Source organism: Poeciliopsis prolifica, unplaced genomic scaffold, assembly GCF_027474105.1.
Source record: "Poeciliopsis prolifica strain line A6 unplaced genomic scaffold, Auburn_PproV2 SCAFFOLD002, whole genome shotgun sequence".
NCBI lineage: Eukaryota > Metazoa > Chordata > Actinopteri > Cyprinodontiformes > Poeciliidae > Poeciliopsis > Poeciliopsis prolifica.
Window position 1 is genome coordinate 18,258,113 of NW_026562377.1, and position 72,089 is coordinate 18,330,201.

At 40.8% G+C, this 72,089-nt stretch overlaps 2 protein-coding genes across 6 annotated transcripts; one reads left to right on the top strand and one right to left on the bottom strand.

Annotated features, from left to right (window-relative positions):
• Positions 1–1,760: 1,760 nt before the first annotated feature.
• On the top strand, positions 1,761–22,763 carry atp8b3 (ATPase phospholipid transporting 8B3). Of its 4 annotated transcripts, none has more exons than XM_055057018.1 (30): positions 1,761–1,839; positions 1,908–2,018; positions 5,669–5,736; positions 6,022–6,078; positions 6,491–6,582; positions 6,686–6,799; positions 7,522–7,620; positions 8,206–8,267; positions 9,234–9,306; positions 9,519–9,589; positions 10,135–10,226; positions 10,319–10,477; positions 12,003–12,091; positions 12,174–12,367; positions 12,979–13,187; positions 13,743–13,774; positions 14,449–14,605; positions 15,249–15,437; positions 15,555–15,667; positions 17,031–17,198; positions 17,388–17,499; positions 17,597–17,672; positions 17,779–17,902; positions 18,760–18,946; positions 19,053–19,276; positions 19,352–19,435; positions 19,518–19,742; positions 20,312–20,450; positions 20,678–20,808; positions 21,614–22,763. In XM_055057018.1, exons 4-30 carry the CDS (start codon positions 6,054–6,056, stop codon positions 21,797–21,799), a joined length of 3,426 nt encoding a protein of 1,141 aa, XP_054912993.1. In that variant the 5' UTR covers positions 1,761–1,839; positions 1,908–2,018; positions 5,669–5,736; positions 6,022–6,053; the 3' UTR covers positions 21,800–22,763. The 4 variants fall into 4 exon arrangements, with proteins under 4 accessions (XP_054912993.1, XP_054913001.1, XP_054913021.1 ...); XM_055057026.1 differs by having other exon boundaries at positions 5,676–5,736; XM_055057046.1 differs by lacking the exons at positions 1,761–1,839; positions 1,908–2,018 and adding an exon at positions 4,871–5,513 and having other exon boundaries at positions 5,676–5,736.
• Positions 22,764–30,865: 8,102 nt separating this feature from the next.
• Positions 30,866–51,397, bottom strand: onecut3a (one cut homeobox 3a). 2 transcript variants are annotated; one of them, XM_055058819.1, is made up of 2 exons: positions 50,013–51,397; positions 30,866–31,315 (listed from the first exon to the last, which is right to left on the bottom strand). In XM_055058819.1, exons 1-2 carry the CDS (start codon positions 51,049–51,051, stop codon positions 31,023–31,025), a joined length of 1,332 nt encoding a protein of 443 aa, XP_054914794.1. In that variant the 5' UTR covers positions 51,052–51,397; the 3' UTR covers positions 30,866–31,022. The 2 variants fall into 2 exon arrangements, with proteins under 2 accessions (XP_054914794.1, XP_054914798.1); XM_055058823.1 differs by lacking the exon at positions 30,866–31,315 and adding an exon at positions 42,238–42,333.
• Between the last annotated feature and the right edge of the window lie 20,692 nt (positions 51,398–72,089).

Genomic DNA, 72,089 nt, shown 5'->3' on the forward strand with positions numbered 1-72,089 from the left:
GTTTCTCACTTTAAGCTACTGTGGCAGCATAACTGTGAATCATAACTAGATACAACTAAAACAGTTTGAATTGTGCCTGCATGTGTGAAATGACATCCTTACTAATTAGTCAGTTCTAAGAATTTGAAATGTGTTGATGTAAATAAGATGTGACTTCAGCTTTTGCAAAACAAAGTTTCTGTTCACAGCATTGACTGGTTTCAATGACCTCAACGGGTGTTTCATACCCTTTAACTGTTTAAAAGCTATAAGTTATAAGTAGTTTTTAATTTAGCGCTTTACCTGGTAAGCCATCTTACTGTGCGATGGGTTCGCACTTAATACTATTCCTACTTTCAATATGGTAGAAGTGTTGCCCTCTCCAGCTGCATGACCACAGTTCAGCTTTAAGTTGTCAGTACATGAAACCAAGACTTTTCAGGTTCAGACCAAGACAAAAGGCACTACCACCTGATACAAATAAACTACACATTTGATAATGATTACAGAAACTCTCTTAAGAGAGAAAAACAACCTAAAGAAACTCAGTGCAGTTAACTCATTAAATTTGCAGACAAAAGAACACCCATATAGAGAATGTACTAATCAAATATCTCCTAACCCATGCATAGAGGGCCTTCCAAAGTGCTGATCCCTCTTTAGCTTTCGCTCATGTTACAACCTCCAACTTTAACAAATGTATAGGTATGTTTTGAGCAACAAAAACAACGTAATTTATGATTGTAAAGTGGAAGAAAAGATAATAAATGGGCGGCCATTTGCCTTTTATCAAGAAGTAGCTTTCATCTGGCCACGCTACCCTGCAGGCTTGATGAGTCTATTGCTGCAGATATAGACAACCATCTCTCAAGAGATGGTTCTGGAAACTTTTCCTCCCGCCACAGAGTAATGCTGGAGCTCTGACACATAAAATCCAATCAACTGAATTTTCTACATTTGGACTTAATTTCAGCTTAATTTCTGACAGACAATAGCTGGAAGTAGATCAATTTTGGACTTTGTGGTAAAGGCTGCAAATACTTTCAGAAATGTGATTTCTTGGTTGTCCATTCTGAAAACATTTACAAAGCATTCAAAATTGTTTTTTTCATTTTCATAATGGTGTAGAATTAAGAATTAAATGCAATTTGGAAAATGGCTGTAGCATAAAATGTGGAAAGAGTGATTGTCCAGTAAAAGTGAATGAACAACATGAATACCAGATGATAAAATACTGGAGAAGTAATTTAAGCAGAGAATCCACAAACCTGGCTCTCAAGAAATGCTAAAGGAGTATGATTTGCAGGACACAAACCTCAGGAAGACGGTGAACTGATCAGTGGAAATAAATCTGACTTAAATGCCAGGTTGTAAAAGTGATGGAAAAGCAAAACTGCAAATCACCCTCAAAATGCCATCTGCTCTGTAAAGTGTTAGGGTGTCTGTGTACCTTGGTATTGCATTTTCCTCAGCAGGTACAAATAAAATGGTCAGAGATGATAGGAGTCTTGATTGAGCTTAAGGGAATGACAAAACATTTCAATAGAGCTTCGACTGAAATGAAGGTTCACCATCTGGCTGACCCACTCCTGGATATAGGGTGTCGATCTGAAGGCAGTACAAGGACCAGATTTCTTAATCTGCAAGATTTGGTCGAGTTTTCCTTTTTGTTATTCCTTCACCTAAAATACCTCCCTAAAAAGCATGGCACATTCTGACTCATGTGAAACTCTCAGGAGGCAACAATGAAAGCTTAACAAGTTCAGCAGGTTCAGCAGGTACTCTGAAACACAATGTTTCAGAGTGACTCTAGGTCCGAGGTGTTTAACTCTGGCTGGTGTATCACTGCGAGGAAGACGGGTGAGCACTACGGCTACCTTAGACAGAATTGTTGGAATGGATATTAATGATTCGATTTTACTGTTCAGAGGTTAGGAGAGGAAAGAGCCGAGTCCAGGAAGTGTCGATTGGTGTGGTGAGCTAAATCCTGAAGCCATGTGACCGAGGAAGGTTCTGGTGAAGGACCAGAGAGCAGCCAGGTAAGAGCTTGGATGTTCCAGGGAAAAAAAAGGCCTGCCACTTGCTGCTGGTCCTGAAGCAAAGTTGTCCAGTGTTTTTGCATGAATAGATCAGAAGAGAAGTCTCACATTCTGGGCAAAAGCAAGAATAGATATCTTTGAGAGTAATTTGCTACTGTTCAGAAGTGAAACGCAGCGTTAATACTTAAATGCTCGTCTAGCAATTTAAGCTGCTCAAAGTGTCAAAACAACGTTTAATTTTCATCTGATTGGGTTTCATGGTTTGCAGGAGTGTGTGGGAGCACAGTGCTCAAGGCCCAGCCTATGAAAAAAAGAAACACCACTGGAAAAAAAACACCACAAAGACACAACACAAGTCAGATCCCTGATAAATTAAAGTTTGTTGTTATATTGTGACAAAAAGGACACAAATATAAAAGAAAAATCCATTGGTACAATTATGTGTGCAAAACAATTTATGTACCATAGGTGGTGCGCTTGACCTTTCTTAAGATTATAAAAGAAGGAACATTTGAATTTGAATAGGAAACTCCATACTCTGCACATAACCAGTTCTTTGGTAAATGGTAAATGTAGCCATGGTGGGAAGTATAGTCTGTGCTTGACCTTCTTCCAAATAGTGTGCAAAGAAAACTGGGTTCCTGGAAAGTGATCCACAGTAGAAACAGCATTGTTGGAAGTATTGAGGTTGTGGGGGAAGATTAACTGGAAACTCACTAGCATCTCAATTGTCTTGAGTGGGTTCAGCTCCAGCCGGTCCTAACCGCACCAATGGACCAGCAGATGCATCTCCTGCCTGTGTGGAGACTTGTCATCATTCTGAATCAGACTATTAGCAGTGGAATCATATGCAAATTTCAAGAGTTTCAGAGACAGTGGAGTCACTTGTTGTCATTTGATGGTGTGTTTCCAGAATGATTAATGCCTCATGTCAGAAAATTTAAATTAGTGCTCTTTTTCTTAAACTATAATAAACAGTAATGTTTTGCTGTGGTTGCTCAATGCTCAAGAATCCAATTAGAGCAAGGGACGTTGTCATGTTATGCATTTTAAAGGAAGATCTAGCATAAAGATCCACGAACACTGCAGGTTTCTTCATGTGAGTTTTGTTTGTGTTTTGGTTTTACATCATGTAGTCGCGTTTTGCTCATTATCTTTTCAGATATTACTCATGAGAAACTTGTTTATCATGTTGATGGGGACTTCTGGACATGATGCTAAGTGGGGGTCTGTTCTTGTTGTGCTTGTGAGGAGGGTTGGTTTTCTGTCATTCATGGTGACAAACAGCTCTTTAAAAATGTTCACTTCCTTAATAATTAACACTGCCTTGAAGCCCTTCATGAATGAAAAGACAGCAATAATATTTTTGAATCAAAATTTTTCTTGAAAATGTTAAGACATTGTCATTCACAGATTCCACTGCTAATAGTCTAATAGTTGAGATAAGACTGTCATGATATCAGACCTTTAACGCTGAGATATGCATTTTATTTTTACAAATTGCAGCTAAGGTTTTTATTTTCTCCCCACCCCATTTTTTTTTCCTTGCAAGTTTCCTTGCAAGTTCATACAATACATTGATTGTATATATATATATAAATGCAATTTATATTAAGTCATTTTTAGCAGTCTCTGTTTTGGTATAATTTGATCTTAGATATGAAACACTACTTTCATGTTTGATTCATTATATTTTTGATGTTTTGAATTATTTTGCTTCACACACACCACTTAGCACTGATCTATTAGATAAAGTACCGGCAAAATCCAATGAGGCTTATGGCTGTAAAGTGGCAAAATATGAAAAAATTTTAAGGTCCACGAGGAACTCATACATTATGGATTAATAACTGATGTCCTGCTATGTATTGCAACGGATAAGCTATTGTAACCTGCGCAGACAGCAGGCATTACTTTAAATAGGAACATTTCTGGTAAGACTACAAGATTTCAGTTTACTGCAGCCCATGCCCTTGACATCCTGGAGAAAAAGAGTCCCCCTCCCTGTCCCACCTGCCACCACAGTTCTCTCTGTATAATTTGCTCCCTGTCCATTGGTTGTGGGGTTCGACTGCCATGTTGGGCAACGGTTAAACTGTGGGGGGAAAATGTTTGGCCTATCGACTGTCATTTGTTTGCGTAGGCCTGAGAGCACCAGTACCACACCACTAGCACGTTACCCTAACCACTCTGCTGCACAACCCAACTGTAAAAATAGATAGGAAAAGATTGCCCTAGATATGCACGCGCATTCACGTGCAGACACATATAAGACGTATGATGCGCACACGTTCAGGTGTTAGTGTGTGGCCTTTGTGGGGGGCAACCTCACTCAGGGAAAAGAAATGAGACAAAGAGATATGAAACCACAAATAGTACATTTAACTGTCATTTACTGAGCATCAATCCAGCAAACTTCTTTTTTGTTCAGCGTTTCCACTGTTTACATGCTGACCCTCTTTGACCTCTCCTTCAATAGGGAAGCTGCAGTTATTACTCACCTCCACCAGGTGGCATTAGATTCTTGAAGAAGTCAAAATGCTCATTTCCCCTGCAGTATCTGACAGGCCAGCTTTGTTTTATAAAATAAATGCAGCTTGCTAAATGTGAAATATTGCATATTGGAAAGCTACAACAACACAACAAATAGGTTAAAATGTTGTATTTTCCCAATTATATTGTTTTTATGTAAAAATATAAAGTGACAAAGGGTGAAGAGAAGTCTTTCCCATTGAAACCACACTGTTTATAGTCTAGAAACTGGGCAATGAACTATAATTAACCGAGATTTGTATTTAAATGTAATTTTTATAGTTTATATTAATTTTGATGAGAGTCGAGGAGAAAATTATTCTAATAAAAGCAAAGGTTGCTGGAAATTTATGAAAACAAATGATTACAATAAGGGTTTTGCATGATCACAGAGCCTCACAGCTTTCACGCACCTGTAAACCAATCCTCCCAGTGCTTGTATTGTACAAAAGCACCATTATCACTGTGCCAGAAAGACTCTCTAAGACTTTTTAGAGACTTAGGTCAGTTGATAGTCATTCACTGTGCCTTTTAAAAATGCGATTCCTTCTAACATGAAAGTCATTTTCAGTTAATTTTACATATCTCTTTCAGTAGGCGATAACTGGAAAAGCAGAATTAAACTAAACAGTCTCTGAAAGGATTGTAGACACGATGCTCCTCCTCCTTTAGTCTCCCTTTCCTCAGGTGAATTGAAAGTACATTGTGTAATCCTGAAGTGTGCACCTGGAAGGACATAACAAAGGCACGGTGTACATGATGCTGAGACAAGTGAATAGGAAATTATTTGTATAATGCAAATGGAGATTCAGGATTGTTATGAAAACAGTGGTGTTTTCATAACACGACTATTATGAAAACAGTCGTGTTAATCTGTCTCCGTGGTCACTGGAGCAGTGAATCACAGTTCAGGTATGTTGTCGTGCTGCCAGAGAGTAGCCAGGAGTTCAGCAAACAGTCCAGGTAAACTCTTTGACTCTTGTAGGTTTTTTGATATTATCTGTCTTGTGAAACAACTAAGTTACAGAATAACAGACGTAAAAATTGTTTTTTGGTAGTAATTCTACATTTTTTATGTAAATAATTCACAAACTGTGTGCTGACTAACCTATATTTAGTTTGCAGGTTAGGTTTTAATGCCTGAATCTGAGCTGCTCATGTCTCACGCCTCTTTCACGTATTCAAGGTAAGTTTGACCAAAAGGTTGCTGCATGTCTCTGAAGTCCTGCACAAGGAGGACAAGCACAGATTAGTCTTTAGCTCCCCATAGTAACATTTTGTGTTTGTTTTTGCAGTTGTCGTTTAAAGTGCTAAAGTAACTGCTGGCAGGGGAATCAGTAGCATCAATCTTCTTCTTAATATGCTGTACTATAAGTAATAATATTGTTAAACACATGTAACGAGGCACAAGACTGCTGAAGCATCTCAGATCATTAATCTCAACTCATTAATCAGTTTTCTTCTTAATCAGAGCACAGTAAAGGTCAGACTCTGCAGAGCAGCATGTCCAAAGAAGACATCACAACTGGTAAGTGTAGTTTAGTGTTGAATCCTCACTTTTTTTATTTTACACAAAACCTTTTACTGTTTCCTATTTCTACTATATTTATTATAATATAATCAGGACAGAGTAAATTGAAGCATTGTGCATTTGCCATGAAACGTCAGTGTGAGTTTATCCAAAGTGGTTGACTTGTTTACTTATGAGAGATCATCTTTCTTCAGCATATATTTGCACATCATATGAAAACAAAGTCTGCGTTTCATTGATACCTTTATTGCTTGTGTGTTTTAGAAGTTTCTGAAAACATATCTTCATACAAATGGTTATACAAAACAATTTGCATGCATTATCAATATATAATACATGCTTATACGCATCAAGCTTTAAGGGGCTGTTTGGAAAAAGGTTTCTAAGCTGAAAAAACTCCATCCATCAGGCCTCACATGGGAGGTGAAGGCAAACAGCCGTCACTATCACAAACACAAACAGAGGAAGTCTTTCCTGTGCTTCACCTGGGGACGATACTCGGTAAGTCTCAGCTTCCACAAAGCCGCTAGACATGTTGTCCCATGTCTTCTGAATCAAGTTCCTTGCTGTCTAATCCCATGTTGCTCTTCCTTATTGTTGCCAGGACAATGTGGTGCGCAGCCACAAGTACTCCCTCCTGACTTTCCTGCCCCTGACGCTGTTTGAGCAGTTCCAGAGAGTTGCTAATGTCTACTTCCTCCTCATGGTGGTGTTGCAGGTCAGACGAAAACCTCTGCTCTCCCCTCTCGCTCCATTTTAAATCTAAATGAAGCATTCTGCTGTGAGCCGGCCTTCAGACTTGAACAGATGTTGATATCTATATGTATTACGGAGTCCTTCACAAAAGCGCCTAAACACCTTCAATCTGTCCACGTTTCGTCATCTTACAATTACAAACTTTATCGTATTTTATTTTTACATTTTGTGAGATCACCATAAAATAGTTCATAACTGTGATGTGGAAGCGAAGTAATGCATAGATTTGAATTTGTTTAGTGAAAAATAATTTTATAGTCTGAATCAACTCTTGCTCTCCAAACAATCAGTGTCTTTCTTTTTTTTACATAATGTTTCCATGATGGCTATGTGGTTCTGTTTTGGTGTCGCCTTCTTTTACATGCAAGTTACTCTGGTCTTTGTGTCGTTTTGAGATTCAGAAACCAAATATTACACTTTCACTTAGAAGTAGCCTAATTGATTTTTTCCTCAATGGAATCAAAGCAAAATACATCGAGGTTAGAGTTAGCAAAATCACAAACGCTGAAGTGGGGTCAATGTTTAGTAATTCTCTATATGCAGCATCTGTAATGTGTTTTGCCTAACAAGGAGTATAAACATTTGCTTTTATTTGTACTTTTCCTGTTTTGTGTGTTCTAATAGTTACAACTCCATTGTATGTATGTTTTTTTTTTTTAATCTCTGCTCTATGTCTGTTTCCAGTGTGTCCCTGCCATCTCCTCCATACCTTGGTACATCACCATCATCCCTCTCTTGGTTGTGCTCTCTGTGAGAGGATTCAAAGATTTAGCTGGTGACATGGTGAGATGACCAATCTCATACAAGCTGATTGTTTCTGGTTAAAAACAAAACAAAACAAAAAACAGATACTAGGGGCGGAGAAACAGTAGTTACAGTAGTCATGACCAGCCTCATGCCTCTTGATACTCAAGCTTCTGTCCTCCCTTTTCGTCCTCACTGACTCCCCGTCCTCTCCTCATTGACAAAAGCAGTCATCCTCATGGCATTAATTTTCTTTCCTATCATTAAAGCTTTTTCTTTTAAATGCAGGCACGATGTTTTGCATGGAGAATTCTCTAGTTAAGTGCATCACTGAGTTACGGTCGTTAACGACTCTGGGTGAAACGCTTGCTTGACCCCTCTTTATTGACTAATCATTTAGTGGAGGGTGTAAATCTCCCAGCTGGTGTCACTGTAGAGCCTCGTAATGGCATCTCTCCTTTCTCCTTCCTCCTGTTCAGCCTTTCATGGCCGCCCTCATTCCCTCTCACTTGCTCCTTGTCCATCACTCTGAACTCCTGTACTTGACGCCAGTGTCTGGCTCGGCTCTAATGCTCTTTTCCAATCTTTCCACCTGCCGGTGTCTGTGTCTCCACCCTGGTGCAGGCGAGGCGACGCTGCGACTCGGAGATTAACTCCCGACCCTGTGACGTACTCATCTCCCAGAGGTGAGGACAAAGGCAGAGAATCTGCACTGATTCTCGCAGGAATCAGTGCAGCATCGCGGCTGAAACAGTCCACTAATGAATCTCTAATGAAGTGTAAATGAGTGAATCCCTAAATGGTTCTTTCATAAATCAAAGTGAGGCAAAAATGCAAAGCAACTTCTGAGAAAATCAGAGGGCCGTGACAAACACGCTCTCCTGCAGGGAAGATTTTACCTTAGGAATAAATTAATAGATAAAATATTTTTTTATTCTTTTAAGGATGAATCTAAAATGTAAATTTTTGATGAGCAAATGATAATGAACAATAATTGTGACCAAAAGAGTAACCAGGAACCTGCTCCAGAATGAACTTTTTCAAGCACAACTGAAACACATTTTGTATAAATTAGTTGTTCAAAGCCCGATATCTACGTAGCATTCAAGACCTTGATGAGTGTGTGTAACCAGAAACATATATTTGCTGCAGGATGTGACTAATAATAATAATAAAATAATAATAATGATTAAAAAATCCCTTTAAGAATTATAAACTTAATGTTCTTAGAATTCAAAGTAGAAGGTTTTGATGAGCTGAATGAATATGTATTTGGCTATTTCCTATTTTAATATGCAACATAGCTTTTTAATTACACAAAAAAAATGCTTGTACATCCGTCCAGAACACATCCATATGATTACACACATGTACGCAAAAGACAAATGTATACAAAATGCAACTTTTAAATATATCCACTAATACACACACACATGTGCATATATATATATATATATATATATATATATATATATATATATTATATATATATATATATATATATATATATATACATTGTTGATGTCTATATATACATATATATATATATATATATAATATATATATATATATATATATATATATATATATATATATATATATATATATATATAGTTAAATACAGACTGTGTTTATTTTAATTTTTCTTACAGTTTCAAGACAGCACAGTGGAAAGATCTGTGTGTTGGAGATGTGTTGAGGATCCGCAGAGACCAAATCATTCCTGTGAGTCAATTAATAAATAAAAAAGAACTGAAATATTATACTACCTTTATTCAAAAAGCGTTTAATTTTCTTTTGAAGACAAAATATGACAAAAAGCATGCAAATGTGGTCATTTTATGCAACCTGCTTTATAAGTTATGTTCAGAGTTTTCTGCTACCAAACGCCCATCTTTGCTTTAAAAGAATATGTGCATTTCTATCTTTCCTCCCAGGCTGATCTTCTTCTGCTTTCCAGTTCTGAGCCTCATAGTTTGTGTTATGTGGAGACTGCTGATATTGATGGGTAACAAAATGTTGAAAACCCAATAAATCTGTTTGCTGAATCTGCTGAGTGACTGTGAAAAATGTTCCTACTTTCTACATCAACTTTTCAAACCACATGCTAAAATATTTAGTTAAATTATGTTATTTTGAGTAAACGGAATAACAGCTTTTCAGAGCAGAACATGTGATAGTCTGTACACACAAATCAAGACTACTGTTGTACAAAAATGAAAAGTACAACATAAATGTTTGCAAATGAGAAACAAGCAAAATAATAATAGACAGACTGCACTTCCAAATTTTGGCACTCCCACTAATGACATTAGAAACTGTTTGAATAAATGTAGATTTTATTGGAAAAATATAATCTTGCTGTAAATTTGCTGCAGTTTTCACAACGAGTTTTGGAGATTTATTTTACTCACCTTACAAGCCTCTTCACTTTCTCTGATGCAAAAGTCCAGCTTTCCTCTATTTTAGCTCATAATGGTGAAGCTTACAGATTTAACAAATAAATCCTCTAAACTGTTTAAAAGACTGCATGATTTTTTTTTCTTCTTTAAGTGAGACCAACCTGAAATACCGGCAGGCGCTGACTGCAACACATAATGAGCTGACCTCTCACCCTTCAGAGGAGGCCCTGGGAGCCTTTAATGGTAAATAAATGTCCTCTCTTCTGACTAAATGTCCAAGTTGCTCTCTTTTCAAAGAAGAGTGCAATTTAATCGGTGAACATTTGATTCCATAGGTGTTGTGCTCTGTGAGGAACCCAACAATCGCCTGTACACTTTCAGAGGTCAGCTGCAATGGCGAGGAGAGTGCTTCCTCCTGGAAAACGAACATATCCTCCTTAGGGGAACAGTCCTACGCAACACAGACTTTGCCTACGGCCTGACGATATACACCGGTAGAGTTCGACATTAGGTCTAAAAGAACAGATATAGTGTTGTCAAAAGTGCGCATTCACTCACCTTGGTTTGAATGTCACCTTGGTTTAAATGTGGGTCTTTAAAGACACATTTGAACATCCCCTTTCTTTCCAAGGTGAAGTGAAGGTCATACAAACAACTTCAATAATTTTTGAAAGCAGAACTGGGTTGACTTTGGTGCAATATGTAACTTTATCCAAAATATGTTTTTGTTAAAACCGTCATGATGTCGTGACAGTATGATTGATATCAGACAGGTAATCTGTGAAAGGATCAAGCTCCCCCACTTCCTCCCTGAAATGCACTCCATCAAAAACAACCAATCAAAGCCAGGGGGAGCGTTTTAGTGTTGTCATTCAATGCTGCTAAAGGTGCTAATGACAGAGAAGCAGCTTAGACGTTTCAGGAAAACAATTTATCCTCATTATCTGTAGCTGTGCTAAATAGCTTTAGCATTGTGCCAGGCTATGAAGTGAATCAGTTGTAGTTTAGCAAAAAGCACGGCAGAGAGGTTGAGCATGAGCATGATTGACAATGCAAAGACCCGCCTCCTGACTCTAATTGGTTATTTCTGACTGAGTAGTGTATTTCTGCAGGTAGCTCAGGTTGAAGGCAGATAAGCTCTTTTTTTTTCTTTTTTTACAGATTATCTGTCTTATACTTTAACAAAAATGTAAAATGCAGCTTTTAAGACCTAGATTTATTAATATTGCTGCTGACATTTTTGGGTATGAAACTTTTCACAAGTCACAAAATTTGACAGTTTTAACTGGGTGGGGAATTTATTTATGAAACCGACTTCAGCTGTTGTCAAACTAATCAGTTTGTTTCAGGCTAACTTGTACAGCGGTTTTACACTTACTTCAACAAATAATTGTATTACATAGAACAGAGTGTGCTTCTAATTATGACACTAAATAATTAACTCTTGCAGCTTTGTCTTTAAAATGTGAAGTTCTAAAGTATGGGAGATTACACTCTTCCCCTGTCCTCTAAGTGACCATTGTTCAGGTATTTCTTGGCCAGGCAGAGTTGCTGCTTGGCGCCAACGCATTGCAGTTAAAGGGAAGTTTCAGATTTTGCAAAGAGTGCCTCTTGGTGTACTCTAAGTTCAGATCAGAAATCTAATGTCGCATTATATTAGTTACAACAAGTATTCTGGCCTTGAGCAGTCGTATCAGTCTTTCAAATGAAATTCAGTGTCTTTAAACAGTTTAGTTGAGTCTGAGAGAACATCTCTGGAAAGCATAATGCTATACCTTATTGATCTGCGTGAGATAACTTCTCTCTTCACTCGACCTTCGCATTGGGGTCACACATCCCCGGAGGACTAAGGGGATTCTGCATGTTGCTCAAGGGTACATCAGCAGAGTCTTGCTGCCGCAAGGTCTTGAACTCTGACCCTGTGACTGCAGAGTGGTCTTCTGAAACGTGCTGTAGAGGTAGCAGATGACGGTTGTTGTTTTGTTATGTTTGCTGTTGTTTTTTTTTTTTCCACGCCAGGCGCAGACACAAAAATCCTGAGAAACTGCGGGAAACTGAGAGTAAAAAGAACTGAACTGGAAAAAGTTTTCAACAAAGTGGTAATCGGGGTGAGTTCATGAAGGACAGGGGGAAGACAAGCAAGAAGCAACTTGTGGAGTTCTAATAAATGTCTTTATTCTGGTTTGTTAGATTGTCCTGTCGGTTCTGCTGGCTGCTGCGCTTCTTGCCATCGGTTCAGGCGTGTCTTCACATCAGGCCATGACCCAAACATCGTTCCTGTCTGCTCTGGTGACTGATGGTAATCCAGCTTACAACGGGTTCCTCGTCTACTGGAGTTACATCATCCTTCTCAGCCCGGCCATGCCCATTGCGCTCTACATCACGTTAGTAACAATTGGATCACTGGAATTTTTAGTAAAAAGCCACTTTTGCAAGCATCAATGTACAGAGAAGAATAATGATACAATGTCAGTACAGTCGAAAGAAAAGTGTAGTTTTTAATATATTCAAAGACCATTAAGGAAAGAATAATCTGACTCTATGTTCAGAATTTTGACTTTCATCTCTAAACTTTAATCTTTAAACTTGAATCTCCTGAGATCAAAAGTAAACATTGTAAAAAAGAAAAAAAAACTATGAAAGCTGTCTATGAATGTCCATGGTTTTAAAGGTTGCTTTCTCAAACTAAAAGATTTTCTTTATAAATTGCTAAAGCTTTTCTTCATGTACTTTGGTAAATATTTGCTACGAACCGAAACGCTTTTCCAGAGACCAACAAATTTGTCCCTGTGACTTACATGCTTCTGTTTTTTTATGATTTCTTTGACTTTAGAAGTCTTTGTTTATTAGAAACTTTATAGGCAAAATAACAGAGCGTAAGGCACACCAGGAACTCCATCTTCATCATGTCGTGTGCCTCCTCCGTCCCTGAGCCACACGGCGCCAAGATAAACAATTTCTAATGAGTTTATTTCCTCTACATGTGTGTATTCAGGTTTGAGGTGATACACACCATTCACAGCAAGTTTATTGGCTGGGATTTGGAGATGTATTGGCAACAGACGGGCAAACCTGCAGAAGCCAGGAATACCTCTCTGAGTGAGGAGCTCGGCCAAGTAGGTTACCTGCTGAGTGACAAAACTGGCACATTAACCCAGAATCGCCTGCTCCTCAGACAATGCTGCATCGCCGGAGAAATTTACGGTAAATACAATGAGCTTTCTGGTATAGGTTCGCGGGTTGCTGTATTATATGTCAAAATCTAAATTTTTACTTTATGTTTTAGTTTAGGGCTCTCAGCTTTATGACATGTCTGGATCAAAATGATGTTTCAAAAACCTTCTTGTTAGACTGGTTTCTATTTTGAAATGTACAAAGACAGTCAGGTTTCGGGTTAGTAATCACCAAATGAAAAAAAATAAAACTAAAAATTTAAATTAAAAATGGAAGACTGTTTCAGATTTTGTGTGAGGAAGTTTTAAAATTTTCTCCAGAGACTTTAATGACCAACTTTGAATAGATTAAACATTTATGTAATGTAACATGTTCAAATGCAAAAACATCTTCTATCTATTTAACAGTGACTCTAACCATACATGTAAGGCCAATTACTTGTTACGTGTTGGAGTCCTATAACCCAGTTTGTGTGTTATCTATCTTTTCAACCAGCATTTCAAAAAGAACATTACATATGTAGACAACATTTTTAATGTGCTGTTTAAAAGTCAGTTAAACAGAAAATATTTTCCACTCCCACAGGTGACGCCTCAGTCAGTGCAGAGGATGTAAAGGTACCGTACTCACTAAGATACAGTTTCAGTCTCCATTTGACTAGAACATTGGTTGGGCAGAAAAAAATGAGAAGCAAGCTTTGCATGTGCCTCCACATGAGCTAGTAAATAAAATTCAGGTTTTGTATGTTCAATATTTAAACTGAGGATCAAGCAGAGGTGTCCAGGTTCAATCCTTGAGGGCCGATGTCCCGCAACGTTTAGATGTCTCCCTGGTCCAACACACCTAAATTGAATGGCTGAGTGTCAGCAAAGTACTACTGAGTCCTCCTAACGATCAAACTATTTGATTAAGGTGTGTTGAAGCAGAAATTCAAGTGAAAGTAGGAGGAACAGTGGAGTTTGACTCTCCTGATCTGTAGAGATTATCCAGAGAGGAGTTCTCAAAGTGAAAGGACACAAATAACAAAGATCCAAGTCATGCATTTTTCAAGGCAATTTTACCAAATACTAAGAGAAAGCATGTGCAGAATGATTGTTTCTCATTATTCTGGAATTATCCAGTAGAAATGATCTTGTTGATCTGAACTGAAAAGGTTTGACCTGATTCAGTGTTCAATGACAAATCTGTCCTTTTATAAATAAATAACTTACTTAATCCACTTGATTACGAGGCATTCTGTAACATCGACGCAGTTCTTTTACTTGCTCATTTTCCCAATGTTGTTTCTCAGCCCATGGATCTGAGCTGGAACCCGTTCTCCAGCGGGGGCCTGCGCATGTTCTCTCCCTCACTAGTGGAGACGCTCAGAGGACAGCGGTGTCCAGTCACCACACAGTTTCTGTCCGCGCTGGCTCTGTGTCACACCGTCATGGCCGAGTGGAAGGAAGGTGAGCTTTCTTGCTTGTGCTGATTCATTTCTACATATATCAACTCTCATTCTCGAGAAGACACAATAAACCATGCTGTTAGTCATCAGACTTGAAGCAACACCTGTCTTCCTGTGGGTTCTTTAGAAACTACGTGACTATAGTGATTCATGATTTTACTTCCTGTCACTTCTCAGTCACGTCCTAGAAATCATGACACGTCTTGTGTAATGCAGTACTGATGGCTTGAAGCAAGAAGTTTATGGGCTCTTTTTGATTGGAGTATGCAAGTTCTTTGTTTGTATGCATGGATTTGTTTCCAGGTACTCCAGTGTCCATTCCAAAAACAGGAGTTTTTGGTGAATTGAGCCGTTTAAATTGCCCTTAGGTTATGTATGCATGGTGGCTTGTCCTGTGACGGACTGTCCAGGGTGAACTCTGCCACTCCCCTGAGGCCCCAGCATGGATAAGCAGGTTTAGACGATGATTGGGTAGATAGATGTATTGAGTTCTCACACTTTAAATAATGAATTTTAAAAAGTTCATATGGTAAGTGGAAAAATTCCAGTGGTCTGTACTATGAAATCATCCCCAGATTTTTTTTTAGATCTGCAGAGAACGATGCTTATAGGTGTATTTTGTGTGTTGGCTGTATTTTTCTCAGGATCCCCGGTTTACCAGGCTGCATCACCAGATGAAGAAACTCTTGTTGGGGCTGCCAGGGAGCTCGGCTGGGTGTTTCTTTCCAGAACAAGAGACTTTGTTGTCGTTTCAGAGCTGGGTGCCACTCGCCAGTACCAGCTGCTGGCGCTGTTGGACTTTACTAGCAAAAGGAGGCGAATGTCTGTCCTTGGTAGGAGAAGAATTATTATTATTATTTTTTAAGAAATTCTAAATACTCATTTTGCCTAAACAAAACACATTGTCTTTTTTTAATTATTATTATCTTTATTTGTTTTATTTTCTGTAGTACGTGACCCAGAGGGCGGGTTGAAACTTTACTGTAAAGGAGCAGATGTAGTAATACTGGAGAGACTTCAGAAGAACTGTCCACATCAGGAAAGCACTGAAATGGCATTAGAGGTGACGCAGTTAAATTTTGTTATTACTTTGACCTCTTCCTGTCCGGGGTCAATCCTTGAAGTGAGCTTCTTTCCATTTTATTGCACAAGAACGACAAACACTATTGGGTCTTATTAGGACTTGAAGAGACGAATAAAGCAGTTTATGATTGTGAGGTTAAATGGCAAATGTGATGTAATCTTCTCTGTATTTAAATTTATCTAAATGTCCCTGAATCTGCTAAAGAAGAGCTTCCTCACAGCATGATGCTGTCACCACCGTGTTTCACAGTGGAAAAGGCAACAAAGATCTGCTTCCACATTAACCAGCTGCTTTTTGGCCTGCAGCAGTTTGAGACAATTTTTCCCTATTTGCTGCTCAAGAATCCATCATAACAAGTTGTGGTTAAACCTTTGACCTGAGCATAAGGCGAGCTCCCCTGAGCTAATATTACCTCCATGCCATGTAGGAGCTGCACTTAACTCAGAAAACCCCTTTAGCTGCCTCAAAGAAACCATTTTCAAAGGAGACCATTAAGTTCAATCATGGGCTTAGATCATCAGAGTACCTTCAGCTACACTTTTGCTGACTCCCGTACACGACTTGTGGTAAACTGCAAGTAAGACTTCTTATGGCTTTCTTTCAAACACAGTTTTCTTTCTTCAATTCTCCCATGTCGTATCAGTTTTTTAAAGTTGGCTGATGGTGCCTAAGCCCATTTAAAATTCTCCATGACGTTCTCCCTGCCTGCCTGGTGAACTCCTAGTTGCTGCTTGGCACTAATGCATTCACAAGAGAGCAAGATTTGTACTGAGATCAAACAATATGTATTAGCAGGGTTTTTTTTTTTTTTTTTACTAATTATTTACATCTGAAGGTAAATGGCTTCAGATGGGTTGTTAATTTTGCTGATTAACAACCCAGCAAAATTGTTAATCATACTTCTCATATTTTAGTTTATTTTCATTTGTAAATAACTTTTAAAAAACTTAATCAGGTCCTTCTACTTCACAGTCATATGGGTTTCAATGTTCTATCACATATGTTTCCAGTAAAAAAAATAATATAAAAAAAAAAAAAAATATATATATATATATATATATATATATATATATATATATATATATATATATATATATATATATATATATATATATATATATATATATATATATATATATATGAAAGCATATTAAAGTTGATGGGTGAATTCAACAGGTATAAACTCTTTGATAAGGTTCTGTGCAGAGTAAACACTGACCAAATACTAATATTTAGTAACGGGTCCGATTTTATTTTTCTGCCTGTGTTTCTTTTCCTTAAACGTTGCTTCACAACTGAAGTGCAGCCTGTTGTAAAACCTTATTAACTCATCTTCTGTCAGCTGTTTGCCGAGGCCTGTCTGAGGACGCTGTGTGTTGCGGTTCGATCTGTTCCTGAGGCATTGTGGGAGCAGTGGAGCAAGACTCTGGCCCTGTCTGCTGCCATGGAGACCTGCGAGCGTGACACGCTGCTGGAGAAGCTGTACGATGAGATGGAGAGAGATCTGCTGGTGCTGCTCTGTCTCTTTCCATTTGAAAACATGTTATTGATCTAACCAGCAGTGATAGCTTTACTTTTCTTTTCTTTTTTTTTTTGTGTTATTATTCTAAGCAATTTCTGCATTGTTTTTCGAGAAAGAAACTTTTGAAATCCACCGTGAATAATATTTTAAATTGCTTGAACATAACCAATGTTGTAGCTTCTGGGGGTGACGGCAATTGAGGACCGGCTCCAGGAGGGAGTTCCTGAGACAATCGCTCTTCTTCAAGAGGCTGGGATTAGAGTATGGGTGCTGACTGGAGACAAAAAAGGTATTGGGGAAAATTCATGGAAAGAATGAAGGAAAAGAGAAATAACAGTTCATCATGGTTTTTATTTTTTTTGCTCTTCTACCCCTTGTGCCTTTAGAAACTGCAGTGAACATCGGGTACTCTTGCAAGCTCCTGCACCCTGAAAGCAGATTACTGGAGTGGCAGGATCTCAGGTCTGCGTTCATACACGAAATATAAAATAAAAGCAAATAGCCCAAGAACACTCACACGCACATGTTCTTGATATCCCATTGATCATTGCTTGTTTTGCTCACGCAGGCAGATTCTCCAGTCTGCAGACCCACAGGTCAGCTTCTTCAAAGCCAAGCAGACAGAGCTGTGGGCTACACACAAGGAGATGGCAAGAGCAAAAACTTCTGTGGTCCTCACCGGATCTGAACTGGTAAACTACAGCCTACACAGTAAATAAAAAACATATAATATTTTCATAGATCAGTTTGTTTTGCTTTTTTTTCCTCTGCGATTCTCTATTGAAAATGTGCATTGTTTTAGATACGCGGGGTTTAGAGGCATGCAGAATTCGATACTTTGTTTACTTTGTACTTATGTCAAAGGGGATTTGGAAATGTTCAAAATTCAACATAAGTGTTATTTTGCACATGCCAGAACTTGTGCTCGCCACACACAACCAAAATGAACAATAATTTTAAGGGCTTCTTTGATCTGACCGTTGTAATTAAAGGAAAAACCATTGAATAAAAAATGTGATATCCAGAGCGCAAAAACTGTCAAGAAAAGTCAAGAAAAAATACATCACGCATATTGTGGATTCACCTGGTGAGTGGGTCAAGCTTGTGGTCAGGTTATCTTGCAATCTGAAGGTTGCTGGTTTGATTCCAGCTTCTTCATCGTGCATGCCTCTTATTAAAAAAATTTAATATTTGCAAGCTGCCAAATATGTCAACTCATAAAAATGTCCCTTTCTCACTATTTGTAGTTAAAACTTTAATAAAATACTAGTCTAAAACACACTTGCAAGTTTGTGGTGAACTCAGAAAACCTGATTGCTGTTCTCCATCAGCCTGAGCGGCCCTGCCTCTTTCCCACTGCAGCTCTGCTGGAATTTGATATTCAAAGAGCATTTTTATTGGATGCAACATTGGCGACTTTTCCCGAATACAAAATGAGACAACCTTTGCTTTTACTACCGAACAAACCTATAAAAACCTTTTTTAGTGCTTTGGCCAAGTTTTTATGTCAAAGTCAGTTTCTAAGCTGCTTGATTGTGTCTGTCCCCAGACAGAGTTTGAGGAGAGACCAGAGTGGGGCGCCTCCTTCATGAGCCTGGCAGAGCAGTGTCAGTCAGTGCTGTGCTGCAGAGTGACGCCTGCTCAGAAAGCTGAGATCGTGAAGTTGGTCAGGAAGCACACGGCCTCGATCACTATGTGCATTGGTGATGGAGCCAATGATGTTAACATGATCAAGAGTAAGTTTTGATCATCAGTAGCAGATTAATGGGGGGAAAGAAAATACTGCACTCATTTTGCTGTGTTCATTTTACTATGTTTTCCACATCGTTCCATCAACACCAGCGGCTCACATTGGAGTGGGGCTGGCTGGCAGGGAGGGAGGTCAGGCCGTCCAGAACGCAGACTTTGCAGTGTCCCAGTTTAGATTTTTGCAAAGACTGCTGCTGGTCCACGGACGCTGGTCCTATCGCCGCATCTCCCTCTTCCTGTGCTACTTTCTGTTTAAGACCTGTGGTTTTGCTCTTGTGCACATTTGGTTTGGGATCCTTAATGGCTTCAGTGCTCAGGTTTGGAACACACTCACACAAAGTCATATGAAATTATGCCTCACGATGGAGAGACCAACCATAATTTCCCCACAGTCTCTGTACGAGACATGGTTCATCGCTCTCTACACTGTCTTCTACACTGCGACGCCGGTGATGTGCATGGCTTTTTTTGAACAGGTCAGTCTTTTGTTTTGCTAACCACTGAAAAGGATAAATATGAAAATAATTACAGCGGGCGCTGTATATTTTTGTTTAATAGGATGTGAGTGCAGAGAACAGTCTGAAATTGCCTGAACTGTACAAGAGTGGACAGAAGAAGGAGCTCTCCAGCCCTAGAAAGCTGATCACGTATCTTCTGTATGCTGTCTACATGTCACTTGTTCTCTTTTTCATCCCATGTGGAGTTTTCTACAACACAGCCTATGATTACCAGACCATGGCGGTCACTGTCTCGATGGCTGCAACCTTCGCTGTCACAATTGAGGTCAGGATTGCGTTTTGTCAAAAGTAACTTACGTTCTGCTTTGTTACAACCACATGTTGTTTTATTGGGATGTAAAGAATAATTTTTAAGCAGAAAGAAAAGCATAGAAAGACTGAATTATTGTTTTCTTACAATTGCTAAATAAAGTCCTACAGCATTCAGTTTAATCTTGTGTACCAGAATCACACAGCGGTCAGGTTAAAGCTTCCTCTCCTCTTTGTCTTTTTTTTTTTTTTTTTAGCAAAAAGTTGTATGGATAACTTGCTGTTCATTTATTGATGGAGCGCAGACAGATCCAACATTTGCACATTTCTGGCAGATTTTGCCTGACAAAATATTTCATCCTTTTATTCATTGTTTGTGCATGCTCTAAATACTTATTCCAACTGAACCCCTCTGTCTGTTAATATCTGCAGTCATGTAAAGTTATCTTTTTTCTGAATTTCAATAGCTCACAATAAAAATAAAATAAAAAAACAATGATTACATCCCTTTTTCACAGGAAGCATCTTTTTATTCTTGCTCTACACATAAATCCAGACTCATTCTTCTTTGTTTTTTCTTGTTAGATTGTGATACTGACCAAATACTGGACAAAGTTCAACATTGCAGCTCTGTGCGTCTCGGTGGTTATGTTCTTCATCTGTACCAGAATCACACACAGCACCCGCCTTTTTCAGAGCTCGCCCGCCGACTATTTCTTCCTTGGTATTTTTTATTTTTTTTATTTTTATTCTCATTACTAATTCAGTTTTTAATTTTGCCTGGTGTTACCCTGAAGGTGCATCCAGAAAACAATCACATACAATGCAAAGAATAAGCTATCAAACAATAATGTTGTTTTTTGTGTAATTATTTTGGTGTTCGTGGATAAATTGCTTGATTTGTTGGTATTCCAGTGGCCAGTTTTGACTGCTGTGCTTGTTTTCCCCCAGGTGTGTCTGAAAAGGCCTTCATTGATCCAGTGGTGTGGCTCACAGCTTTGCTCACAGCTTGGGCTGCTGTTCTGCCCTCGGTTACATCTCACGCCTTCAGTGTCATTCTCAGCGTGCACAACAAACACAAGGTGGGACATCTGTGGGCATTTGTGAGAATGCACAGCAGACTTTTCAATAGAAGATCAACTGAAATGCATCATTTTGCAAGTTCTGATTTTTGTTCGGGCTTGTAGTTTGTTGTTCAATGTCATTTCCATATTAAAAGTTAAAAGACGTGTGAATAAAGACACACGTCTTTTAACATCTTTAGACATTCATAGAATAAAGACATTCATCAGAGAACACAAATATTGCCAGAAGATAATTATGAATGAAATGGAACAGTAGTTAGAAATCAATCTGTGGATAATTTGGCTCAGATTTTAAGAAAAGATTATTTGTATTGTGGCTAATGTGGCAAATCATGAAGACAGGTTGTTGATTTATTGATGAAGCGAAAGATGTCAGCAGACATTTTGTTCTGAGGTGATACAACAAAAATGTCAAAACTTCAGTGAGATGCGTTTTCTTACCTGAGAAATTGTGCTCACAAACAACACCCACGGTCTCTTGATGCTGCTGCTGCTTACTCACTACTGTTCAAATGATCTTGTAAACTGTGGCAAGAAAGTGTGTATTCTTCCTTCACCTTCAGGCTCTTCCTTCCCTTGGCATTATGTTTCCAACTTGACTTTAAGGAAAAAGTATTTCGAACAGCAACTCTACTGTCTTTGTGAACGAGGAGAAAATCTGCCTCCTTCACCTGTTTTGTGTTTTGAATCTCACACACTTTTTCTGATTTGGGGAGAGTAAAAGTTGCTTGTCTGCTTTTGAGGGTGTAGGTTAACTTTTTTTTTTCAAATCCCTGAAATGTTTTTCTACGTATGCGTGCAGATACACAACGCATCCCCTCCTCCAGTGGAGCTGAGGTCAAGGTTCACAAGAGGGTCATCACTCCGTCGGTCATCGTACGCCATCTCTCAGGGTGCCGGACCTGGACGCCTCATTAATTCAGCTACTAGCATCCGGAGAGCAGAGGTGTTAAAGGAAGAGAAAGTACCTACAAGTAAAAAGCAATGAGATATTTGAGGTCAATGCTTCTGCATTGTGGTGTGCCAAAGTGCTTTCAGTCATTCTGCTTCTGAGTCAGAATAGATCCGACGTGAGATAAGAGGTTGATTGTGGTTACAGAAGATCTGATGCAGGCTTTGCAGGTGAACCGATGTGGAACCCTGAAGAACTTTTCAGTCAGGTGATTTATAATTGATTAGTGATCAATCCAGTCTGCATTCACTCTACTGAAGCATGAACAATTTGTTGCAGAGCTGTGGATAATAAGTCTTTTAGTAGAGTGCTGATCATTCCTATTCCATTTTGTATCGTTAAAGTTTTTTCACATTTCACATTTGACCTTTTTCTGCTACAAAATGGAGCTGACTTACTGAATGCATAAATTCTTACCTGCTGGGGTTGACAACTGATGGCTGAAAGTTGCTGGACATCATTTACAACTATTCTGGTTTGATTAGAAGTTGTAATCCGCCACATGTTAGCAGCGTAATCTGACCTGGTCGTGGATCAGAACCAAAAATAAATGGGAATAGCATGCAATACATCTTCAGTTAGTAATACGAGATCAAATAACATCCTGCACTCTATTTTTATTACAGTTTATCTCTATAATTTATGAAAATACTTAACTACAGCAAAAAATAGACAGACTATTATTAAAGAATACAGAGATAAGATGGCTTGTTTGCAGGTACAAAATGGAAATAGGAATTGATTAAATTGTGTGTATAGATAAGAAATTGGTAAAAAGGCGAAGTGACCGGGAACCATTGCTGTAGCTCCTCTGCCTGGTTTGTTTGGGTTTATAAAGATCAATTTAAAGTCAGATTAGCTAGCATGACTCCATTGTTTCTGCATGAGAAGTTAGTAATAGTTCCAAAGTTTTATTGGAAAACCATAATATTAATTGTTTTTCATATACAACTGAGTTTCTGTATTTTAAACATAGCATTTTAGTATAATTCATTACTAATAAAACTATTATAGAAAACGTACTTACTTGTCTTTCAATCAATCCACGCACAAGAAATCAACAACCCCACCTTGTTTTACAATTGTTTTATTTGTTAATTTATTTCAAAACACGCAATTTACCCATATTATCCTTTTAAGATTTTTTATTTTTCTGTAACAGTTATTACTCAGGTTTTTTACCTTCTCAAGAGTCTCAGCTAGAGTGAAACTAAAAGTCCTCCACAGGCTCTCCGGCTTCTGCAGTGGGAGGAGGATGGGAGAGAGGCTTTCTGGTCAGACGTGAGTGGGTCGCTTCCCCGTTTTTCTACGCAAGTGGATGTGTGTCTGTGTTTGACCAGGCTATGGGTGTCTACATGTGTGCGTTTAAGTGCAAGATGTGGAATGTCCCACATGGTCGGGTAAATCACAAGACCCGTAGAGCAGCCCAGAAAGATGAGTATTGTCTTCCAGGTTTGGCAGCCAGATTGTCACACCTTTGATTTTTATCTTTGGTTTCAGAAAATGAAAGAAAAAGAAAAACACTCTCAAAGGGGCAGATTCACCCTCTGCAGCATGTGCCTATGTCTGTTTGTGTATCTGTAAGTCTGTCCGAGTGCAGTACAAGCCACCGTCTCTCCAGACGACTTTGTAAACTTGAGTAGGAACAATGTTAAGTGTCTTTGCATTGATTGTGGCCCTTCCTTGGCGCTGGGGACAAAGACAGTCAAACATTGTGGGACAGTGGAGCCATGATGAGTGGAAGGGAGAGGGGGTGGGGAAGGAGGAGGGTCAACTTGCAAACATCAGCATGGACTCCATTTTGGCATCACTGGCAGTTTGGGGCTTTTGTAGTGGAAATACGGGGTGCTGCAGTGCCGCTTCACCCCTGGCCACTCGGGGCTAAAACTAGCTGAGCGACTGGTGCTGCTTCACCCTCATTCAGCTCATGAGACGGGCTGGATGAACAGAGGTGAAGGGTCAAACTGTGAGTGCTAAAATGTAGAGTAGGGGGTAGCCGGGGTTTGAGGGTTATACACTCTGACCCAGCAGCAACGATTAAGATTGGGGAGGGTCAGGTGTTTGCATAGTTCTCTGTGCAAAAGCCACCAACCGGAGCCATTTTTATTTCCTCGCGGCTGGCTACATCATCATTAGATCAGCGGGAGTCGGATGGTGGGTGATGGGAAACATGGTCTTTGCACCGCAGCTCTCTGTTTTTTGTACTCCCCCATAGAGGCAGGAGATGAGGCAGAGCGAAGAGCGAGAGAGGGTGAAAAAGTGAGAGTTCTGCCAAGAATGGGGTGAAAGATGACTATATCTGAGTGAGTCGATGGGCCGGGACGAGAGGGGGCAGTCGTTTGGCAGTTGCACACTGCAGTTCGCCTCAATCCAGAGAGCCTCTTCTCCCGTGATTTTTCGCTCTTCTATCCTCCCCTTCCTCCTTCCCACTGGCCTGCCCTCTCTCTACCTTTTTTCTTGTTTTGAAACTGATTGTCTTCTACCATCACAAAGACACTTGGTTCTGATTGATTAACAGGTAACAGAAGAGGGAGAGCACAGTGTGACTGGGGGTGTCTCTACATCGGCCCCGCCAGGGCAACCCATCAGGTCCAGTCGCGAGACGTCGCCCCACGCGACATGCTGTTTGACAGCAAACGCGGGCAACGCTCCAGGCCAGACGGCGGGTTGCCATGTGGTTCCGCTGTTGGTTGGTCAGTCAATCGGCAAGAAATGGTTTGAGAATTTTGCATGACAAATATTGCAACCCATAGCAATGGAACGCAAAATAGAAAAGAAAAAAAAAACACTGTCTTCCACAAAGGTACAAATGAACACATATACACAGATTGACGAAAAAGCATGTAGACAAACATACAGGCATATTCAAGGCCGCTCGGATCGGCGTGTGTCCCTCTGATTAACTCCAAGTAAACAGCCAGTCTTTGGAAAAGCAGGACACACATTCCGAGACCCGAGTGTGGACCACGAGCTGAGGAATGAAGATTGAATGCTATTGATTAGGGAGGAGACAAGTTTGACCTCCCCCAGCACACACTGCCCCCTACTGTCTGGATTTATATACATCAAAGAAACATTGGGGGGAAGGAGGGGAAGGGTTGCAACAACACATGCACACAATCAGTGATTCCAACAGTGACAGAAAGTCTAAAAACAACAACCCCTCCAACGCCGAAAACCCAAATAGTTCCCCACCCTTTTTTTTTTTTTCTGGCATTTGTTTTGATAACCAAAATATTCCCCCACCCAGTCTCCGCCCACTCCAAAGTCTTCCTATCCTCTTCCTCTCCCCACAAAATCACAGGTCATTCCTGTTGGTTTCTATACAGTTATACAATATCCATGCACAAAAGAAAAGGAAAAAAAAGTGCACCTTCTTCTCAACAGGAGGCGCTGGTCTTTAATTATCTAAGAACATCAGGAGCACTTGAACACACCCAGGAACCTTTTAAAAGTAACGGTTTTATCTTTTTTTTCCCCCTTTTTTGTATTTCTTTTTTCCTCAGAGAAAAGACAACTAAAAGGCAGAAGAAAGCTAACAATGAATGTAAGGTTATTCCTCCTTTGGTTTAACATCAATTTTTTGGTTTATAATTCAGTTCAAACGTCTGTTTTATTTCTTTGAATGTAGCTGTCTGGGAGAGAGCATGAAACTATAGTGCCTTGCAAAAGTATTCACACCTCCTGAACTTCAACTTCAATGCATTTAATCTGGATTTTATTTGATAAAAATGCACCAAACAACTGAGAAGTGGAATTTGCAACACAACAATACTGACAAGTGTTGTATGCTAAAGCATTCAGCCCTCATTACTTTGACCCCTTAAAGCAGTGCTTCTCAATTATTTTCCGTTACGCCCCCCATATCAAGAAGAAAACTATTTGCGCCCCCCACTCCCCACCGTGACTATCCATGTCTACTGCAGGCAGTATCAGCTCCTCTGCTATGGTGTGGGGCTTTTTGCACTGCGCAATTTGGTACGCCACCTTATATGATGCTAGCAGCGCTCGATGGTTTACTGAAGTAGCCTTCACAAAGCGGGATGACTGTTGGCAATATTCAGCACGTTTTCGCTGAAAAAAAACTCTAGCGGCTTACCGCCGTGATTGGGATGTAACGTATTTAAGTGACGCGCTAATTTATTTGGCTTCATGCTGTCCGCTGCGAGCATTTTTAGACACAGCAAACACACCGGTCTTTCCTCTTCTCCAACTGTAGTCACAGTGAAGCCAAGCGCTAAATAAGATTCGTCGTATTTCCTCTTCTTAGCTTTCGGTTTACTTTCTGTTGTCTCATTATCTTTGTCTCTCTCCGCTTTTCTTTTCATCCCTGTTAAAAACTTTTTCATGTTGGGGGTTGTTGAATAATGGAGGCCATAGACAGAACGCAGTCGGAGCTTTTTGTTGACTTAACACTGCTAACCAAGGCAAACCTGTTGTCTTGTAAGTCGTAAAATGTTGCACTGTCGCAAACGTGACAGAAGTAACAATGAGAGCGCCACTGCCGCCCACTGTGCGCAGTTACACTTTATACTAGTACAGCCAAAAAAAAGCCTGTTCCCCAGGATCACACGCCCCCCCCCAGGTATCGCACCGCGCCCCCCAAAGGGGGCCCGCCCCACTATTTGAGAAGCACTGCCTTAAAGTAAATTAACTGCAACACAATTAGGTCTCCTAAATATAGGAGATTTGAGACTGCATGGTGCAGAACAACAAATTGAAACACATAACAAAAGCTACAGTGGATTACTTTAGGTCAAACTATAATCATTTAGCCAAATTTGCTGTGATGTGATTGCTTTTCATTGACACTCTTTGTCCAAACTGACTGAACTTGAGCTGTTTCGCAAAGAATCATGGGCAAAACTTATTCTTACGTTTTAAGAAATAAAAAGTATTGAGTGCAGATGTCACACTTTCCAGATTATTTGTTAAAAAGATCCACTTTCACCAAATAAAAGCATTAAAGTTTGTTTGTTGCAACATCACAAAACGTGAAAATACTAAAGGTGCATGAATACATTTGCGCGCCACTGCAAGGCTCTCGCACTTCTTCTCTTTCTGTCCTGGCCTTCGCTTTTGTCTTTTCTTTTTCTCAGCTAGTCCTCCACAGAAACATTCACAATGTCTTTTCCTTTTATGAAAACAGTAAGTACATGCCGTAGCAAAAAAAAAAACAAACCAAGAAAACGTACGAGAAAAATAAGCAAACGGATAAAAGGAATTCTTTTAACAGTATAAAGCTTCAAGTCACAAGTTCGAAAACTAACTATCATAAGTATCATAGTTTCATAATCATCGTAATCATTAGCATTATTATTTTCAGCTTTAAATTACATAAAGTTTACATGAAAGGTTTTTGAGGTATTTCAGAATTAATTGTCAAACACATGCCTACCGAGTCTTGGCACTAGCCAGGGGGAGGTGTTGTCTGGACGGACAAGGTGGAGGGAGGAAAGAGTTTTGAGTCTTCCACACTTTGCCAGTGCAGCCTCTGTGCTTGCACGCAGTGGACTGTTGGTCGCTTGAAATAAATGCAGACGGTCCGAGTGCTTAAACCCAGCAGCCTCTTTTTAGGCCCCCTCTTTCTCTGTTACACAAAAATATCTCTGATGCGAGAGGGCTAAAAACGGCCGAGAGCGTAAGCAAGTCGGGCAGAAGAACGGGGGGGGAAAATTCTGAAAGACTGGCGAGCTGAGAGATGATTAACAATACAGCCACAAAGACTGAACGATTGAGGAGTAACACATAGGTTTGTTTCAAATAAATGGTGTAGAGAAAATGTTTTATAGACTTACTACGTGATAAAGTGCTTGTATTCTAGTGTATCAAGATGGAAAGTCAATATGAGAGAAAATGCTGACACAGCCCCCACTCTGTGTCCCTCTCTTTGCAACCCCCCCCCCCCACCTCCTCTCGCCTCTGTCCATCCAATTATGGTGCATTGTCTGTGTGAGTGCATGTTTGTGAGAGAGCGTGCATGCATCTACGTGACTGCATGTGTTTTATGTGTGCGTGTGTGTGTGTGACCAGTGCAGTCCCACCCGTGGTTGAAGGGAAAAGGCACTCAACTCTGTCTGCAAGGCGACCACCTCCTCCCAAGTGGCACGATGCAGTCTGACTGCACTGTTAGAAACGAATGTAATGTGCGTCTTTAATACTTGTCAGTGTGTGGCGCTTTTTTTTTTCTTTTTTTTTGTTTTTTTTTTGTGGGACAAAATCATCGGGAGGGTTTTGGTTGATTACATTTTTTTTTTTTTGGGCTCTGTCCCCCTAGGCAGTTTGCGACTGGTAGGCTGCAGTATCTTTGGTATTAGTGGCGGTTTCACAAACCACTCAGCTTAGTGAGGTAGCCACACTGGTTCTCACTACAAACAAATGTCATTTTGTCAGCCTCATAACTACAGAGCTGAGTCTATCTATCTACCTATGGTTACTGAATTGTACTAGTCGATTTTAGCTCATCTTCCTTTGGCGAAGTTGACTCGCTGCTTACAGCAGCACGGTGTTTAGTCAGTGCCCCCTCCATCAACTCCTCTATAGTGACCATTTGTTATCTAATCTGCACCGCTAATCTGACTACATTGTTGGAAATGCTACAGTTGCATCTTAAGACCACACTGATGACTATTAACCCACCCCGCCCGTCCCCCTCCGACAGAGCGAACCGAGTCAGCCAGGACGTTCTGAGGTCACGTTTTGTCCCGTGTGTTCTTGAGGTTCATCTAGAGAGTAGCACAGTTCTGACATGAAACGCCAGAAGAGAGAAAGCGTCCATCTTTTCTTCTTCTCTGCAGCTTCCCCCCTTTTTTTGCCTCTTCTTCCTGCAAATGTCTCCTTCAAGTCTGCAAAAAAAATAAATCCTTCAGCAGACCAAGTCCTTGTGTCCCCCTTTTTTCATTTTAAAAAGTCCTTCCTTTTTTGTTTTTTTTGTTGTTTTTTTTTGTTGTTTTTTTGATTTATCAACAAGGTGCCTTACGTATGCACAACAGAGCACAATAGTAACAAGAAATAGAAACTTTGTGTCTATGGTACTAATTAAATACCCGCATCAATATAGAGAGGAAGAGAGAAAGGGCGAGGGCCAATGGGATTAGATTAGAGGGACGAAAAAGGAGGTAGAGAACCAAAGATTGAGTGAGAAATTTGTCCAGTTTTGTGTTGGTGCCGTTTTTTGTTTTTTTTTTTGTTTGTTTGTTTTTCCTGCTTTATTGATTTGAGGTTTGGGTTTTGCCGTACAATCAGATTCTTTTTTTTTCCCCATTTGTTTTTACTAAAAAAAGTTTATCTCAATTCAGTTACAAGCTGTTTGTTCCTATGGCACACACTGCCCTTCGTCATCAGTGAGGTGCACTGTAGAGTGTGTTGACCTTAGTACCGTATTCTCACATTAAGGCAGTAAGCATTGGCACTGTTTTGTCATTGTGAGTGCGTTGGTTTGCTTTGGGTTAGCTACTGATTCATAACCATAAGGTTTACATTAAATTATCAGTTTCGGAGATCTTTTTTTTTTCCTTTTTTTTGCAAACAGATCAAATGAATGCAAAATATAAAGCCTCCAAACTAAAAGAATAGAAAATTTTAACCTCCAATGAGTCTGTCTCGCCTTTCTGTTTCCCCCTGATGCACTTCTCTCTCCTCCGTTTTCAGTAGTAGTTTTTTTTTCTCATTTGTTAATTCCTGCCTACATACAGTAATTCCCTGCCTTTGCTAAATCCCTGCACTTTTTTTTTTCCTGCGTTCGTCTCAACCATCCCTCCCCCGAACCCCCTTCCTCCAGCTCCACCAGTGCTGGTTGGATGAGGAACAACAATAGGATAATGGTTAGCTATTGATCCACCTTCAAAGAGCTGCGAGGGCCTGAATGTGTTGTGCCATGACTTCTCCTCAGCATCTAGTGGCTCTTCCCTTTCTTCCCTCTCCTCTGGTCTGTATTCTCCCACCTAGATCCCCCCCTCCCCCCGAACCTTTTTCACTCTGCTGACTACGGGTCTCTACTGTCAACAGCAGGGGGCACTGTTGTTCTGCCAGTGCAGACAGGACTGGGATGGAGTGGTGTGCTGTTGGTTTGCTGCCTGCTGCTCTGGAGGCCTTTGTGTGTCGTCTTCTGTGTGCTCCTCTGCTTTTTTTGTTTGTGTTTGTTTCCTTTTTTTTTTCTTTTAATATGCAGCTGTAATGTAGTTTGGCTGGATGCCCGAGCGTGTTGTTGTCATCGTTCGGTTCCCAGTTATTGATTCGAGCTCCCAGCAGAACAAAGAGCATGTCCAGACATCGTGCCGGCCTCTCCTTTTGGTCAGGGAACCTCAGACTCTAAACGCTCAGGCTCGGAGTAACAATGACATCTCTCCCTGCAGGCCCTTTGACATCTGTGCAAAAATATAACCTGGGCCTGGAAGAGGTGAGGATCTCCTGCTGAACGTCTTGAGTTTCACCTTCAGGAGGCAGAAAGGGGAGGCGGGGGTCAAGGAGCCACTTTCTCCGTCTGCATCGATTCATTTTTCAATTCATTAGTTTGCTGTATGATCAGCCTGAGCTGCTCTCTGAAATGGCTGGCCATCAGGGAATACCTTTGGCTGAGGAATGAAGGAGACTACGGGGGAAGGAGAGGGGGTGAAAAGGGTGGAGGTGGAGGCAGAGAATTGGAAAGCCTTGTTGTTGTTTTTTTTTTTTTCCACAGGCTGCACTGTTTTCTTTATGACGGCCTTCTCTCCGTCTCAGCGCATGTGAATGTGCAGGATGGGGCACTGATAATAAGGCTATGTGCTGTTGTCTCGTCAGATTTATTGCCGTTCTTTCGCCCTTGTTGCTTCCACAGAGAGGGCGTGAAACAGGAGGCAGACACAAAGGAGGTGAGTTGAAGGAGGAGGCTGGCAAAATGTTGAAACCATCCAAGAAAATGATCAAATCTTTGGTGTCTCTTTGCTTTGTCTGATGTAAAAATTTCTCAAAAAAAATAAAAAGACTAAATTAATGATTGTCCTTGTGTGAGTAGAGCAGAGTGAACCTGACTTCACATCTCACCTCTTAAGATTCTGCTTCTTCCAGGTGAGAGCTTGAGATTTTTGACTGACAAGAATGATGATTGCATGGCACGAAGGGTTTTTTTTTTTTTTTTTGTTTGCTTTTTTTTCCCAGGCAGTCCAGGGTCAAGGTGGGGTCATCAGAGACAGGTTTCACAGCCACCTCCTTGTGACGCCTGCTGCTCCAACCTGGTTCCCCAGCCCTCTTTGAATGCCTCCTATTCCTCCTCCTTCTCCTCTCAGGCCTTGGAGAAGGTGGTGGTGGAGGTCCCCGGCTGCCCGGGGCTGGCGCCGTGGTCGTCGTGCCAGCGGTCCACGCAGCGGCGGCGTGCGTTCATGAAGAAGTTGCTGACGGTGCTGAGCTCCAGGCCGAGCTGCTGGGAGATGGTGATCTGCATTTCCTTGGACGGGCGTTTGTTCTCCTTGAAGATGGCGATGAGCGTGCGACGCTGCAGGTCCGTGAAGACTAGACGCTGTTTCTTGGGCGCTGTGTTGCGGTCCTTGTGTTGCTCCTGTTCTTTGCGCTTGCAGGCTTGGTTTGGGTGGCAGCGGTGGGAGGGATGGCAATGAGAGCGGGAAAGCAGAGGAGGGAAAGAAAAGGAACAAACAAACAAACAAAAAAACAAGGTAAATACACAGCAGCGATTGTTTTCAACAAAAAGAATTGGTGGAGGTGAATAAAAGTGACCGCCTTGCAAATGTATTTATGGATTTAATTGAACTTTTTTCACATTTTGTCGTATTTCCACCACAAACACCACAGTGTTTACTGATATTTCATGGGAATTACCAACACAAAGGCATGTGTGATTTTAAAGTGGACGAAAAATCACGTGTGGCTGTCTATTTATTTTTTTTGACAGTTAAATAAAAGGTGTGGTGAACATTTGGATCCAGACAATTTTACTCCAGTTGCATCTGTGATTTTTTTAAAATTTTTTTACCATCATAACTTACAACTAAATGTTGCCTTTTGCTCTTTGCACAACAGCTCGACATAAGTCAAATCAGAGGAAGAGCAGGTAGGAATATCATCTATTAGGTATTCTCTGTTAGTTCAGGTCTTGACTTTGACTAGGTCATTCTCACACATGAATATGTTTCATTAAAATCATTCTGTTGTATCTGTGTCTGCATGTTCAGCGTCATTACTCTGCTGAAGGACGAACCTCAAATCTTTTCTTTTTCCTTTTTTCTATCAGCTCAGTTCCCCTCCTTTATCCCTGTGAAAAGAGGCATCCCCACAGCATGATGCTGCCACCACTATATTTCATGGTGAGTATTAGCTTTCTCCCAGAGCTATTGTTTTGCAAGCCGGGCAAAAAAATTGCTTCCCCTACATGGCGTGCGACAAACTTTGAATGGGACTTCACCAGAGTTTCTTTTTAACAATGATGATGTTTTTGCTTCTTTGTCACAGAGGCCATATTTATTTATATCTTATTAGTCGGGCTGTCAGCAGAGTCTCAAACCTGTGCAGAAATTTCCGAGGCTTCTTGACGTCTTCTCTAATCCATTCTGGTATTTTATGAGGACAGCAATGCATAAGTAAGTTTGCTTCATGCTACACCTCATATTCAGATAATGGATAGAATAGCATTCTGTGAGATGATTTAAGCTCGGAGGGTTGATTTATTACATAAATGTGCTTTAATCGTCCTCACAACCCCATCCCTAACCCCATCTACTGTTTTTGTTGCTCTTCATGGTGCAGTTTGTTCACTAAGTTTCTCTTTCTACAGCTTCATTCATACTGAGAACAAACCGGCTCTAGGTGACATTTGAATATATCAAAGTAAAGGGGGAAAAAATGCAAAGGCATGATGAACTTTTCATAATTCGATTTGTAAAAGATGCACATTTTCGCAAATATGTACAAGTTTGTGGTCGTGTGTAATCTCAATAAAACAAGTGCAAGTCTCAGGTTGCCAGGAGACACGACGAGAAAAGGTGCAAGTGGCATAAATACTATTGCAAGGGACTGTATTAACTACTACTTAGACACATAGAAACTAGCCCCTGCACCGCCAGCGATGCCACAGCTCTATCTCTATTGCCATATTAAAGTTGATTTAAAGCTAATCCATGCGTCCTGCCCAGTGGGAATATTCCTTCCATCCTGCGGAGTGCAGACAGGGAGCCAGCCTGCGGTGAGAGAAGGACTGGGAGGGGAGGGCAAGGCAGCGGGACTGGCTGTTGCCTGCTGGCTGGAGACACTGCTGTTTGATTCAATATTAATGCAGTTTGAGTCGCAATAGGGGACTGAGTGACTGATGCACAAAAGTAAGCATTTTGTGAGTCTCGGTGTGTGTGTGGGGGGGGGGGGGGTGTGAGCGTGAGCGTGTGTGTGTAAATGAGAGATAGAGGAGAGGGGGAAAGAATAGAGACAAGAAAATAAAAGATGAACGAGTGAGACAAAGTGTGTGTATTTGTGTGTGTGTGTAAGAACCAAAGAGGAGAGTCGAGAAGAGGAAGGAGGGGCATTCATGTGAAGGAGAAAGCAAGATATTGACCGACTTGCTGTAGGAATTGGAGGGGGGGGTGCGGGGGGGGGGGGGTTCTGTAGGGACTGGGGTCAGATCCCCCCCAGCAGGTCTACAGTCTGTTACTTCAAACAGAGCCCACTGGAGCCCACTCTATAGAGCACTGAGAGGGTATTTATAAACCCTCCTAACCCCCCCTACCCCACCCCATCTCCTCTCTTTCCCCAAACACAAACACTTGAGAGGTGCTTGCACTGGTTGCTATGAGCCCCCTTTCCGTACACAGAGCAATTTTCAAAAGAAAAACTGTGCGCTCCCACATTTGGGAGGGGTCCGACGGGGTGAAGGGGATGTGTGTAGCGAACACAGAAATTAATAATTAATAGAGTGCTGTATGTGGGTAAGTGTGTTGTAACTCGGTGTACTTGAAGGAGACGTGTGGAAAGCAGCAGACAGGTGGAAAGTAAAAGGTAGGAATGCTGTAACAGGACGTGTGTGTGGGTGTGTGTGTGTGTGTGTGTGTGTGCGTGCGTGAGTGCGTGTGTGTGCGTGCGTGTGTGTGTGTGTGTGTGGGGGTGTGTGTGCGTGTGTGTGTGTGTGTGTGTGTGTGGGGGTGTGTGTGCGTGTGTGTGTGTGTGTGTGTGTGTGTGTGTGTGTGTGTGTGTGTGTGGGGATGGTTAAAGCTCCACCTCTGCAGCCACATGTTCCTCCGCTGACCAAGGATCGAATCCTCCCAGAACAGACTGCGCTTCCCACTCGGCTTCCCCACCGTCTCAATTAAAGGAGAGCAAATCGGAGAGAGAAAGATGGCGTCCCAGCGGGGCCTCCACCTGCCGCCGTCCTTATTGTCTCATACTTTCATACCTCCTTCAGTAAATGTCTCTCTCTCTCACTGTGGGTACGTGCGTCTGGACAAATTTAGTGATGGATTTTTTTTTCTTCTTCTCCTCTCCTCTGCTCTTCTGCTGTGTGTGTGTGTGTGTGTGTGTGTGCGGGTGTGTGTGTGTCTGTGTGTGTTTTAAGGGTGGCTGTGATTATGCTGAAGTGGCTGGAGCCAACCAGTGGCTCTGTGTGTCTAATTACAGTGGAACAGAGCCCATTGATCAGCCATTGCAGTCCAATCTGTTTACTACAGATGTCTAACCTGCACACTTTCACATCCATCATCTTCATATTTCAAATCAACGCTGGTGCTAATGTGCCGCACTTGGATTAGTCCAAAGGCATTGCTTGTGTCTGTACATTCGGCATATCATCGCATATAGTGCTTTGATTTATTAAAGTTTCAGGAGCAAAATGGAAAAAAAAAAATAAAGAACAGGGAAAAAAAATGGATTTACAATTGAAGCAACTTCACAGCATTTTTTGGATAAAAGTTGGATTTTATATTTTCTGATATATCATTTTAGAGTTGCACAAAATTATGACATTTTTATACTATGATTAATGTAATGATTGAGATTAATTAGAACCTCTTTCTTTTTGCAGCATCTTGAAGCTATATTAGGTGTTTGAATGAAGAAATGTCAAAGTCATTATGGCTGACTGCACATTTTATCAATGTGCAAACATTTAATGCATCACTATTTGAAATATAACCTAACAAACCATGTATTGAGGCAGTCTTTTGACATGGGAATATTGAGAACAGGGATGCTCTCCCTGGGCTTTTCCAGTCATGTTACAGAATGAGTTCTGTTTTATTTTCTAACCAGTATGATTTTAAAATATTTGACTTATATATTCTTTGACATTTACATGCAATCAAAGGCAAAATTCAATACCACCACTAACACCAGGAAACAAATACTACAGGGTAGCTTGTGTGATAGATTTTCTTTAGTCATCAATATGGCAATAATCTATAGCTGCACTGCCAAGAAGTCAAGATATTACTTTAACTAGATCAAATAAAAAGCAAAAACATGACACCTATTTTCTTGATCTATCTTTCCTGTGTCATTTTTGTTCTTACAAAGAAAAAAAAATAGATTGATGGAGCAAACTTAAACCAGATGTGAGGATTTTTTCTCTTTCTTGCACATTTTGGCGTAGGATCATACAGATGAGGGAGAAGTTGCAGCTTGACACCCATCAGAGAAAAGCCGGTCTGTCTGGATCAAACTTTGAATGGAAGGGGATTTGTCTCCCAGCTGGGCGGCGAGTCTGAACAAACGTCACAGCCCAGCTGGGTCTGTTTGAAGTCTAGAAAGGAACTGTCATGCGTGACATGTCTATTCATCCTACAGATCTCCACATCTCTGGCAGCACTATGAAAGTGGATCAGCTAATTTTAAAAACATGAAGTCCTGTACATTCGCTTCAGATTCTCTCTGTTTCAATTCTTAAAGCTTGCATCAAAAATGTGTGCTGTGTTACCGAGATCTCCAAAATTGACAATTAATTCTGCTTCTCTGACAGCTCTATTTGTTTTGATACAGCACAGCTGTGAATAAAATGTGATATGGTGCTTACCTGAGATGTTTTTCCACAGGGATTGTTTTCTGAAAAAGCTGCACATTCATCAGTTTTGGCAGTTCTTAGTTACATTCAAAACTTTACTCAAATGTAGTTATTAAGAATTTAAGATGGTATTCTCACTATTCTTCTGTTTCACTTCTTCCAATTAATCAATTCAATTGCAGTTTTTAGACTTTCTCGTCAATTTGATAAACATCCAAAATGTTTGCTTGTTTCTTTTTCACTCAGTTCAGACAAGTGAGAAAAAAATTAACTTTCCTTGAAAGTCGGTTTCATTTATCAGCTTAATTACTCTTCTGGCTACAAAAGGAGACGATGCACCTTTGCCCAAAACTGATACCACTAAAACTTGGGAAAATTACCCAGGAGTTCATTGTATTCTCTTGTGGCCAAAAGAGGCATTACAAAAACAAAAGCTGAACCTTTTAGAAAGTTTTCTTTCCTCACCTGCTTTTCCAGGCTGAAGAGGAGGAGATGTATTATTAATACATAGAGTCAAAAATAGAGTTGCTATTGCACATGTATTTTTCTTGTCTTTTAGGGGCAGAATCAAAACTAAATGAAATATGTCATCTGTTTATGACCTCTGAGATCTGGTGATTAAATGGGTTTTAGTCACTCTTGGGACCCCCCAGCCCGCATCACCATTTACTTTTCAGGGCAAATGGGGGAGTAAAAGCCACATGCACCTGTAGTTGCAAATAGGATTTCTTTCCAAATGTGTGGATAGGTTTGCTTCAGGTTTAAGCGCCTATGGGAGACATTCCTTTTTCTTTCTTTTTTTTTTTTTTTGCTAGATTGTTGCGGGATTTATGTTTCTTTAGCACCTTAAAAAGAAAAAAAAAAGAAAAAAGAAGGAAGGAAGACAACATATGAACACGCTCACAATAAATGCACCTATTTTCTCCAGGAAGTCAGCGGGAGTAATGACTGTCTTTAAATGCCTCCTCCACACAATCAGCTGTAAACAGTCCCATCTCCTTCACCGGATAGTCACGTCCCTCATCCCTTCATCGACCGGCCCGCTTGGCGCCGGTTGGCTCGGCAGGGGGCGCTCTCGTCGTGGCCCGGCTGCACTGGGGGCGCCATATAGTGCGCTTTGCCTTTGCTACAGGCGCTGGATTTAGTAATCAATATCGATCGATCGGTGAGGAAGGGGGCCCTGATTACTGAACCAAGCTCGGCGTAGAAAAGATGGAGGGGAGGGAGTGGTGGTGGGGGGAGCGAGGTGGGGGAGGGTGGGGGGGAGGGGGGAAATCGATCATTGCAGCTTTTAGAGCTACAGTAGGCACCGAGCAGAGAGACCGACATAAACTCATGCACAAAGCAGCCCGGACGAGAGCAAAGAATCCTGGTCTGGTGTTTTCTGAGGTGCACATCCTGCTGACAGGAGAGGGCGGTGATTTCTATAACTCGCTGTATGGATCTGTGAAAACATCAGTATGAATGGATCACACACGTTTAAGAAGCGGAGATTGATCAGCAGCTATTGTTTGTCCTGGCCGTTCTTTACCTGTTTATATATATAGAGAGAGAGATATAGCCTACATATGATGTAGGTTCTTCAGTGAATGATTTATCCCTCTTTTTTCTTTCACTGATGACATTAATATTCTTCGCCTCGCGACAAACCAAGCGAGGTTAAGAGCGAGGCCCTGGGTGTTCGATATCGATCGATATATTCGTGAATAATTTGTGTGTGAAATTCAGTTCGTCCAATTAATTATAGCTCGGCGGGGGGAGGGACGGGGCGAAGGGGAGATTCGGGAAGGATATGAGGGGCAAAATGAATTAATATTTCGTAAAACACGCTCAGATTTTTTTTTTTTTTTTTTTTTTTTGGGGGGGGGGGGGGGGCTGAGATGATCCGGCTTATTTGCTGCTTGTATCCGAAAGGAGGAGTAAATAATCATCACCTGTTCCGGCCGTGATGCTAAATATTCACATCTGGCTGCAGATGTGAGTCCATCTGCAGCATTAATCATCTATTGATCATCGCTGCCCTTCCTGCTCATAATGAGAAAGTCAAACCGCCTAATATTGCGCCTATAGTGGTTTTCATGTGAAGCGAGCATGGCCTGCGCACTTGCATACAAAATTCGCCCTCATTTTTTTTTTTTTTTTTCCTTTTCTCCTCCACATCCTAAAACTAAAATCCTGTCCCAGAACCCCGAAGCGGCCGGCGGGGATCCACAAGGGTTTCTGATTGAATTAATTTACCAGCAACGTGTTCACTGGTTCCAGTTCAGCGCGTCTGTGCTCACAACACTGCAACTCCTGTATTGAAGCTTTGCTATTTAACCCCCCACTCCAACCCCTCCTCTTCCTCTTTTTTTTTATTAACTTCCCCACTGTTTAACATGGACTGCTGCCCTGAAGATTCATAGCAGCACTCAGTCTATATTTCCACACGGCCATCTTCTCTCCTCCTCCCACAGAAAGTTGTTGCGTTTTGGCATTTGGTTGCAGGACAGCGCCAAGCCCTGTCTGTGTCTTTCACCAGTGGCCAGATCACTTCCAGCTCAATAGTCCTTAATGTAATGGGTGAGAATTAGTGTTAATATACTGATGAGGCGGGACAATTTGTTTGTTTGCCTCTCCCTGCGACTCAGCTGCGAGGCATTTCTTCCCACGCACTTCAATAGCACTCTAACCTAAAAACTTAGCTCCTCTTCCAAACCTTTAGTTCCTGCACCTTTCTTTATAGATGAGCTAATATATATATATATATATATATATATATATATATATATATATATATATATATATATATATATATATATATTATATATATATATATATATATATATATATATATATATAGATTGAAGCGGAGATTGATATATATATATATATATATATATATATATATATATATATATATATATATATATATATATATATATATATATATATATATATATATAATAAAACAAAATAGATCGTGCATTGTTTGAGCTGTTTAGATACAGTGTTATTTAGCGCGTCAAAATAAGTAAGTAAATAAATAAATAAATAAAAATCGTAGCGTGCTATTAGAAACGCGGGGGTGATTCAAGAAATGGCACCGTGTTAGGAAAATTCAATAATCAGTGGAGACTGCTGCCTGTGATGATCATGCTTTTATGAGGCTTCAGATAATTAAATGCACTCATTTAATTATCTGAAGCCTATCCGTCAGCTTCTCTCCGTCAGCTGAGAGAAGCTGACGGAAAATTTAACTTGCATATATATATATATATATATATATATATATTATATATATATATATATATATATATATATATATATATATATAATATATATATATATATCTGCGTGTGTTTGTACATCAGCCAATCCGTTGTTGGGATTTCTCTCTTAACTGTGATGATCATCATTGATCTCAAGTCAAATTGCTTTGACCAGATTCTAATTTTCAAGGCGGTTTAATTTTCTAAAGGAGCAAAAAACTTCTATTCCTTCTTTGTTTGAATGGGTTTCTATACTGCAAACAGTAGGCGTTATTTATTTAGTTATTGTTTCATTTTGTTGATTTCATTTTATTATGTTGTTTCCCGATAGCATTGATAACTTAGTCTCGCGTTCATATGACCTTCATTTGTATTAATGGGGACACGCTTAGAATTGAATTGCTTCTCTGTTTCCTTAAAAATTGTAACTGCGGTGACCACTCTGCTTTGTTGTTGTTTTCTTTTTCATATTTGTTTCATTGAAATACTGAGAGAAAACGAGATAAATGACGAGTCTTGTGTATTTTAACTATTGACATCCTTAAAGTCTCGCGGGATTACATGACGAGCCTATGCAGAGGTCGTTTAGGTTGGATTTTGCCCCCTTTTTATAATTAGTTGGTAATTTTTTGTTTTGTTTTTGAGTCTTTTTTTTTTTTTTTTGACTAGATTTGTAGTAATTAAATTGCATTTTGCACCATGTATTTTGCACGTTGCGTCTCCAGATTTCAGCGGTTGTTCGAGGTGTCGCCTCCTCCTCCTCCTCCAGTCTCCTGTTTTTGTCGCAGGAGAATCCTCCCGCTGATTTGCAGTCAAACGACACCGCTCTCCTGTCCTCCGGGAATGCAGGAGCAGATTTTTTTATTTTTTAATATGCATTTTTTAATATGCAGGCATTTCTGACATTCAATTCATCCCCCACACCTCCCGACATGTGCAGATACAGTCAACAGCAATATTTGATTGCGTTAATATCCAGGCTGCTTCTGCTGTGCAAAACAAAGCAAACGGAAATATGTGGACTTGTGAGTTGGCGTTGCATTGTAATAAACTACAGTTGATGCTTTAACTTTTTTTTGTTTAGAAATCAATTTTCACTAATTAATAAAGGCGACTAGATCTGTTCCATGTGTAATTTATGAGATAGAATATAGTTAATATTCAGCAGTTTATGATGGTTCTTTTCTTAATTTTACTGATTGAAAAAATACAGCAATCTATTCAATAATAATAATAATAATAATAATAATAATAATAATAATAATAATAATAATAATAATAATAATAATAATAATCAAAGAAGTTAAAATTTTTTTATTAATAATTAATAAAAAAAAACAAAATGTGTAATAGTAACTATATTTAATTATTATTGCCTCAAAAACATATGCAGCATTAAAAACTACCGGGTTTTGGGTTATGCACACACACACACACACACACACACACACACACACACACACACACACACACACACACACACACCCACACACACACACACACACACACACACACCCACACTCACACACACACAGACACACACACACACACACACACACCCGTCTTTCTGTTTTCTTCCAAATTATTCCCGAGAACAATTGTTAGCGATTTCTTTTCTTTTTTTTTTTTCTTTTTTTTCATCTCACAAGAGCAGCCAAAATTATTAATCTCTGAATAACCCGCAGCCAGTTTGTTATTTGTAATAACATGTAACACACATGCTTTATGGGCTCACATCGATTCATTCATCAATTGATTTCGCAGCCGTTTTGCTCCTTTGTTGATCTTTGTGGGGTTGCCCAACCGGAGTTTCGGGTTGCATCTGTGGGTACGATTAGCCGCATGTGTGTGTGTGTGTGTGTGTGTGTGTGGGGGGGGGGGGGTTGTGGTTTTGATGCGATCGAACCTGCAGACAGACCTATACTGTCTCCATGCAAACCATCTGTAGGCTTGAATATTTTTAGAGAAAATTTCTTGTTTTCAGCCTTTGAGTTTGATTAAAACTTAATTTTTGCTTGATTTGATATTTCTCCACAGAAATAATTGTCTTCCGTTCAACTGGTGCCTCTAAGGTCAGAGCGTTACTACTTTACAAAACAAGATTGGCTTTCAATATTTTAGTTTGACGCTGCGTGGAGGACAGAATGTGCGTATTTGTTTTTTTTTTTTTCATCTAAATTATTATATGCAAGAGCTTTTGAAAAAAAAGAGGAAAGAACAAGAAAAACAACCACACGCAATTATTTCAATTAAATACGACTTTTTGGACCCAACATTACATGAAATGACTTTTTTTTTATTTTGTAGAAAACCTATCAACTGGATTCCTGCCTCTGCTCTCCGTGTAATTGCACGGGCGATGTCCTTGCCTTGTGTTCTTTACCCTGCGCATTAAACGAGCCATTATCGGCCCTTTAATAAGCGATGACCTGTCAGAGCTTCAGATAAGCTCCGGGTGTGCGGAATCAGTGCAGCTTCAGCGGCGCTGCGCGCTGATTTAACACATTTTTTGGGGATGGGATGGTGGTGGGGGTCGGTGTCCATGCAGAAAAGTAAACGCTTTATTTATTTTCTTTTATTGTATTTGTTTAATTTGGAGAGCGAGGCAACCCCCACCCCCCGGTGTTACATAATGACAGACTAAACTCAATCAGCACATTGCTGATGTGGACTGATCAGCATTTTAATTGCACAACAGTCTGCGCCGCGACTTGAACCGACTCTTATGTAAACTGCCACAGATTGTCAAGGGTCAAAAGATCACAGTCTGATTAGTTTCTTTTTCTTTTTTTTTTTTTTTTCTCCCCCACTTCACCGTTCCACAAACACAGAGCCACGCAGTGGAAGTTTTTGGTGTGGGGGAAAGGCTCGCACCTCTGGGTCGTATAGATCTGGAGGCCCAGAACAGAAAGAAAACAAACAAACAAAAAGTAATCTGCTCAGTACTGGAAGCGTCTGGAATAAGTGTTCAGATGGTAATTCACACGTCCACTAGATAAGAATACACAGATTTGGGTTGCCTTATGAATTAGATCTGTGCTAATCAGTTTGTTTGGTTCCAGTCATGACAAATTTTGCATTAAAAAAAAGACACTAAGCCAACCTGATAACCATTAGAAACTAAACTTTTGTGTTGCTGCATTAATATTCCATAAATAGAGTTTGAAAAAATAAAATAAAATAAAAAAACTAGCTGAACTAAAGATTTGTCTATGCATTGTGCCTGGTTTTTAAATCCGTGGCACATACTTGAACGACTCAGTGAGAAATCAGCTCAGGACTCATCCTCCTGTCTCTGCGCGCCGATCACGTGAGGGTTGAAGCGAGTGACGATGATGGTGATGTCATCAAGCCTTTCAAATGATAAGAAAACAGTTTTAAATTAAATCGAAAATTAAATGAATACGATAACGTCCCAAATTAATATACAAAAGCTCACCCAACCTTGTCTTGTGTTTTAAAAAAAAAAGGTGAATCAAATTACAAGCTGTCACCATTTGTAGACTGAAATGTTGGAAGTTTTATTGTGAATTAAAAAAACAAACATGAAGAAAAATAAATCAGTATTGTTGGTATTTGACCTGTAAATCACTGATCAGAGTTGGTGAAGTTATTATTGGCTAATTTGCTTCATCACTGAATCATTGTTTCCCAGTCAGCCCTCTAGTTTTATCTGGACACATTAAATAAGAAAATGAGATCCTTTAAATCGTAGAGTAAGATCTATTGGTCTGTCTGTCTGAATGTCTGTCTGTCTAAAAAGTATTATTTTTTATTTAAAATGTGGTTTCAGTTGTAATGTAAAACGACTGTCAGATGAATTTGTTCCTTCAAGGAAGATTTTCATAATATATGGTGTTATTATAACCATATAATTGAATCATTTCTTTTCCCTGTGAAGTCTCATTTCATGTATATAGTAGCTGCAAATAATTCCCAAAATGTTCTGACTTGCTTTAATTGAACACATTCTTAACTTTATTGAAAATCAGTGCAAACCCAAGAATAGACCTAATGAGTAAGTCGGGGGAATAAACTCGCCTCCAAACACACCTATTGCTATTTCTTCAACAAGTAATTTGAAGTAAAGAATCCAAGGGGTCAACTGGAATAGGTTTGTGTTACTGAATTATAAAACTAGAGGTGACAAATGCCCAAAACCCCACATTAGTGGGGCTGTACAGTGTCATGGTGTCTTTTGACTATGTCATTCAATCAAGATTCTCATGCAGTTCCATATAATTTCAACTGGCTGTACTTATAAGTTGTAAGAAGTTGTTTGCTTGTTTTGCAAAATGGCTTTCCGTCCCCTCATCCAACCCACCTGGAGTCGCAGAGGGGAGGGCTGGTTCAGGCCGGCAGTCACGCAAGAACCGACACTGTTAGTACCAAATTCTGATTTTTTTTTCTCTCCTTTATTTTTTTGCGCAGCGTTTCCGCTTCAAAACACACATCTACAAGTTGAAGTAATTTGATTTATTCCTGATTTATTCCCAAAACTTCCCATGTTCTGGGAGGGCTTTTGTGTATGTTCGTCCGCGCGCGCGCGCGCTTCCCGTGCCATTAACCCTTTATTCTGGGCCGCGTGCGTTGCGTTGACTCTGCCAGCAATTTGATTTAAAGGTCATTCTCTCCTATCGATCCGCTTCGGCGAGGGGGCGACGGAGCAGCGTAGGGATTGATCATCTAAAATAGAAGAGACGGGATCCGAGACTGTACAGAGTCCAGACCTCTGCAGCATTTATAATTGCTAACCACGTATCCTCGTGTGAATTGGAGCCACGCGCGCGTGTGTGTGGGTGTGTGTGTGAGCGCGCGCGCGCGCACTGAAGGGGAAATGGGCCGAGATATGGAAGACAATATCCAATTCTCTACACTCCAGTCAGGCTTTTTCTCTTTTCTACTTAAATTCCATTATTTTATTTGTTTATTTTATTTTTTTATTAAGTGTGGTCAGTGCTTGCGTGTGTGTGTGTGTGTGTGTGTGTGTGTGTGTGTGTGTGTGTGTGTTGTGTGTGTGTGTGTGTGTGTGTGTGTGTGTGTGTGTGTGTGTGTGTGTATGCAGGACGGAGCGGTGTGTGTTGGATGTGCGATGAGTGAAAAGATGTTAGACGAGTGTGAGCCATAAGTCGCCTCGTGCTGCTGATCCCAGTCTATCGCAGAAATCGAGGGGAGCCGTCAGACCTCGCAGATTTGACAGTTTCTGGCCAGAGATGGTGCGCGAGCTGCGTGAGAGTTTTATTCGCGAATCTGTTTTGAAAGGTGAGCTGTTAATGGGAGGAAAGGTGTTGCACGATGGGGATGGAGGGGAAAAGTGTGGGGGTTTATGGGGGGGGGGGCTGCGCGCATCATGGCGCAGCCCCAGAGATGGGAAGAAGAGGCAGAGGAATGGAAATCGATAGAGATTCAGGGCCTTAACAATGTGGCGCATATATATACGCACTCTACATCCCGATCACATACAAACATACAGGAGGGAAGAAACGAAGAGGCGACAGGCAGCAGCACACGGCAGTGCAATAAAAACTGGGGATTTGCTCTGTGTTTTCTGCTGGCGTGCGTTAACAAAACACGTTTGCAGGACGTCCACTTCACACGGTTCTGCATGTGGTTCATTTGTATCTAAAAACATCGCGAGTTACTTGAAATATGCCATCCGGGCTCTCCGTGGTGGGCTGCAGATTTAATGATGCTGGACATGAAGTGTCATTTCATCTGGAATGAGCCTGGGATTTAAACCAAAATAGCCCCGAGGTATAACCTGCACGAAAATGGCTGTTGCTCTCCCACCAGGGGATTGCAGAGGCGATGCTTGTTACATGTGTGTCTCGGTACTTACAGCACGTTGGTGTGCTTAACGAACAAGGAGACTCTGAAACCACAGATGCACTGTTTACGCCCCTATCCCCCCACCCCACCATCCATGCATCAATTATTAAAGTTCCCCCAATCGATCATTTCACAGACCGACATCAAGCCGTTTTCTTCATGAAGAAAATCTAGATTCGGATGATTCTGCATTAAACCACTTGCTAACTTCATGTTCGACTTAATGCATTTTTTAAAAATAAATAAATAAATCAACGGCCAAAAGGTATTTTCAGCCTGTTGCATTTGGGATATTTTCTTTTGAAAGTGTTGCAAAATATAGACGACCTTGCAGGCGGGCTCTTAGAAGAGAGTGGAGACGTGATTTAAATGGAAACCCCGGTGGGCTCAGTGCTGGACAGGAAAGCAGGATGCAGTGTGGTGTGATTGACGCGATTCAGGATTGTAATATTGATCGATGGGTGGAAGCTGTTGGATGAAATAATGGTGTTTATGGGGGCCTACCAGAACGCTATTAAAGAGATACTGGTAAAACTCCAGCAAAGCACCTTGAACTGTCCTCAGCGGAGGTGCAAAGATTATTTCAGAACCACGGACAGCACCTGCACTGAGCAGCAGCGTCTGCAGAGAGGTCAACATAGCGCCACGATTCAACTTGAAAACTTCCCCCCGGTGATTACTTCAATGAGAAACCGATTAGTCAAAATCTGGAAACTGATTCCTGAATAAAAACCAAAAAGGAAAATACACTGATGTTACCACGTATTTAACAATTTAGTGATTGCTGCAGCACACCATGATTTGCATTTCAGGACCGCAGACAGCGCTGGCTGCATTTAACGCTCCTCCAGCTGCTTCTCAGGATATGGAGATCCAAAAGTGCCACAATTTAACAAAAAAAGAAATCACTGCATATTCACCTAAGCTCACAAACAAATTTGGGAACAAATGCACAAATAAAACTTTCAAAACTGCATTTAATGTTAAGTTGTTGGGTATCTGTTTTATTGTTGCTTGTTGCAGCACTTCATGAGTTAATTTGATGAGCTGCCTTACCCATCAAAATCTGTGTGTGGCTCGCACTGCTTTGATGAAGAAAATGCATTGGCTAATCAGAAAATTATCCATAAATTTGTTAAACCCTGGGGAAAAAAAATACATGTCTTTAAGACATAATTCAGAAATTGAATGTGCAACTAATAAAGTATTGTTGTGCTTCTGAAACAAAATAAAATAATGCATTGACTCAATTTTTTTTTGTATTTTGTCTTTTTTGGACATCAGTTTCACACTAAGACACATGTTGGTTTTATTTGCAGAGTGTTTCATTTTAAAAGTTTCATTCGAAAGCTCAAAACAAAATGGAGGTGGAAATCATCTCAAATTATGACCACCATCTGCTTGGCTTTTTCCGAAAATGTGAACCTGCCGTTTGCATGCAACACATGCACACAGTGCTGGGAAGAAAGAGTGCAGGTGGAGGGGCTGAGTAAAGTATTAGTATTATGCCTGGATTAAGCCTGTGCAAACTGCTTGTAGTCCATTGAAACATGAGAGAGGCCTCCCCACCCCTTATTGTCCTCCATGTTTTTTCTCTGTGTCCTGAGGGTCTTGACCTGCACACCCTAGCACGTGCTGCAGCCATTCAGATGGAAATTAACCTATGCTGCTCCTTTTTTTTTTTTCACCCAACCCTTTCTATTATCCCCAGGAAGAGTCGACTTGACATGCCACAACATGTACTCCCTTCAAATATCAAAATCTGCTGCCCTTAAAGATGGATATGGCATTACAGCATGTCGTGTTTTATGTGTGGAATTGACGCAGGATGGAGGTAAACAAACTACCAAGATGTCCCAACTAGTGAACTGCACTCAACAGACACAACCTGATTAAAACAAAGAAAAAAAGGTGTGCCTTAAAAAAAAAGAAAAAAAGAAAAGAAAAAAAAAACAGCTGTCCCCTCTCCCACAACCTTTTCCAGCTCCCACCTCCCTCCTCCTCTCTCTGCTCCAGGGGAGAGACCAATGGGTGAGAGTGCTGAGGCGGGATAATTGATAGATGCACTGGCTATCCTTATTGATCAGGCCTGTATTGACCTGACCAAATACATTGAGATGGAGTGTGGAATTCAACACAGATGCAAAGACGAATTGTTTTCATCATTAATGCGATCTTTAAACGCCTCCCAAACCTCACCTTTTCCTGTCTCTTTCTCTCTCTCTTACACATACAGCTTCCAAATAAGCTGTTTGTTTTTAAAACTGTTTATACTCCACTGCTCTGAGTATTATGGGAACAGTCACACCGCTGGTATATTTTCTAAAACTGCGAGGCACGTCTCTCCCCTCACTGATTCAATGTGAAGGACACGAGATAAGCCCCCCAAACAGTGCCCATATCTCTGTTCTGTTTTCCTTTCAGGAGTGGATTGTCATTTGAGTGTGTGTGTGCAGACACTGGCATTTTCACATTAGCTAAGCAGGGCAGCTGTATTGATTTGTGTGACTGTGATGAATTTGGAATAGTAATTTGAATTTATTGATTGATGTGGCTGAGCGAGTATGGCCCAGCCTCACTTTCAGCAACACAACCCCACCTCCCCCTTCCAATCCCCTCTAACTCCCACTCCCAGCCCACATGTGCTCTGAGGGATAATTGTGATTTTAAATGCAGTAAGTAAAATGTAGCTCCCGACATTTGCATAAGAGTCATTTGTCATTTCGCCCAACTGGAGTTTCCCTGAGATCTGCTGTGGTGGCAGGGTGATGCACAATAGGGTGTACGCTTAAAACCTGCAGCAAATCGGGAGGAAAGTTTCAGGGGAGATAATTGATTACAAGCATGGCCAGCGGATCACATTAAGCTTAAAGAGGAGGCCACACGTATGGAGGGTCAGATGTGCCACAATTCAGCACAAAAATGTTCCATAATACTATATGAAAATAACCCATTAAATAGTACATTTGTTGAAATTGGAAGTAAAGGAATATATGTGACATTTTGGCATGTGCAATTTACTTAAAAAAAAACAGTATTAATTATTTCAAAGACTACTTTTGTAGCAGATCATATACTTTACCCATTCAGTCGATGGGCGAGATTAACATTTGTCTAATGAAAATGATTGACCAAAAGTAGATTTATTGAGCAGGTTAACCAGTCAATTGTTTCAATCTTTTGACAAGCAGCAAAAATTGTTTAATTTACTTCTTAGAAGACACAGGGACATCTCCTGAAAGTTGCGCAAGGGACACGTAGATGGAATTGGAGAGGGGGGCACTAAAACCAAATGCCATAAAAGCTTTCAAAAAATTTCAGGAGTATTTTGTTTTAGATATGTTGCTATTGGCAGCTCGTAAAATTTGAGCGCAATAAAATAAAACACTCAGTCTGTTTAGTATTTTTCAAGCACAGTTTTTGCGTTCATGTCTTCAAGTACCTCCTTATCAAAAACATCATTTCTCACCTGCTGCAAAAAATGTAAAAGAGTACTGAAATTCCTAATTTCTTAAACATGTTGTTCAGGAATAATCTGAGTTTGAAGTCAGGCATTCACCTAATCTTGGGGGGGAGGGAAGGAAGCATACCCAGTGGCACACCTGAATATATTGCAGCGCAGGTGCTGTAAAGCAAACAAACGGCCAAATATTCATTGAATTTACGCCACACCTAACAGGGTATTTATTTATTTAACAACAGGATCGTGGCACATCTGGCTTTCCATATAATTTGAGAAAACAAAAACAAGGGGGTGGGATATTGCTCTTACGCCTTTAAGAAGGCCTCAGTTCAACCACATTGAAATATGCAGTAGGTGTGCACTTGCACAGCTCTGTTGCTTCAGCTGAACCGGAGGTTTTATCCTGATGCCGCCAGTGGAAGATATAAAACCCCACAGCCCAATTAGCTTTAACAGCAGTGGCACTTAAAGAGACAATTGTGGAGTGTTTAAATCTTTATTTACCAGAACCCCCACTAAATACGCAAAGGAACAATTTACATGCCATTAAGCGCTTTTCAATAGGGCATTGACTGGAACTAAAATATGCCACTATATCCGCTTAATTGAACTGTTCGCTGAAATACGGCGGAGAAGCGCTGATTGACGTTTGGAGGCGCTGCTCGTCTAAACAGGGGTCTTTACACAAACATCGATGAGGAGGGGGGGGGACCTTTCACTCACATCTCCGTGGCTTTTTCGTTTTTTCATTTATGTCCTGTTAATCAGGTGTTAAAAGGGGGGGTTAAAGCGAGGGCGGGGTCGCGTGGGTTTCAAATCACAGTCTTAATGTGATAATCTTTGCGCAAATAAAAATCGAAACGACTGATCAAGGAGTGAAATCAAAACGGCGAAGCATTTGTTTGAGCTGGTAAGGAGGCGACATTGCTTCACGCGAAAAAGAAACAGCGGATACGTGTTTATATTTATTTGGCAGCAGAGTGACCACGCAGGCCCTTAAATCAAATTTGGAGAGTTGATGTCCCAAAAGTGCACATGGGACACAGCGCAGGGCCAAAGAAAGACGCATCTGTTTGTGTCTCTGCCTTTCAGATCCGAATCGATCCTTTATCAGTGCGCTACACTGAAAGGGGACGCCTGGACCTGAAATATCGATCCATAAGAGGTCACGCTCCCTCTGGCTCTGGCCAGGCCTCAGACTGCACCCTTGTTTTTTGACGGCTGCTACATTATTTGATCACGTTTATTTTACTTTATTAAAGCTTTTTTCAGCAGTCAAAAATCTGCACCTCAGGTTAAAATTGACGTTGTTTGGCCCTTTTGTCTGCGTGGGGGTTGCTTATTAGAATGTGTGCGTAGAAAGGAAAGAAGGAAAAAGTCACATGCGAGTAGAACATGTCCCAGTCTGAGTCCGTGCGTAAAAGTGCTGCATGTGCGCCAAACCAAGCTGGTCTGCAGACTGCGGTCGCACATGACCCGATTCTTTTGTTTATCACCAAGCGTGTGTTTGTACAGTCGTGGATTGTGGCATCAATCAAAATATAGACTCCCCCCGACCCCCAACCCCCCTCACACCCCCACAACATTTAACACTCCAACTGTCATGATGAAGTTTTACTCGATACGATCGACTAATAACTTCAAGTAATGTCTGTTTGAGCAGCTATTGGCAGTCTCGCCACATTGACTACAGATTGATCCCTCCACATCACTCAGGTTGGGAGCTGTCTCCTCACTCACCTGCAAGCCTGAGCGCTGACATCCGCTGGAACTCGGGCTCCTGCAGCCACTTCCACATCCTCCTGAACGTCTCCCGGCCGGATTTGAGTTTACTCCACGGTTTAGGGTTCCGCAGCAGGTCGGACAGAGTTCCCTGGGACCGACACAAGATCCTCTGTGCGAAGATGGCCTGCGGAATGCTGTAGCGCTTGAGCTCCGCCGTTATCCGCTGTGCCACTTCCTTGGTGTTTATCTCCTCCACCTGTCCCGACCCGGCTCCCTGGCCTCCTCCCACCACCGTCTGCCTGTCCCGGTCCGACAACATGGATCCGTTTGCCTGAGAGTGCGGATGGCTGTGATGATGGATGCCGTTCAAGGACGTCATGAGCCCGGCCCCGTGGCCCCCGAGACCTCGGGCCAGGTGCTCCTCGCCCCGGGACAGCATTGCTGCATGGGACTCGAATCCCCCCGATGAAAGCATCTTGTCGTTAGACAGGTGAGCTCCAGGACCGTAGGCGCTCAGGGTCTGCTGCGAGCCGTGCAAGGACCCGAGACCGTTGGAGAGCGGGGACAGGGGCTGACCCATACCGGACATGTCTTTGGGGTAGTGGCCGTAGAGGTTACTCATGGAGGCGAGACTGCGGTCGTCCCTCATCAGGGTGAAGCTGCCGCTGACGTTCCCAGCCGCGAGCCGCTGGTGCGCCGGGTGATGGTGAGCATGCGGGTGAGGGTGGTGAAATTTCTCCGATACCGTGGATATGGGGGGCAGGTGCTGCAGCGGCGTCAGCGTGGTGTAGGTGCTGCTCAGGCTCATCCCGGAGTCGCAGGACATGGTCATGGCCGGGTGCAGGGGCCCGGACAGAGCGTGGTCCGTGCGGTAGTCCCCTGCTCCCTCCAGTATGGAGGCCATGCTGGACACCATGGCTGACCGCCCGTGCGACACCAAGTTCCGATGCGACGCCGACGACTGGCGCGCGTGCGGGGCGTTCATTAAGTCGCCTGTCTGATGAGAGTGAGACACGCCGTGCAGATTTCCGATGTTCTCCATTGTAAGCTCCATCGCTGAAAGGATCTTTATTTCCACCCCTCTCTCTCGCCGCTCTCTCCCTCTCCCCGCTGTCGCTCTGTCTCACACTCCTTTCCCAATAAATTTTCAACGATTTCAAAGCCACGCCATTGATTGCAGCTGCTTTCTCTGCGGTCAATCCAGCATGGTTTTAAAAGATCGCCACACACACACACACACACAAAGAAAACCCCGCGCCGCCAAAAAAGCCTCAGCTCGGTGTGTGGAGTGTCTGCGCCTGCCCCGGATTACTCTTACTCTTCAGCACCTTCTGCTATACCCAAAGCGCTGCTCTGCTCGGCTCGGCTGTGTGTATATCGACGCGCCCCTCTCGCTCCTGTTAAGTCGAGACCGAGTCTGTGCGCATGTGCGCGCCCCCGCGGGCCGTGCATCCTCGCTCTCGTCTCTCTCGGTCTGGGGGCCAAGCTGACGTCACTGACCCCCTCCCCTAGCCTTCTCCCGCCCGCCCCGGCCCCCCCAACCCAGTGTCATGCGTTTTGTTGTTCATGTTGCATGTTCCCGAGAAAAGATTGCATTAGGCTCGTCAGATAAAAAACACAAAAGTGCAATCTTTTGCAGAGTATGCAACATTTGCACTCAGGTGGATAAGAAGGTCTCGCTCCTTGTTTTCTGCGATAAAAGGCGCCAGAAACGCATGTGATTTCTCTGTTGACGGTTAAATATTAATTGATGATTCACACCAAGCCAACAAGTGTGATGAGAAAATGGACTCAAAAACCACCATGTATTACTAAGTTGTTCATCACTATTTTCTGTCCTCCGGCGAAAATTATTGCATAAAATCGGCAGAACTTCATTCCATCATAGCCTCTAGGCTTTGACCCCTCTTCTGCATCTCGTGTGTGTTGGGATTGGCTGAGACCACCGAAGTCAAGCTGTGCTCGCAACAAACTTCTCACGCACCTTATTGCAAACTTCTTGCATGAAACCCGCCGCTCGCTCATGTCAATCCAGTTCAGCCATCCATCAGTGTCAGAGTGCGTATGGATCAGGAGCCGCGTCAATATAGGTTGGTGCGGTGCCTATTGCAGGAGCCCCGGGTATATGGGTGCAATACAGCATCTCGCACGTCCAAGATCGAGGGATTGGATTTGGTTGTGTGAGTCGTCTTGGAGTGGAAAGTAAGAGCGTAAACTTCATCGAGGTGGTCAAAGAGTTTAGAGAACTAGCTAGAGTTGTATTTATTCATTTGTTTTTTGTTTTTTTGTTCATTCAATATTGCTTTTGCTTCCAGTTGATTTAAATTCAAGGCAGTAGTACCACCAACATCCTTATGATTTATTTTATTCTCATCAAATCCAACAATCTGAAGTTTGCTTCAAAGACCTCATAAAAGGATTAAAGGCTTCAACCATGTAAGATTCAAAAGTATCATTTTGATTTTTTAAAAAGCCCCAAAATGAGCACAATTTAACCAAAAGCAAAATAATATACAACCATCAGCTTTGCTGTACAATTTACTAAAGTTGTTATTTTTAGGTATAGGCCAAACACTTATTTATGTAGCCTATTTGTTTATGTATTTATTCGTGTGTCATTTCTTTGCAGTCAAGGGAACAGTAGAGTGGGCCTGGTTGCCTTAGAGTGTTGGAGCAGATTTGCTCTACACAAGAAAGGAAAGAGGAAATAACACAACGGCCACTGTGTGAAATCAAAGTCTCAAGAGAAAAGCATCAGGTTCAGGTAACAGGTCAAAATAAAGAGACAAAAAAATTGGGGTTGTGTTGGGAGTGTTGTGCAGTCACGATGATGATGATGATGATAATGATGATGAACAAATCAGCAAACATTTGATACAAAAATGTGCAATTTTAAATGTGCACTGTTTGTGTTTATGGAGTTGTATTATAAATATCAAATAAATCACTTACTGTGTCAGCTTGTGGGCATATTCATTTACAAAAGACTAGAATTTGATGTTTATTGGCTATTACAACCCGTGAGTCAGGAATTAATGCTGTTTGTGCCAATAACTGATTTTGCCAGTAGCATGGTAACAGCAAAAACATCATATGAAAAGTCTGGATTTATACTAACTGATGTGATTGTGGTAGTATTGGACAATACTACAGCCATCACATCATTTCTAATGCTGTGCAGCCCAATTCACATGTTAAAAGTGATGTGCAGTTAGGAGGTGTGGTGGAGATCTGACCTGGGAAGAAACAGCCACACTATGGTTAGACAGACGTGAAGGCATAATATATAGATATCTGTGTTTTTAATATGAATTTACAAGGAGTCGCAACAGTAATGCAATTTTGGTCTGTTTTGTCGTTGTTCATTCGTTCATGCATATAGTTCTCTGCGTCCATTGCTCACACACATTTTGAATGTTTGTCACTCTCTCCCATATCCTGCCACTCCACAGTTGGCACCAGGTTGCACTGGGCTTTGAGCACATTTTGATTTGTGAGCCCATTTATTTTAAACAACACTTACAAACTCCATTATGTGGCTGTAAATTAATCTGGGAAACAAGTTCATTCCTTACACTGAATTACTTAGTCTGTCAGGTGTGTGCCTGCCATGCCACTTTTGAATAGAGACTCATTAAAGTCAGGAAGAAGGTGCAAAGTTCAAATAGCTTCACAAACAAGAAATCACAGATCATATTTATGCTTGACTTTATATTAGTTTGAAACATATGGCTGAACTATTAAACTTGGCACTGACAAAAGCAAAATAAATTATTAAAATGGCTGGATTAAATTCTGACTGCTAGATGACTGTCAAACTATGGGATTTTTTTTTTCTCTGTAAGAACATTTTATAATTTAAAATAACTTTTTTAAAAAAGAGGTTCAAATTAGATTTAAAAATATGTCATGTTTGGTAAATATAGCTAAAATTTGAGGGTTTGAGATGAAATGTTTGTGAGATGTCGAGCAGCATCGTATTGCTGCCTGGCCAGGTGTGTGGTCGACAAAATACAAACTTCTGAAACTATTATATGGCCACTTATATAGTCGGTGTTGACGCCCCAACTTTATAAGCAGTCCCCTCCCACGAGGGAGACTGCTTCTTTGAAATATTTTCTGGATGCGTCCCAGTTGCTCTGCAAACTCACAACACGTTGGCATTCACACCGGTGTTGTGTAAAATGAACCCATTAGGATTTCGACCTGAAGCTGGGTTAAAAAAAGAACTACCCAAACAATCCGGGAAGTGCATCACTTATCATCTGCAAATTACATTTAAAAAAAACAAAAACAACCCTGATCAGTGTTTACCCACTGTTAGGTCACGGTCATCCATAACCTCACTGATGAATTATGATGTGGCTGGCCTTGGCACGCAGCTACTCTCCCACTGTGGATGACACTGGAAGTGTTCGCAGTGCTCGCTGATTGCCAACCGGGGGAAAGGTGGCTCTCCGGCTGTGGCATCGGGAGAACGGCAGTGTCCGCTTGGGTTAATGTCCCCCGTATTGATCCCGGCAACCACCGCTATCGAAAATGAATTACCGAAGCCCGAGCAGCAGCGAATCCGTCATCTGTGCTCAGCCAGCCGGCCACAACGAACGTATTGGTCGCGCTGGTGATGGATGTTAACTTTCACTGCCGCCTCTTTCCTCCTAATCCATCGGACTTGCAATAACCTTAAACGGCGCGCTGGAAAGCTTCGGACACTTCCTGCGCCACCTGTGCGTCTTTCTGTAATTTCTGTCTTATAAGAAGAATCACGTCACACGCGCGCGTGCGCGCGCGTACACGCACGGGGACATTGTACGATCAGGGTCAAAAGGGCACGGGGAACTGATCAAGGTCCTGCGTCAATTTTAAATCAATCACTGTTGAATCCACCTATGTTCTTGATCGAATCTTAAAAAGAAAATGAAATTTAAATGCAGCCGCCCCCCCATCAAACAAACACACACACACACACACACACACACACACACACACACACACACACACACACACACACACACACACACACACACACACACACACACACACACACACACATTTCCTATACGCCCAGAGCTCAGTTTTAATTTGTATTTTAATGCGCTGCTTTCAGATCCAAAAGAGCATATCCCATAGCAAATACAATATAAAATATTAACTTTGTCAATATCGCCGTTGTGAGTGGGGCGATGCTGCACAGAATGGAGATTAATTTCATATTAATAAATGCGAACCAGGACCATTTTGGCATCGACTTTGCTGTGATTGCGCGGCACACTGTGCGCGCGCTGCAGCGGCCTTGTTTATTACTCCAGGTTCTGCCTCAAAAGTTACAATGGATTTCTTTGGAAGTACATAGACGATTAACAACAAATTAATCCCTTCAAATAAGTCTTTTCATTATTGTTTGTTTTCGCTTTTTCCTCAAAGCGGTGTCGATCAAGTAATCAATGCCGCACCGATAGCTCTGCTCGGGGGTTTTCTGATGGCTCGACTGTGGCAAAAAAAAAAAAAAAAAAAAAAATCTACTGCGCATAAATTCCTCTATATATTTTAATTTTAATTCTTGAAGCAATTTTTAAAGCAGGTTTTTACTAGTGAAAGGAATGTGACAATTAATTATTTTTTAAATAGAAACAAGAGTCTTCCCAACTAAATCCTAATGACAATTATAATATAAATAACGATATGTGTTATATGTGTGTGTGTGTGGGTGTGTGTGTGGCATGCTGCGCGTGTGCAGCATTTTGTCTAATGCAAGTTGTGCACTTATTTTTTCATCCATTGTTATTATCATTCTGATTGTCCTCCCGTAAATGCAGAAACTATGTGTCCAAAAAATACGAAATGACAGTTAGTAGTGTCAATATGTGAATTCTCTGTTTAGGCCAAAATTGGCCAAATTGTCCAAAAAAAAAAAAAAAAAAAAAAAAAAAAGACATTTTCAAAGCTAAGTAGATGAAAGGACTGAAACTTGTATTTTGATGTCCGATGATTGGAGGGTAGTTTTAGATCAATTTTTTTCTTGAAAACTTTTCTTTTTTTTATTATTTTTTTTATTTTTTTAACTTCAATAATTTAATATCTCCCCACTGTATCTGAGCGAGTGTGTCCTCCGTCGGACGAGCTCCCCTGCTAAGCTCGTCTATGTTCCCAGGAATCACTCGATAGAGACAGACTAATCTTTTCATGACTTCTTGAATGACTCCGCGGCTGATGCATCACGCCTAATGTATTCTAAAGTATATTTACTTGAATCTGGCTATTGGCAAAAGTTAAGTAGCGGTGTTTAGTAATGTCGCATTGATCAGGCCTCTGAGCAAGTCAGCGGGACGAGGGCTCGGGGGTTGGAGGGGGTGGGTTGCTGCTCTCATCCCCAATCCACACACACCACAGCGTGGATCCTTCTGGAGATAAAACTCGCATCGTGCGCCTTGTTTGCCCGTGGCTTTGCTCTAAGTAAGCGGGGGCTGGAGAGTTTTCTATGACTTCGTGCGCAACATCTCGCCGTGAAGTGGAGCTCCAGTTTATTCAGCACATGCAGGAACTATTTCTGCAGCTACACTCGCTGTTTTTTTTTAATTATTATTATTATTATTGTAAAACATTCCTTACCGCATGCGGACTATAAACAACTATATGCATCTTTTTTATATATATATATATATTCGTTTAGACCTTTAACTTGCCTAAGATTTTCTCCAAAGTTTCAATAGCCCACAGGCCAAATCAATGTCACTCCGCTTTTTGAATATACAGTGTTTGTCCTGTTAAATCTTTCAACGGCAGCCCACTGTTAAACAGTTTGTTTCACAGCCAGGCCTCTGCGGCCACGTATAAAAGAGCTTACATGTTGAATGGAGGGAATGGAAGAGCGAGGAGGGGGCGGTAGTGGAGGGAAGAGAGGAATCAGTTGCACATTGAATCGCTGTGTTTGTAAAGCGTTTGGCTGCAGTTTGTTAAGGAATTAGTGTGTTGCCATAGATTACTATTTAGGTGCATTTGCATTTGAAAGCGCCCCAGCAATATAGAGGACCGTGGTGATCAATAGCCCTGGTGCCATATCGATCCATCCGCAGTCTGATCGATCGGCAGGAAGAATTGGACGCGCATTTCCACCCCTTTGCTCTCCGGATTTCGGTCAGAAATGAAAGGGAACTTGTTCGGAAATAGGCGCCCATGCACTATAAAAATGAATTTTGGAGCGTGGTAAATGTTAGTCACTTAAATTAGTTCAATTATAATTAAGAACACAGTTTGACAGTGCAATGTCAAATAATTGTTCAAAGCTGACCTCATTATTTATTTTTATTTTGATAACCAATCCCACATAAACATTTCTGATTAGTAGGGTCGGTGCAGCCATTGTCGTGATGTCAAATATATTTAAATAAGCTGTATTACGAAATAGCCATTACATAATAACATATTGCAAAGGGTTGCTTTCCTCGAAAAACCCTTTATGATTGAATTACACAATTAATTTAGCAAGTTTACAGACTTTTAACCAATCAAAATGTATTTAACACAACTTTTCAAATATATTTGCAATATATTAGCCCCTAAAGTGTTTCCTAGCAAACAATCAAAATACGCTGCCCTTATTGGCTAATGTCCAGCAGCTGCTGAACTATTTACACTAATTTAAAATAAGTTAGCAAATTGACATGTTAAAGGCAGGTTTGTCTGATCAGAGTCCACATAATAATAAATAAAATCTGTGAAAACAGTTGAAAGGCAATATAACACCTGCTAATAAAAATTACTTACAAAGGCATGACAGCTAAAATGCTTGTGTCAACAGCAAACAAACCCCAAAATGGTTGCTGATATCACCAAGAACTCAGATGAGTTGGTGATATGTACCTAGCTTTATTTATAGCAATAGCTTAACTTTATCTATCCTTTAGAGTAATAATTGAATCTCCTCAGTGTTTTCTTTCAAAGAAGCTCAAGTTCTCAAGAAATATTGTGTTTTTTCTAGAGTTGAGAAGCTGTTTCAACTCAAATGGGCTGGCAACGATGTGATTCTTGCTTTCTTACCGTATCAAGCAATGGTTGCTGTATTTTTAGTTGACTCAACAACATACATTCACGTGAAAACAAAAGCACACATTTCAGGTTCTTTATTTTTATTTCCTAAATTTGATCTTGAGTAGACACCTATATGTCATGTCATCATTTACAAAACAAAGTCAGCTGAAATAGAAAGTTTGTGGAAAAACTAGTTTTCCACTAGCTTGTGGAAAACCAAATAAAATCCCATAAAAAAGCAAAAATAGGGGTGAACTATGTTTTCAATACAATTTCAAATATTCTCATCAGAAGTCAGAATCACTTTCTGTTGTAGTAGCTGCAATCTGATTAGATTGATTGGTTATCTGCTCTTTGATGAATATGATAGTGATTATAATTTTGGGTGTTATATCTTAGATAATTAAATCAGGCATCCTGAGGACCCCGAGGTTTGATCCTCAGGGGCCTCACGGCTTCTGAGGCTTTGGTTATGAATTAATATGTCATTCAGGTGAGAACTGTCACAAGAGTTGAGGAAGTTTCTATTTGGGAGCATAAATTAACAGTTAGCCTTAGATACTTTAGCAACACTGATGCTAAACATGCATGGAAAATTACTTTCTCGGGTATAAGGGAGTTTTTGCCAAAAAATGACACATCTGAGGTACGCGGTTGTCAGGGAAAGTTTATATGCCACCTTAGTAGAACAGATTTAGTTTTAAATTTTCCCTATTTCACTAATATTTCCTGTGGTTATTTCAAATAGAAACCTTGCTTTAATTTCTTCCACTATTTAAAGGAGAGTGCTAATTTTAAGTCAAGCTAGCAAGTTAATTTTCTTCATCCTTTGCAAGTCATTGCCAGTGAAGAGGAACATCTTAGCTGTGGCTTTCAAGTGAATGTTAAAAATATTAAAATAAATATAAATTGTCTTTCCTTTTAACATGGCAGAACAAACTCGATGGGTGCAGTGAGCTTGATCATCAGGCAAAATATAGCTAAGAACATTTTAAAAATGGGTAGGAATTTATCTACGTTTTCAAACTTTCTTTTCGTTATTCAAAGCTGTTATTTGACTTAGTGAAACTTCACAGGATTATCAGAATTGTCAATAGCAAGCTTCCTACAAGATTCTCGAATTCGCTCCAAAGTCAGACATGTTCAGATTGTCCTCCTCCTGCTGTCTGTGCAACACAGGACGCAGATTAAAGTCCTGATTTGGACTTTTAATCCTCTGCTTGGTGACACACCATCATCTCTGATCTTTTCTGACTGTATGTGCACCACCGGGATTCTGGGGTCGGCGGGTCGGTGCTCATTATCTGTCCCTAAATCAATGCTAAAAACTAAGGCCACCAGAGCATTTGCGTTTATCTTGCCATGGAAATCTTTCTGCTTTCTTGTACTTGTTTTGTGTAGAGGCAGCAGCAGAGGAGAGATTTCTTCACGTTGGCATTTTGAAAACAGATAAGCATTGTGCAGCAACTGATTTTGCCTGAGTGTGTTTTGAATTTCCTTTGCTTTTATTTCATGCTGACATATTTTACCGTTTCACTGAAACGCTGTTGTTAAAATACAATTTGTTAAAATACAATTGCTGCATGACTTAAGTTTGAAAATGTTCCACTCAGAAATATTGATCATAATCCATACACTAAAACCGACACAAATTTGAACAGTAATTCTATTAATTCAATTTTAACAATTGGATTTTATCAGGCTACATACAGCAGGCCTCTGTGCATGGATTGGCAATGGGACAACAGGTGCAACCTAGGAAGGCCTCTCTCACAGCCACAAAGACTAATCAATAATCCTTATAAGGGATGAAACACTTTTGTATATTTTTTTATTTCACTTAGAATAAAGTTAAACAAACTCATTCATGTGAATGAATTTCATGTAAAATTCATTCACATGAATTTTATTTTATTTTTATTTTTTAAATAAAAGCATAGGCTACACTATGAATGTGCTTCCAGATTAAATCAAATTGAACTAGGAGAGAGTTAAGAGCTTTTATTTTGTTAATTCCGTAAGCAATTCCCGAGAGAATTATCCTTCAAAAACCGATCCGGGTTCAATTATCCGTCATTTGACCAAATTGGAAAAAGACAAATGCGCTCAAACAGTCGTCCGTCCCCGTCTTGTAATTTATCGGGGAGGGAAGAAAAAAAAGAAGAAGAAAAAAAGCAACTGGAAACAATAACGCCGTGAAAAATGCCCACATATATTTTGTCATAAAGGTCGCGGAGGCCCTGCGGATTTATTTTTTTGAACGTGACAAGCTTTTAGCGACCGGACCATCACTCAGGTGCGCCTCATGTGATGTCACTGCGATCAATACAGCTACTAATCACAAACACGATCAATACGCCATCGATCTGATCGGAGATGGATTACACAAAACGTTATATGCCCGGATTAACCTCTTTGTCTTTTGGGGGCACTTTCGGTTGCTTTTTTTGTTATCCTTTTTTTAATTATTATTATTTTATTGTTGAGGCCATGGAGAAGCGCTGCTGGGTGCCTGGTTTCATGTATTTGTAAGAGGGGTGCATTTTAGAAGATAAAACCTATTAACGTGTCGTTATGCAGCGGAACTCCAACATTTTTCTGCAGACACGTCTTTTGAAGAGCAAATGCATAAATGTATGAACAAAATAAGCAAGTGTACAAATTGCATTGTTTTGAAATTACAAACGTTACAAAGACAATTACATTTCTCCAACATCTGTTACTTATCTATATATTTAACAAGTCTGCAAATTGAAAAAAAATATTAGTTTGTAATTAACTGTGTTTATAGGTGTGTGTGTGTGTGTAGGAGTGTGTGTGGGGGGGGGGGCAGGGGGGTGAGTGAGAGAGTAGGTGTCATCTTTCTGTTTTTGGTGGTTTCATGTCATTTTAAATTTCAGCAGTTTCAATATTTCTTCTGTATGAACAATACAACTGTTCAATTAATCAGATAATAAACTGTCTTCAGACGAATGGATATAACTTTCCTGACTTTGTTTCTGGACAGATTCAGAATAGAAAGGCAGAATTTCACTGTCACTATTTCAAAAGAAAAAAAAAAAGCGGCTAAGTACCGGTCGGCACAGTATTGACAGGGTAAAAAAGCAACAAAGAGGAATAAAATAGAACAAAATTAAATAACAAAAATATGTTATTCAGTTGGTTATATTGTCCCTGGATTGTGGTTTTGATTTTTAATTCTTATTTTTTTTAACATTTCTTTTACAAAGAAATGCTGTCTGTATTTGAGTGACAGCATGAAGTCAAGCTTTAAAGGTTATAGAATTGGTTTCAGTAGCTCGGTAAGTGGCGTGCAATAACACTATATTGTCACTAAGAGCCATCGAGAAGGCAAAATAGCTCCCATGTTTCAAACATGCGTACAAGCCAAGATGGTGTGTTGGGTTTATTTTGTTTTTTGTTTTTTATCTATAACACACATGGAAATAGTTCGTTTTACACCATCTAGGTCTGTCTCTGCAAAGCCTGTGAGGCCTGAAATGACCACATTTGTTGTACTTCACAGGCTGCTGATTAAAATGAGCATAGATTATGAAATGATTATGTGTGTGTGTATTATCTCCCGAGCTAGTTAAGAGCATCGCTCATTGTTCTCCTTCCACTGCCTGCCTTGCTTTTTAAACCACACAGCTTTTTTCTTGGCTCTTAAGTACTCCTAACGCTGGATTTATCAGGCTTAAAGCATTGCAGACACATCTTCCTCAAAGGGGATCAGACATTAAGCGTAGATCAAAAGGATACGGTCTTAAAAACAGAACAATACCTCTTTGCACAACATTTTTACTCTTATTCCCTCACGCATGTTAATGCGGGGATTGTGCATCAGACCGCTTTAACTTTAAATTAATTTCAGGCATTCATGTGTTGCAAGAATTCTCTTGCAACAGACCTGAGGGGCTTATTGAACTCGCCATTTTGTTGCTCACAAAACAAAACGAAGAAGTGCTCTTCAGAATTCCAGGTAACAGTTTCAAATATGATGATTACAAACCAAAACATGCTGGAAGTGTTTTCTTTCTTCTTTTTTTTTATATATATATGTTTTTGGAGACAGTAAAGCGGAGGCGTAGAGCTAGGTTTTAAAATGCACGCTCACTCCGCTGTGCTTTTGTGGTTTTCACAGACAGTATGAAACAGTGACACAGCTTGAGGGAAGATGATGGACTGCTTGGCTGCATCAGTAACATTCAGATGCGCGCACACACACACACACACACACACAAAATACAAACACACAAGTGATGACCTACTACTATACTAGTCATCCTGGCTCAGGCATCAAACATTCCCCCCCCAAACCCCCCTATTTTGCTTCAGCTGCAGCACTTCCTTTGCGAGCTAGAATTTTTCCTTCTAGTATCATTTTACCATCTTGTAATTTGTTCCTTACATTCATCAGAGGAGTTGACAAGCTTCTGTTGCAAACTATAAGTGTCAGTGCATCACAACTGTGGAACTACAACTGACTCCTGCTCCTCTCCTCGCCCCCCAATCTGAGTCCACCTACCCATGCATACCCCCCCCCCCACCCGACAACTCCCCCAATGCCTCTCTTCAACCAACCCCTCCCCTGGTGAAACTCCCACCCTCCACACCCCATAGAGCACCCGTTGCTAAGCGACAGAGGGAGAGAGATGGATTGAGGAGACATAGTCAATCAATTCTGCAGAGAGAGGGTGAGAAAGAAATGGAGGAGGGTGGGGGGGTAAAGAAAGAGGGAGAAACAGAGAAGTGAAAGAGAGGAGAGGAGGACAGAATGCAGAGTGATTGTAGTCGTATTAAGGCTCCAGTTGAGGCTAAAGATGCTCCTTCCAAACATCTATCTTTGTTAACTGTATCGTGCCTCTGAAAATAAATCCATCTCTGCAGCTGTCCACCCTTCCATCTTTGTCCAAATGCTTTCCTTTAATACTTTTATCACCACAAATTACAGTCTGCACAAGCAGCCTGTGTTTAATATTCCCTCACTCAAAAGAGAGTTAATTGTATATTGCAAACGTTCTTTCTCCCCAGGCTTCCTCTCTTTCTCCATTAGTCACTGCTGCACACACTCTCACACACGCACACACACACGCATACACACAAACATGCAGATGCCCAGAAATACCACATGCCCCTCCATGTCTGTGTGTGTGTGAAGCTGGGTGTTGAGCGCATCGACTGAGTATCGATCCCACCACTCACCTCCCTGCAGTCAGCTCTTGTCCTACATAGCATGCCCTGTCTGATTTCTCCCTTAATGGCTTTTATCCAGCTCCAATCTTTATTTAAACTGAAAAGTAGGAATTAGCACCCACTTCTATCCTGGTCTCTCTTACCTTTTTCTTTTCAGCATCGTCCCGGAGTTTCAATCGGTGAGTATCGGTCCATTGACCCCTTCTTTCCCCCAGCTACGAATGCCTTCCCCACATGGAAATGTGCTGGACAGCATTTTATTTCCATTTCTCCTGGGTTCCCACTGTTCTTTATATACCTCATATATAGATACAGTGCAGCATGCAGTGCTGCAACTTATGTTTTCTTCCCGTATTGATAGACCCACCCTATGCTTTGTTGTTTCACTGTGAGTTTGGTCTTTAAACTAAAAATGTCACCATAGAAATGACAAGAAATTACAAAAGATGACTGTTGCGGCCTCAAGTCAGATGTTTTCAACTTAGTTTTTATCGAAAAGTAACTTCAATAACCCCATAGAATAAAACATGTTTTCATGTCACCATAATAGTATTTTTCTTTTCAACATCATTTCAAGTTTATGCGATGGATTTACAAAAAGACAAATCTGAGCTGTGACAGCTCCTTTTTTAGGACTCACACAAGACAAATCCAACTAAATTAAAGAAAGAAAGAAAAGTTTTAACCAATATATGCCACATAAATTGATGTAAATTCGTAGCTCTTAACTTGCTGTGATACTGCAGGTGGTAAGCCCGCTCCTCTTGAAAGTACACAGAAAAGAAGATGGCCCCCGCGATTCAGAAATTACAAGCAGTGTATCAGTTTGCAGCTGATTATGAAGTAGTCTTCATCTGCAGTAATGCGGGTATTTCTCCGGATATTGGTGGTGAAGAAAGAACCGATTTACTGGTCCTCACGCCTCACCTATGGTCAGAAGGTATAGATCATGCCTGAAAGCATGCATGGTATCTCTGGATCAATTCTCTCTTTCAGCCATCAAGACATTTACACACATTCATACACTGAACCGCAAGTAGGTTTGCAACTTGGAGTTAAGGTCATGCCTAAGGAAGAAAACTGAACAGACAACGTTCTCATCCTCAGAAGACAAACTCTTTTCACAGAGTTTAAGCTCCCAGAGCAGAGGTAGCTAATTGTGTTCGTCAACAATTTCTCTTACTTTGTTTGCAAGCAGCTTGAATGAGAAGTGCACTTTTGTAATAGGTGCATAAGTCAAGTTTACACTTCTACCTCCCTGCTTTATCTCTGATTTGAGGTTGTTTTCTTGACATGCAATATATAATATATATAATATCTTCTGGTACTAAATCATTCAGTTTTGGACTCGTCTGCCCAAAGCGCATTCCTCCAAAAGTTTGGATCTTTGTCTATGGTCTCTCTAAAGCTTTCTTCTGTAAGTGTAAGTTAAATCTCTGCAGTCTTTTCCTGATTGTACAGTCGAACACTTTGATAAGAGGAGTCTGTCGTGACTCCTGTAATGACATTTTAAGGTTTTTAGAGACTTCTTTTAACAACTTGCGGTCTGCTTTTATCAACTTAAACTTGAACAGCCAGACCTGGAGGTGTTGGCCAGAGTTTTCAATATCCTTAAAATTGTGGACAATTTTTTTTCCACACATAAATGATTTCAGGTATGTTTCAAACTTCTTTCAGACCTCAAAAGATGCTACAGTCTTCTTTCTGAAAGCTTCAGAAAGCTCTTTAGTTTTAACATGTCACTCACTCTCGCTTCATCCGTCAGAACAACACCAAACTAAATGTCTGAGGTTTAAACACGGCAAATCTCTGTCAAAATTCTGCATCTGCAGCCAGTCTGTGTGTGATTTTAGCAATATTACAAGTGAACATGTTTTGTGTTGTTCTAATTCGTTCCTCACAAGAAGTACAATTTTTTTTTGTTGAAGCTACGAAAATCTCTAAAGTCTTTTACTCAGTTTTTATTGTTTATTTGTATTACTGGAATTTTTCAATAATGTCGAAATTCATATTGACCATCTATATATACACACATATGTTAGAGAAACACCCAAGCTTTTATAGGGCGTTATAAGTTTTTTACATGTTGGTAAAACAAACTCAATCACAAAGAAAAATAGAACAAGAACAACATGCCTGTGGTAAAAAGCAAAGCGATCTCACAGCTGAGAACTGAAGCTTCTCAGCTTTCAGCCACTGAAAACGCTGCACAGCTCTCTACTGGTTTACTTTTTTTCTTTAGAAAAAAATGTATTCTCAGTAAAACTCAGTGTATAATCAAGCTAACCATAACTTTTTTTTTTTTTATTTCAGCTTTTTATATACGGTGAGTTTTACTTTCTCCTTTAATGCAGCAGTTTGCCTCTTTTGCCAAGCAGAGGCAGACCCAGAGTGGAGCAGGCCCCACTGAGGTCAAACTGTATAAACCTCTGCTCCACCAGGGTTTAGGAGTGAGGGAGAAGTCACTCTTTAGTTGTACCCCAAACCAAGTTTTAGGGCAAAATCTGGTAAACCTCTGCATACATGCAGCTCCTACTTCATGCACACACTTGCTTCTGTATCCATTGACTCGATTGTCATCAGTCATAAGCGGGCTCATCAGCCGAGTGAAGTTTAGTTAAAAGGCTCGCATTCTCACATCATGCACTGTCATGGCAACGGGGTAGACATCCTGGCCTTGGAATGAGCCGTGTTTATTCTGCACACACAACTTTTCATATTGATGGACTTCCCTTATTGTGATCAGCCAGCCGCAGCCCGGGGAGGAACCCTGTGCGTGCCGTCACCCCCTTTTCGATTCGATTTGATTTGTTGCTCATAGAGCAAAGTGACGGGAGACACTCTTATCTTGGCTGAGCAGAAACAAGCCGTACCAAATAAGACACATCGGGCTATCTGTGCTGGCACACACAATAGGGATTAATTGATCTTCTAATACCACAGATAAATCAATCCCTTCCTTCCCCCCAGTGAGCTCTCCGGCCAATTGGACTCCCCGCCTTTTGAACCACGCGCCACATTCAGCCAATGGCAGGAGCCCGGAGCTTGACTGACAGCGATACCGAAGAGAGCCCGAAAAGAAGGTAAGGGGGAAGGAGTCCATCAGAAAGCCATTGGCAACAGGAGTGAGAGTATGGGTAAGCAATCCGCAGAGAGCACGAACATGCACAGAGGTGGAGCGAAGCAGACAGCAGGTAGAGCATCGCTGTGATCGCTGAGCGATTTAGAGAGGAAGCATTTGTTCTCAGGTGTGCCAAACCAACAAAAGCATCACTTCACTGGAAGCGAAAGCAAATATTAAACTGAGAGGATTTTTTCTCTTGAAGTTAGCGATCACATGCCATAAAACAAAAATCCTCTCTGTAGCTGTTCTCCTGCAGGCGACTTCAAGCTCCATCACTGGCCGAGACATCAGCCATTTTCTCCCATCTTATCTCCACCTTCATTTGATCCATCTCCATTAGACCCCTCCCCGCTCCTCACCTCCCTTACACAGTCCAGCACCACCATCGTTCTCAGCCCTCTTGCTTCTTTTTGTTTTTCTCCCACCCTATCTTTGTCTTACCAGAACCTTGGCATTTCTGTCATTCCCACAAACACCGTTTTCCTCATGCAGCTCATATAATAACGGGCTAAAAATATGCCTTCTGTGTGTGTGTTTTTTTTCTCCCTTTCCAGTATTGATTTTGCCCATAGCATTGTCTATGGAGAGCAAGAGAGGAGAGAGACAGAAGGCGGGGGAGAGAAATGAAGTAGAAACAACTGGGAAAAGAATTGCTTTCTACGTATGTGGTAAAGCTCTCACCTCTCCTATTTTACTTTAAGTGGGAAGCTATACCCTACTTTACCTCAGTGCAGTACCTTTCAATTAAAAGGTAACTGCGGTGAGTGTGGTCCTCCCTAACACATCTTTACCTCTCAGCATCTCAGAGCAGCAAGACGTTTACACACTGTAGGCATTTAATAACAACCTGCTGAAATTAGAGAAACCCTACTATTGCAAATATGCTCCAGATCAGCTTTTCAGGGAAAATGGTTGGCTCTTTTGGCACTGGTGTGTAATGGGAATGGAGAGAGTTGATCAATAGGCTATTGATCGTAGCCGGCCAGAGTCTGGGGAATTGAGAGTGAGAATAGAGGAGAGTCAGGGTGGGGGGTTGGCTCCAGGTTGAATTTTTAAAAACGCTCTATTTCAGAGATGACAAATAGTCTATTTGAAAAAAGAGAGACAAAGACAGAGGGAGGGAGAGAGAGGGATCGTCGTGAAGACTTAGAGAACGGGTCTCTGCTTGCAGTTTCTCTCCAAGCAGAGAACTGAGACCTCCCCGTTTCCCAGAAGTTACAGTATTTTGGGCGAGAGATGCTGAACTACAAAAGACAAAGGGAGCGGAGACTTCTCAGGCTACAGCAGCAGCTTGCACTCTGGCTGGAAGAAAAGAGGAAGAGGAGGGAGGGACGAGGTTGTTAAAAAATCCTTATGGTCTCTTGCAGGAAAAAAAGAGGTTTAAAACAAGGTTGAAGAGGAATAGAATAATTCATTTTGTGGACAGCAAATTTAGCTTGCATAAATCTATATTTTGGGAGCATAATTGTTTTATTTTATATTTACACCAAGTGAATGTTCATGATGAATAAAAAGTTCATGCTCTTTTCTGTAATTACAAAGCCAACAGCATGAAAGAAGCCATTTGGGATGTAGCAAAATACATAAACAAAGCACAAGCTGTGCAATCTATATGCCTTTCCCCACTCCTTCTGCTTTCTAATCCCTGGTAAAGGTTATTGTCAGCAGACAATAACTTGTATAAAGACTTTGGTGCATCCTTTTTCATTTTTGGAGGTTGATTGTGTACTAAATTTGATAAAGGGCCAAACATTAAAACAGCACAATAATAAATGTCGACTCTTCAAACCATATCGGTTGGACCGAACCCGATGAAGTTGAAAGACAGTCGTAATCACAAAGATTGGGTATGCTTTATAAGTCTGACATCAAATCAAAAGTTATCCTTTGATTCCTGCAGAACTTTAGAGCCCCTGCAAAACAATTTCTATTTCTTCTATTGGTACCTGTGGAAATGGACAATTATACAAAACTGTGAAGTAGAATTTTTTTTTATTATTATTATTTTTATGCCCAAAAAATCTGAGAAGTTTTTCATGTAATTGTATTATTTCTTTAGTGTGTTTTTTACTAAAAAAACTCCATAAAACCAGTTGTTTTAGAAGTAATCTGACTTGAAGATCAAGATTTTAATTTCTGAACATATACCCCTGATCTGTGAAGGCTTCAGAGGTTTGTTAGAGAACATTAGTGGACAGACAGTAACAGGAAGGCCAAGGAACATAGCAGACAGGTCGGGGAAGAAGAATTAGGGTGTAAAACAACGCTGTTCATCAAAGAAGAAGAACATTTAACGTTCATGGAAAGGGTTTACATGTTTAAACCCTTTCCATTATTTAAACATGTAAAGGGTATGACCCAAGTGAAAACCCACCAGAGCAGAACCAGACAAGATCACTAATCAGAAGAAAACGTATGGTGACTCTGGTGGAGATGCAGGGATCCAGAGTCCAGGTGGAAGAAATTGTACAAAATCAGATTTTTGTAAAAATAAAAAATAGGCAACAGAAAAGTTGTTGGTAGAAACCCGTAGGAAATCTCATTTGTGGATTTCCACAAACCACGTAGAAAACACAGCAAACATGTGGAAGAGCTCTGCTATGATGAAACCAAGCTCTGAGTTTTTTGGTCTTCGGGCATGAAATACCACATTCTAAACACCATGTCCACAGTGAAACAGGATGATGGCACCATCATGCCGTGGGACTGCTTTTATTCCACCGGGGCAATAAGGTTGTCAGATTAGATAGAAAGACGAATGGCGCAAAACTTAGTCCAATCATAGAAGTCAGTTGTTTTGAGAGTACAAAACTGGATGGAGGTTCCCCTTCTGGCAGGAGACTAACACAGAGATGCATGATGAACTACATGAAAACATATTAATGCCTTTTAATGGCACAGATAAAGTTGATACATAAAGCTAATTGGGAATCTGTGGCAGAACTTAATGATTAGTGTTTGCACATGCTCTCCATCGAGGCATGTAGAGAAACTTGAGTTGCAAGATGTGCAAAGCTAGTACGACACTCACACAGGGGTACTAAATAAAAAAAAAATCAGATTCCGAAAAAAATGAGGGCACATATAATTCTTCTTTCTCTTTACAGTTGTACTTTGTGTCAATCCATAATATGAAATCATTTGTGTTTATAATTTCAATTGCTATGAACTGTCTTGCGAGGCACTGTATAAGTCTGTGTGACACACATGTAGAGGTCGGTTAACATGCATCAATTTTAAATGCTGCTCAACTCTGCAGGCTAAACTCCAAGCAGTTTAGAGCACCAGTCTGTAAACACCCCAGAGAGGAACCTATATCTCAGTAAAAATTCAGTTGTAAATAATGTATTGAATGCAAACTTCAGGTCCACAGGGAGATATGGATAGGCTCATTACTCTTTTAGTTCTCCGGCCTTTTACATAGTCCACCCAGCTCTCAACAATCGACTCCAGATGCACCCTCTATCTGTTTTGATTTAAAGCTGCTTTTACCTGCGGATATTGTTATGGATATAGGTATTGTTTGTTTTTTTTTTGTCGGGTATTTTTTGTATTTCCTATACATCGCCGTGAGGTTTGAAGGCCGTTAAACTTGTGCACCCACCCACATGCTCTTGGGCTCAGCGTGCGTGCATGTGAGAGTGCGTCCTCCGTCTGTGTGCCGGTAGTGGAGGTGAACATGTGTCCGCCTGCGTCTGTGTGTCCTGTCCGGGGTGCATTGATCTCGAAGCAGGATGTCAAACATTTTAGCGCCGATCCCGTCCTTGTTATTGCCTCACACAGCCGGGTTGTTAATGCATTAAAAATCGTTTGTCCCCAGCTTTCCAAACTCATCTCACCCTACTGCCCTGAGCAACACAAGAATACCCCTCAGTTGTCGCATATGCAACGCTGCCACCCCCTCCCTCCCTCCCTCCACCGGTTGTTTCTATCCACATCCCTCCATCTTCAGTCTCAATCAATCTTTACGACACCCGGATGGATCTCGCTAATGTTTCCGGACTTGACCGTATCCCCGTTCAAAAATTCTTAATTAAGCCCGTTCTGTATGTTTACTGTTGAGCAAATTGCAATCTGACAGGGATAATAAAACATTGGCGAGAGAAGGGGACAAGAGGAGCATGTGCTCCGACCCTTACCTCTTTCACCTGTCCCTATCTCCAGCCCTGCTTATCTCCCTCCATCCCCACCTCCTCATATCTCCTCTATTTTCTACTTCACAGGTTTTCAGGAGGAAAGGGAGGGGACGGCAGTGAGACACAGTCTTTTGGCACCAGCTGCTGAGAGTCTTCTCTCCACAGCTGTCAGAGCGGCTGTTTATTTTAAAATGCTCCCGAGCTGCCACGTTGATACGTCTTGGCAACCCCGCTCAAACCTACTCGCTTCTCAACTCTGATAATTAAGATTCATGAACCTGCCTCCATGTCAACTCTTACAGATGTGAGTCGTATATCTGCGTTCACATCAGCATCTTTCTTCATTTAGATATTGACTCATATAGTGCTCTCACATTCTGCGATCTATAGCCCCGCGCAGTGTGTATTATATCTCTATTTCTGCACAGTTTTGCCTGGTCACTTGAGAGCAGACGTTTGCTCCATGCTACAGAGTGATGGGGGCGAGGGGAGCATCAACGAGGATTGCGTTTGACGCATGGCTTAACAGTCACTGCTAAAGAGCTCCAAAAACTATGATGGAGGCTTTAATTACTTTAACTATACCAGCAGGGATGCCAGCAAATCAGAGACACACTGATTTGTACAAACAGAAAAAAGCTATTGAAACCAATCAGGCTATTTTGAATCATGACTGTGACTTGACTGTGATTACAAATTCAAGTCTTAAAATAATGATGATATTAATTAACAAGATCACTTTACTAGACCCGGCCTGACAACATGAAGTAGGCTAAATGCAATCAAAAAGCAACACCTCGTGTCCTAATGTGCAGAAAGTCAACAACAGCTGAGAAACAAACATCAGTCTGGACAGTCTGTTCCTAAGTCTTAGGAACTCCAGTGAATGACTGAGTGAGCTTTTGTCCACAAATGGAGAAATCATTTATTATTCTCTATTCATCCACTATTGAGCTACTTGGACAACTTTGGCTGGAAAGATTCAAATTAAAGTGCTTTTCCTGTTCTGCTCATACAGATGATAGACATGCTTTTTGGGTTCCTCACTGCATAGTTCCTCACTCATTATGTTGTAATTTACAGCATCATTTTGAACGTCTTAACTTTTTAGACTTGATAACAAAGATTTTAAATGTAGATTTAAAGCATTGTCCTAATGAAAATAAAAATGTTCTGGTATAGAGTGAGGAGGAGAGAACAGAAAAGTGAGACTGGGCAATACTGACAACAGTGATTAACAGGTATAGACTACATTATTTCAAATGCAAAATATAAGTGTTTTTTTTTATCTTTTTCTGTTATTTTTGTTTAGCATAAATGCCTATTTGTATTTCTAATAGGATGAATATTATAATTTATCAATTTTAAATTGAAATGTGGAAGCAGCCTACAACAATGCTTTTCCAAGCCAAAATTAAATGTTTAAAGATTAAAAGACAAAGGTTCAAGTGTTAAAAATAATATACTGGTGCAGTTATATACCTAGCATGCATTTATTTTATTTTTAAAAAATCGTACATTAAAGACTTGAAGCTTTGACTTTGAGTTAACTCTTAGATTTCAAACCTGACTTGGAAAATTACCTTGCGAGAACCTCTGTCAGAAAAT

Coding starts and splice junctions, on each gene's coding strand:
- atp8b3 (XM_055057018.1), top strand. CDS start 6,054: ATGTCCAAAGAAGACATCACAACTG. Junction 19,743..20,311: donor CCTTCGCTGTCACAATTGAG/GTCAGGATTGCG, acceptor TTTTCTTGTTAG/ATTGTGATACTGACCAAATA. Junction 20,451..20,677: donor CGCCGACTATTTCTTCCTTG/GTATTTTTTATT, acceptor GTTTTCCCCCAG/GTGTGTCTGAAAAGGCCTTC.
- onecut3a (XM_055058819.1), bottom strand. CDS start 51,051: ATGGAGCTTACAATGGAGAACATCGGAAATCTGCACGGCGTGTCTCAC. Junction 31,316..50,012: donor GTCAGCGCTCAGGCTTGCAG/GTGAGTGAGGAG, acceptor ACCCAAACCAAG/CCTGCAAGCGCAAAGAACAG.